This window comes from Carya illinoinensis, chromosome 15 (genome assembly GCF_018687715.1).
Source record: "Carya illinoinensis cultivar Pawnee chromosome 15, C.illinoinensisPawnee_v1, whole genome shotgun sequence".
NCBI classification, from domain to species: Eukaryota; Viridiplantae; Streptophyta; class Magnoliopsida; order Fagales; family Juglandaceae; genus Carya; species Carya illinoinensis.
Genome location: NC_056766.1, coordinates 33,308,876 through 33,380,964, shown reverse-complemented (window position 1 = coordinate 33,380,964; position 72,089 = coordinate 33,308,876). Strand labels below are relative to the sequence as shown.

Sequence of the window (72,089 nt, the reverse complement as noted above, 5' to 3'; positions counted from 1 at the left end):
CCTCCACCTAAGGGTCAACAGGCAGGACTAGCCTAGTGCTAGCTTGACCTTCCCGACAGAGGAGAGGGCTGGAGGCTGTCCAAATAACTTATCTTGTTCGGTCACGGCAAGGGCCTTATTACCTCCCCTTGGTGGCCTAAAGGGGAGAGTGCACTTTGAGGTGGCTCTACCCCTCTACAAGGACAAACATGGCTTAAGGAAGAGATGATAGAAGCCTAGGAAGCTTTTAATAAATGTATGAAATCATATTATGTAAAAAGGACTTGTATTTTAATTTAATGAATATCTCTGAAAAACTCTTTTTGAGATTTTAAATGTAATATCTTTTATATTCTGGGAATGAAACGAAAAGTTTTAAAAAATTTTGAAATTTCTGTCACGTTTTCTAAAATTATTTTCTATAGTCCCACCACAATGATGGGCATTACAATGAAACCTTTAAAAAAAAATATTAGGGCCCAACAATTATGACATTTGAAATAGAGTTTAGTATTATGCCCATGACTTAGTGTTGTATCCATGAAAGATATTACCTTGGCCCATGAAATATTTAGAATATTTTGTTATGGGCTTAAGTAATTGGGCCTTATACAACATTATTGGAGATGGACCATCCCCTCTTCAATATTTCACACACAATCTCAAAAATTTTCAATCAAGTAGAAGTGTGTTGTAAGAAAGAAAGTAAAGTAGCTTATTGGATAGAAAAAGAAGAGAGGGGAAGAAGGAAGAAAGCTATAGAAGAAAAATATTGTTGTCCTTAATTTCAATTTTCTTTCCTCTGAAGATCACTTGTGATAAGTACTTAGTCGTTTCTTATGTTCATAATAAAGCTATCATCTCTTGAAGAGGAGTAAGTATATCATTAAATTGAAGTATAAGTGTCATGAATAACGCCTTGTATGTCTTTTTTTTTTTTTTTAGGAAAAACATACTTCATTCATCATAATCAAACTTACACAAGAGAATCAATCCAAAAGATATTAATAATTACATTAAGGTATGAACCCTACCATAAACTAATATTCCTAACACCTAAACCAAACTTGGCAAGTGAATGAGCTGCTTCATTGCAGCTTCTATTAACATATTCAACTGAACAAGAGTTGAATCATTCATTCAATTCCTTTGCTTCCCTAAACTATTCCCAATTGCAACCTTTGATGACCCTTGTTTAGTAAATTCATTAGCAATCAACAAAGAGTCACTTTCAATTATAAGATGGTGAATACCAAGGTGAACACTAAGCTGAAGGCCTCGAAGAATAGCCAACCCCTCAATCTCCACTGCATTCAAAACAACATGTTCCTTCTTTGCTGCAAACATAATAACATCCCCCTTTGAGGCCCTTAAAATTGCTCCAACTCCAACAACAAAACCATTAGAAGATAACGCTCCATCAACATTAAATTTGAAGGTACCAGGAGGGGGGGATTCCTATATGCAATGATGCCTTATAGTAGGTAAAGGTTTGCACTTTAGTTCTCTAAAAGACTTCCACATTGCCAAGGTATTTCCCACTGTAGCATCTGCATTCACACACTTCTCCTAAAAAATCCTCATGTTTCTTCTATACCAACAACTCCAACAGATTAGAAAAAACAACTCAAGCATTTCTTTAGATTTGTCCTATAGAAGCCTTTAACAACATCAAGAAACAGATCATCATCACTGGTATGTAGCATCTTAGGAAAATGATTAAGACAAACATCTTTGAGAGGGACAGTAGCAAAGAGCATGCATAACATCTTCCCTTTCAGCCACCACAAAAAACAAAATCTCCCTCAACCATCACATGTTTCTTCCTTAGATTATACATAGTAGGTAGGATCCCTTTGATAGCCTTCCAAGCAAAAATTTTCACCTTAGATGGAAGTTGCATAGTCCAAATTTCTTTCTATAGCCTCTTCAACATTGCAACATTTGAACATTCACCACACTGCTTGCTCTGAGTCAAGGTTCGATCGAAATAGCTTGTATGCACTCTTTACTGTATAGTCACCTTGTGCTTCGTGAACCCAACAAATCAGATCAGACCTAAGACAATATTCAAAATCTCTGAAGCTATAGTAGGTGAAAACATAGCTTTAATCTTGCCCACATCCCACACCCTATTAGCAGCATCCATTAAAGAATCCATAGTGGCATCTTCCTTATGAGCAATACCCACTTTCACTCTGTAGATTTGACAGCTTAGTCAACCCAGGTACCCAATAATCTTTTCAAATCCTCACACCTTGATCAGTACCAATCCTCCAATGACACCCAACCAATTTATGTTTAGTGCTCCAAATTCCTCTCCACACAAAAGAAGGGTTACAAGCCAGTGCATCATCCAAAACTAGCCTCCAGGGAAATATTTAGCTTTGAACACCTAGTATATCTTGAATCATCATTTAAAGCACTAACCTTAGATTATTATATAAGTTTAGAAATATTTACTAATAACTTCTAATCTTTACTAGAAGTTTAGATTATTCTTCTAAAAAATACTTGAGAGTAAAGAAATAATAATACTATCTATAATGTATGAAAAAAATATAAACACATCAATTTAATAATGTGTCACACGCTTTATGAATACAGAGATTGTAGCATCAAAATGCAAACTAGACTAGTTTTTCACACTTTTTTTTTTTTAGAAAAGTCAATACTTGTTGGGATAAACTTGACTGGTCCAACCCATTGAAAACCTATTACTAAGAATAAGGGAATAGATAAAGCCAAGAGATAAAACAAGAAGAGATAATGAAAGTTGACTCAAAATCCTAGAAGGAACGGACTTCATAAGGCAAGTATGACTCAATTACTCTAAGGAATGAGACCTCTATATAAGGAGGAGATCTCAACAAATCTACAGGGACTCCCTATGTACAAACTCCACTATGCAAAATGACTCCAAAGGATCTTCTCTCAAGGGAGGCATCGTCTTCAATCTCCTGAAATTTTAAATTATTCCATTGTATTATGAGACATGTAAGGTCATGAGAGATTGTAAAATCGTCCATTATAGTGAATTCCATCCCCCAAACAACTTGTAGATGTAGGTATTATGCCAAATCATATAAATCTTTGTGTCTCTCTTTATTTATTTTTATTTATTATTTATTTCATAGATGAAATGCAAAAAGCACCATATTGACGCCCGAATCACCATTGTGGGTTGGGGATAATTTTTTCCTCCATTCCAGCCTGTTGTACAATTTTGAAAACTGACAATTGGCATTGTATGTGGGATTGATTTCTTATTCTTTGAATAAAAAATGGGAGTAATATTGTTTTACAGCTCACGAGATTACCTCTAGCGAGTGAGATAAGTTTCCTCTCAAATTAACTTTTTGCTGCAAAGGAGAGAATCCAAGGGCGGACCACGTGTAGGAAGGATTGTGCACATGCACCATGCACAAGGTATGTAAGGCCACACATGGTCGAATTGCAGGTAGCCACCTCTATGCATTACGTGAACTAGGTTGACCACGAGGACAAATGACTAGACACAACCGACAAGAATTCCTGAGGCTGCCACCCACCGACGTCTTCTATCTCCAGTGAGGTAGTCCTCGACCATGAAGGCCCCTCCTAATGGTTTCTATAGCCATACACAATTCTACGAATGAGCATTGCTGCCACTGCCAACCACGTTTGTGCATAGTGTGGCCCAGATTTGGCCACTAGGATAGACAGTCAGATAAGGCTTGGTGCTAGAAACGAAGTCTTTGGCCACGACAATGCCTCCCAGCTTGTTGGTGCTCCCTATGGCCCACTACCCTTGTGGCGAGAAACAAGCACACCACAAGAGTTAGAAGCTAGTGGGTAAAACACCCACTAGCTGTATTCTCACAAGTAACTACACGGCGGCATGGGCACCCACATTCCCACTATGAGAAGCCACAGAGACCAACGACAATTATTTCTATCGTCGGGGAGCTTCCACAGAGGCAATGAACATCACCAAAAATATGGGCATTCCTAGGGTGAAGGGCAACGACCTCACCTAAAGGAATGGGGCTTTGGTAATTGGCGACACTCCCTCCAAGCTTGCCACCCTTGTGGTAGACAACAAGCACGTAACACCTCCATTGGGCAAAGAGCATGCAACAACAAGTCTTACCCTGTGCAACATCAAGTTGCCCCATGGCGACCAAGGTTTCACGTAATAGAAGCTCCTCGCCACCCTCACCAATCTTGTAGACCTTGGATGTTCCCTTGCCCATGAAGACAACCTCAAGTAACCTACAATGAAAATCAATCGGAAGGAAACAACGAGCAGCTCACACAACGGGCAACAACTCATCAGCACCTCGCCACCTTCATGGAAGGCAATAACCCACCTTTACGCAACCAATGTGCAATGCCTCATGGCAGGCAATAGCTCCCCAACATCTCACCTTCCTCATGGAGGTCAACCTCTTCCCAGCCTCACCTGTGTAGCATCCCGGCACTCCACAAAAGGCTATGCCTACCACACCACACTCCAGTCATACGGTGCTTGCTCGTTACACTTCAGCCCAATGAGTTGCTCGCCACAAAGGAGGTCGTCACAAGCACCTTGCTCAACCATTGTAAGTTCCTTGCCTTCTCGCCCAAAATATTTTACTCGACCACCATAAGTCTCTCTCGCCACACTAGCTACTTGCTCAAATTTAATAGTAAAAAGAAAAAATCATTCCAAAACAAACGGATAATTTTTTTGTTACAAAAGAGCTCAAAGGCGGACAATTTTTTCATGCAAAAATATTTTAGTAGTTAAGTTAGTCGAGGGAGAATTGAAAGTAATGGCTAAATTACTCTAATTTATCTTTCTCAACTTGCTATTTTAATTTTATTTTTACAAAGAAATTTGATTTTTTGATATTTTCCCCACCGAAACTCCTTGAGGTTCCATGAGAACCCAAGTGGCCACATGATCTGAAAATATACTTCACTGGAATTGTTGGCGTGGCACGGAACACCAGATAGTAAGTACCTCTTGGGAGTCGTTCTTAATCTGTTTGCATCACAATAGACCACTTGGTATTGCAGGCACCCAGGACCTTTATCATTGGCGAAGCATGGCTACCTAAAGGCCTCACTTGTGTGCCTCAAGCCTTCATCACGCTCTAGCAAAATAGCTCATGTTTACGAATCTCAAGCTTGTAATTTGTATTATACTAAACTATTTGGTTATTGGTGAAAACCTCTAAGGACGGTCAAAATTCATCTTTCACCACAACACCGCAGTCGAACTCAGCCTCCCACCATAATAGTGTGATCGAGCACCTCGCACACTAATGACAAGTCCTTAAACTCATTGTGAGGAATAGGGCACACAAGTCCTCAAACTACGTGATCCATGCCCACTTATGGCGAGCCCTTAAACTCACTGTAAGGAATAGGATGTGCAAATCCTCAGGCTGCACAACCATTGTCCACTAATGTCGAGTTCTTAAACTCATTGTAAGGAATAGGGTATACAAAACCTCAGATTGCGCGACCCTGGCCCACTAATGTTGAGTTATTAGACTGCGTGACACTTATGCCAATACTGCTGCTAGTGGGTTACCCTTGGGAACAAGCCTCCAAGCTCCACAACCGCTATGCTCGGCAATCGCCTAAGATGGACCTAGGGGTTGATCGGCTTCCTGACAATTTAAGCACAGGTTACTACAAATAAATTCTAACATCAATCGCAAAATGGAAACATAAAACAAGAATTTACACCAAGGGACAAAAAGTCCATTACTTCAAACAAATAGCAAAAAAAAAATCTTGGAAATCTACACTCTTCGCTAACAATAAATAGTCTCATGCAACCAATTAGGCAAACGTTCACACAAGCAAACTCAAAGCCAAGCTCCGCACTGGCACCTAGTCCGGTCAAGTACATCTCCAGCCCAAGTTGAGCTCTATGCTCACACCTAATGTGGTCGAGGAAATCTCCGGCCTAACTTTTAAAGCCAAGCTCCAAGCTCACACCTAATGCAGTCAAGCACATCTCCCGTTTAACTTTCAAAGTCAAGCTCCACACTTACACCTAGTGCAATAGAGCACATCTCACGCTTAACTTTTAAAGTCAAGCTCCACGTTAGCACCTAGTGCAGTCGGGCACATCTCCTGCCCAAGCTGAGCTCTGTGCTCGCCACTAGCATAGTCGAGGACATCTCACATCTATCTCTCCAAGCCGAGCTCTTTTATGCTTAGCACAAAACAAACAGAAAACCAAAGACCAATTTTTTAAGTCTATTTTTTCTACAGATTATTGACTTGAAGATTCTTAATGCCTTCTTGTTGAGCAAATCAACTTTAAGAATTGTGGGCAACTATTTGGATAAACTTGATCGAGCCTAGCCCATTGAAAATCTCACTAATAATAAGGAAAGAATAAAAGCCAAGAGATAAGGTTAGTTGACTTAGACTCCTATAATGAAAGGGTTTCATAAGGTAAGTAAGACTCAATCACTCCAAGGAATGAGACCTTTATATAAGGAGGAGATCATCACAAATCTATAGGAGCTCCCTACTTATAGACTTCACCATACACCATGACTCCAAAGGATTCTCTCTCAATCGAGGCATTGTCTCCAATCTCCTAAAACCCTAAATTCCTCCATTATCTTGTGAGATATGTAAGGTCATGAGATTGTATAATCTCCCATTGTAATGAATTCCCCCTACCCCAAAACAACCTGTGGGTGTAGGCATTACGTCGAATCACGTAAATCTCTATGTCTCTCTTCATTTATTATTTTAGCTTTTTATTATTTATTTCATGGATAAAAGTGGAAAGCATTGTATCAATGCTCGAGTCACCATTGTGGGCTGGGGATAATTATTTCTTCCATTTCGGCCTGTTGTGCAATTTTGAGCATTAACAATACTTATCCTTTTATTCTTTTGTCTTCTTCTACCAACTTCCACATGAGCTATGTATTCTACTTCTTTATTTATTTATTTTTTCCTTCAATTGCTTTAATTTATAACTTATTTTCCAGTTCTGCATATTAATGTTCAGATATTTTTATTAATATTCAGACATTTTCTTTTGTTGTGCAGGTTAACAGTTTTATATCAACTTTATGAAATGAAGCTCATTTGCTAAATCAAGTTCTATTGCTCTATGTTAATTTTTATTTTATTTTAGAATATTAGTAGGAATAATAAGACTTTATATAATAGATCATACTATTCTTTTCACTTATTAACATTCTTAATTAATTACAAATGTCTACTATAAATTTTTTATTACTAGTAAACATAATGTAACAAAAAATTTAGATGAAACACTTATAGATGGTAAGATATATTTAAAAAAGAAAGAAAGAAAAAAGGATAGAAGATAATGAAACAAATCAAGAAATACAACAAAAGGGATCTAAGGATACTAAAACAACACCACAAAATCATGATAATGAAAATAATTATGGTAGCTTTCAAACATGTACTGTTACAGTTCTTGTTGGGAAATTTTGGAAAAGCATAGAAGAAAATAAAAATACCAATGACGTATATGATTATATTCCTACAAATATTTATGATCCTATTCAGTGGAAACATGTTAATTCAAAATTAAGAGATTTATTAGCAGAAAATAGTCAAATTAGAGATAACAATATGAATTTTCTAACAAAAGGTTTCGTATATAACATCTTAATACATAGTACATACGAAACTTATCAAATTGAGAGAAAAATGATAGAAAATGGCTAGTGTATTTAAAACCCATGAAAGAACAATGAGCATATTACTAACATGATTGTCCAGGTTGATTTAGAAATGAGATTGTTAAGAAATAATACAACTAATAAAAAACGTTATTGAGAATTGTTTGTTGATGTAGTAAAAACTCTTGGTAAAAATAATTTTTCCTTTGGTGGAAAAAATGAAAAGATCTACTAAGAGAATAATGGAAATTTTTTAAGTCTGATTGAGATAATTTTCGAGTTTAAACACATTCAATGTATTCAAAATGGTGAAATTCATAATCATAATCTTGGGCATAATATACAAAATTAACATATTTTCTTAGAAATAATTTTATTAAAAGAATCAAACAATTCCACAAACATTAGTGGAAATATATCTTATTGCTACAAAGTTAATCCACCAAGAATTTGACATTGGTTCCACGAGCATTATTTCTGAAACTATTGTTACAATTTATTCTTCATCTTTTGTTTTTTTCTTACTAGGACACTATTTTTGCTTCATCTTGCTATGTGAAAAACGAGTGTCTTGAGCCACTATAAGGTTGAATGATCCATTTTCTCTCATATTCATTTTCATTCTTTCTTCCTCAAGTATCAAAAGTACTGGGAGTGAAGTCATGGTTATTTCATTTCCACCATGTGTTAGGGAAGTAACAATGTGTTTTCAAGATAAGGAAGACTATTAAGTATGGTTGTAAGTTGCATTTTATCAGTAAGAAGATGACCAGCATCAAATAATTCTTTGCAATCAATTCCATTTGAAATACACAATCGCTCACACTTTCATTAACTTACATGCAAGTCCTGTTATACTTATCTAATAATAACTGTATATAAGTATCAGATCTTAATCCATACTTGCCTTCAACTGCATCCATGATTTCCTTTGTAGTTTCATGGTCTTTGAAAAAAAGAATAGTTTCATCATCCATGTAATGTAAAATCAAAGTTCTTACCCAAGCATTATATTATTCCCATTTATCTTTGGTTCTTTTGCCGCTTCTACTTCCACTGTGATCATTTTCGATGGTATTGTTAATGTATATAAGGTCTTTTCATGGATTGGAAGAAAATTTATATGCCTTTTTCATGCCCATAATTTTCTTCAATTTGATTTTTCAATTCCTAGGAATCAATACTTTCATTCAATTCCATAAATAACAAAACCATAATATCAATAACAAAATGTAAAAGTTATAATAGATGTGTGCTATTATAGTATTCAAAATGTAGTACTTCAAATTGTAAAAATTAAATAATTGCAACTTAATCAATAAAATTAATCATAGTAGCCCTTGCACTTGATCCAACGTGGTTGACAAGAAATTCTTTTATTATATCTAAAATAAGGAGGATATTGGAAGTGGTGCCTTGATTGAATATTGTTTTGAAGTCCCCTCATACTTTCTCTCATTTCAAGAACGTTTTTATGATTATTCCGAGCAATGTGTGCTCTATAAAAATTTGGCACAAAACCAGGAATGCAATGGTTTTATAATAGACCAAATCGATCTTGAAAGGACTTAAAACGATAAAAAAATTATAATAATAAATACCAAAATCCATTCAAATAGAGTTGAGCAATTCAAACCCGGGTCAAACACAGTTAATTGGTCCCTAGTGCGGTCAACAGTTCGGTATGCGGCTTGCTTCTTAGCTTGGCTCACAGGTTGAGGTCTGGGTTGGATAAGGGTCAAGTAGATATTTGCATGTCAAAAGCTTGGTCCTTTTCATTCTGGACTTGGGTCTAGTCCATTATAAGCTCATGAGCCTCAGTCGAGTGGGTTGGAATAAGAAATTGTTTGTGGGTTGTTTGGTGCCACTTGGGTCTAGAAAGAACAATGTCTGTTGATGTCGAATGGGATTTGTTCAAAATGTTGTTGTGTTGATTCTTACATGCAATCTCTAATTTCCTCATAATGATGTCATATGTGGCCTTATGCAAGACAACGTCATTTGCAACTAGAGTACAAATAATAGGTGTAAGCAAAAAGAAGTTTTTGTTTTAATCAGGATTCTTTTCAACTGACTAAAAGACAATGTTGTTTAGTACAAGAATGTTTGAATTCTTGTAACTGTTGGTCAAAACGGCATTGTTTTGATCGACAATGTCATCTTCAACCTCTACCCCTTGGAAGTCGCAATTAAAATTTTCAAATTCTCTCCCTCTTCCCAAATTTTGGACGATGATGATACAACAAATTATGAGTCCTCAACACTCTTTAACCCCGGCGATGGTGAAACACTATGGCAATCGGCCAAAAAAATTTATGGAATTTCTTAGTTCACCTCTGTTTCGGACACTGCATGTTTATCCTTCAGACTAAAAATTCTCTAGCAATTTTCCTCAAAATAGTACTTGGTAACCAAAATTTTTAAATTACCAGTGTACTCGAGCCCTCCCTTAGTGATTTGAAAAAGCTTTTGTGATGCATCCTTCTTTAAGTGATTGTAATATGCAAGTGTGGTTACAAACCAAGCATTGTCTATTAAAGGTTTTTTCTATGCGAGAAACCAAACCCTTTGTCATTGACAATACTCTTAATACCATTGTTGGATCATGGATAAATTTGGTGAGAATCCCGTTAGGCTCACGGGTTGGTGTTGGACAAAGGGTTGAAAGTAGTGTAATTTTACACATTTGGTCACTATTTATAGATCTATAAGCAGGCAACGCTTGGGATGAGGCACAACTATTAGATTAAACTGAACGATTCTGTTTTTTACACTCCCTCAATTGACACCCCAATGGGAAACCTTCACCATGAGGAGGGTGCACACGATTTATCTACTGACCTAGCCTTGGAGTTAATGATTTGGGAAGTGATGATATTTTAGGATTACGGGAATTTCAGGAAGAGAAAGCATAAAGAACAACCGTGAAGGAAGAGAAAGCATGCGGGAATGAAATGATTGCTGACCTTGCATTCGAAGTATTTATGCAAATTTTCATCTTTCATTGTGCATGATATCTTAGTTCTAAAAATGTCTTTAAACTTGCCTAGCTAGCTAGGATAATTAACTTAATATGAAAATATTCTATATAACTTGAGGAATAAATAGGATATTACATGGGATACCTCATTTATGTAAATGGTTTATGGTCCTACGTGTTATTAATGTTGATAACATTATATATGAGATTTTAAACGTCATAAAAGAGAATAAGAGACCAAATACTTTAGGAAAACTAGTGATATTTGAAAAACTAGTCATTGCAATTAATTCATAATTATCTACCCTTAAGTCTAGGAGCAATGCTGCATATGCATTGCCAATGGATAACATTAGGGAATTAACAAAAGAAAACACAAGGTGATTTGATAAATTCATCACCCAAAACAACAAACAAGAGTATATGTCACTCTCCACATAATATAAACAAGAAAAATGATTCACTTACAACTATTTTGTAATTATAAGTTCACAACTCCAACTTAAATGAATGTTACTTAATTTGTAATATTCAGATTTATTTTTAATGGGGTGGCACGATTGTATTGACCAGTTGAAAATAAGTTATAAAAAAAATTATAAATGTATTTTTACTCGATAAACAGACATCTTCTTAAGTGAGTTCTCTCTCGAAAAAAGCTATTCCTTGGTCATCTTCATCTCTTCATGTTCACCTTGTAATAAAGAGAAAAAACATAACCTTATAATTTGTATATCTTAACGTAGGCTTTATTGTCGAACTAAGCAAATTCATGCTGTCTCATTTATTTTATTCTATTTTCCTTTCTTTTTTTTAATAATGTTACAAGTGTGCACTCCTTCATTGGCATCTTCTCCAAGCCATCTAACCACCAACTTTTGATCGCAGCATCCAAAATCTGGCAACGACAATAATAATATCCTTAACTTGGTGAGTATGTAGTAGTTTGACAAGATTGTTTAAGACTTACAAGTGCAGTACTGCAATGCAATATTCTTTCATTGAAATAGCTCCAACCATCGTGATATAAACTTATCATGAGTCAGAGGCAATTTATAATGGGAGGAGAGATGATCAGTAGTTGGGGACACCAGAAAAGCATGATTGGGGGCCCTGGTGGAGGATTAATAGGGCTGCACAAAAACTGTGTCAACCAGCTATATATTCTGTTGAAGAACATGTTAATGGAGAGAGGCATAGCTTCTTGTCGCAGGCAGTTGGGGATGAATACTCAGATTCTCACAAATTATTTGTACTCTTGTTTTATGTTTGGTTTCAAATTATTGGAAGAGAGTGCTACGGCTAAAAAGAAATCTTACAAAAATAAATATACAAAACGGCATTGTTTTATATAATACATTATATATACTTTATAATAAAAGTAATTTTACAATTTAATGTACCACATTAAGGCTATGTTTGGTTGTCAAAGTGATCTCAAATTATCTCTAATCAATTATTGATGGGATCCATTACTTTTTAAACTTACATAAAAAAGTTAAACACATCTTAACATATTTCATATATTTAAACACATATCTCAATTTATTTATATTGGATCTACAAAATATTACTATTCACAGATCAACTTAGATCATTTGATCAGATAATGTCAGTTTGTAGATTTTTTTTTTATTTTAGATTTTTTTGCGAAAAATATTATAATATATCACCTATTTTTCATCAATTTTATTGGTTAGAATTAGATGAACTATTATATTTATCAATAATTTAGAGTTCAATGATGCAAAATGTTAAAAAGGGAGGAAACATACCAAGTATCTGACTCATTCATATTGCTGTGAAATTGTGGTTTAAACTTCAAAACTTAAAAAAGGAGTGAATTGGTGGGTGGTTGACTTTTAACCCTCTAAAGTTGGTAATCATCATTTTCCTTCGTCTTGGGGATGGCCAACCACTCTCTTGAAATTCTGGGTTCGAAGGAGTTTCCCAGACTAGACATTTTCAAGAATAAAAAATATATATATTGGCATATTGGCCAGTATCGTCCAATCAGGTTAGGTTAGAATGGTGGGCCATCTCTGTTTTCCACGTGGGATGATAGTCTCAATGGTCTAGCCGACAAAAGCCTCTCATTTTGCAAGAAAAACCTATTCAAAGTCCTTTCCCACTTCCGAAAGACATGCACAGAGACTCAAGGGAGGGAGAGAGATGAATTTTGGGTTCAACCTGTTTTTGGAGCTTGTGTAAGCACACGCAACGATGATGGATCTTTGTCTTAAGAAGGTTTTAATTTCCTTAAATGTCCATGCAATGTGAGTTATGAATAACTATATAGTGTAGGGTTTTTGGGAACAAAATGAATAATATTGTAACTTTAACACAATTGATTAGATAAAAAAATGATACACCCCCAACACTTTTTATTACATTTTATACAACTATATTTTAAAATGATGATATTTATGAAAAACGATAAATTATTTTATAAAAATATTATTTATTTAAAATATAATTATAGGTTATAAATTAATGAAATTTTTAATATTCTTTATACCGGCTTGCAAATATAATTTTTCAGATTAACCACGAACCCGAAAACAAAAATGCAAAAAATAAATGAACTTAATATGTTTTAGAGTTATGATTATTAATTTCAATTATCATTAGTCTTAGAAGGAACTTTTGACCATAGATCAAAATGATTTATGAATATGTAATATTCAAATCATGATGTAAACCAAAACAAGCTAAGAATTAAAGAAACATCTAATTAATAAATAAGTGGAAAAAAAAAAACAACAAATTAAGACAAAATAACAGAGTAGGAAGGAGTCTGATTGAAGGAAGTGTTTTCTCCCATGCAAACAAAGTAGCGTGTTCCAACATACTTATAGGCTTCATGTGCACTTTCATTTTATATTAATTTTTCACTGTTTTTTTATTAATTTATTATTGGTACACAATTCCAAAGAATTGCTTTAATTGTGATTGTATGGTCAAACCCATTCACATATCATATGCATGCTTTGAATATATATATATATATATAAATGTGGACAAATCTATTAAATAATAAATTAATTTGAAGGTCGGTCGAAGCCGGAAATATATATATTCTTGATTTCTTTCTTGAATATCTGAGTTTTTTTTTTTTTTAATTTTAATTTTCCTGTTGCATAGTAGTATAGTGTGCATTTGAAGTTTATTGAACAGATGATCTATCGATGGTTTCATGACCGATTCTCTCTTTTTTTTTTTTTTTGATTTAGTAATTAAGAAAGTGAATATTATTATATTTATCTTTTTTATTAAAAAAATATATTTGAAAGAAAATGAAAAAAAATTGAAAATTCACTGCATCGGTTTATTAATCCTGCCAACTGTTTCATTAATGGCTGATGCCATGCATGTAACGTAAAATATATTGGATGAAACAATATTATTAGTTTTCAAGGGAAAAGCTGACATATTTGATAATTGAGATGTTTTATTTATTTAAGTTAATATTGTAATAATTTATGTGCCAATTAAAAAATAAATTTATTTTGATGTAAATATCAATATTGGCATATTAAGTTTAAAAAAAAAAATTAAAAAATACGTACCTTTCTATATTGACTGGCGCAAGAGACAGACTTCCACATCAGTGATATGTTTAATATGTCAATAAACAAACTTAAATTCAAATTAATAGTCTAAATAGTTGATTTTGCTCTCATAATTTGATTGCTTACTCTTTTCAAATTATTTATTTATTTATTTATTGCTTACTCCTTTTGCAATTACAATGTCCTTTTTAGACATACATTGCTCATCTATTTCTTTCTTCTTCTTCTTCTTGGGTCATACCAATATATAATTCGAGGTTTGACAATCTGCATTCAATGTTTCTCTGTTCCTTGAACGCAAAGGAAGTTTCATTGAAAGAATAATATGCTCGACAACTCCCACTCCCTCTCCGCATCTCCTGGACGCCCTTATAAAATTCTCTCTCTCTCTCTAAAATATAGTAATACCAGAGTCTCATGGAAGCAAGCACTCTCCCATGTCAACCTTCTGCAAAATTTCTTATGCTAATTATACCCTAGCAAATTCAAGCTGTCAAAGCTTCCAAAACCCTCTTTCCTCCTTTGAAAACTCCCACTTTTTTTTTCTCAGTTTTTCCCTTCAAATTCTCCCTGATCTCCATGCTCTCCTTTCTGATCTCTTCCTCCCCCATGCACCATGGCTTTTAGGCTTTCTCATGTGTTGATTAGTCTCCTTCTTTGGCTCTCTCTTCTCCTGCTTTTTTTCTCTCATGGCCGGTTCTTCAGTTTCTATAGTACCAAGAACATCAGAAGCATCCAAAGCCACCACATGTCCATCTCTCAACACACTTTGATGAGCAACAGGAAAGTATTGGCCGGAAAAATCAACTTCAAAGCGTACCGGCGGCACCGGCATCATCGGCATCACCCCAGCAGCCGGGGTCATGTACCTGTGCAGCCTGGACCGGCTGCCGGAAGTGAGATTGACCCACGCTACGGTGCTGAGAAGCGTCTTGTCCCTACTGGTCCAAATCCATTGCACCATTAATAAGGTTTCACATATATATACATATATATATATATATATATATATGCTTGATCTTGTTGTAATCTTCTTAATTACCATTCAAAAAAGAAGAAGAAGTTAGTGATCAGAGAACTTCTGAAATCACTTGTATCATTTTGTAAGATTTTCACACCTCTTTAGAAACCGAGAAGCTAGCTCTGCTCATCCTCAGCTCCATTCATTGATCTCCATTCAAATGGATAAAAACGTACAAAGGTATATGTCTGTATCATATATATATATATATATGTTTGTCGAGTAATTTACTTTCTGTTGCTAATCAAGAATATCGTATTTATGTTTGTTTTACAGCAATTCAAATATAAAAAATGATTGATTAATTCTGCTATAAATCTGTGTTTGTGTTTGCGCGCGCATCATATTCAGTTTAATTGGTGGACATCAAAACCCAAGCTGATCATGAAAGAGATTGATTCTGCCAATAGTATATATACCCACTCCCATCCGTTTCTGATATGAAAGAAAGAAATTAATAGAAATTAACCAGAATGGCTGAGACGACACGGCCGTCATGGGAAGAGGAAAAGTTGCCTGTATAAAATAGTCATTTTCATATTGAGGTTAGTTACGAAAGTCACTTTAGAAAGATATTTAAGTAGTTTTTATGTTGAATTTTGTTATCCTAGTTTCACTTGATATGACATATTTTAAGCGACTTTCTATTTAAGTGGTTTACTTTAGAGAATCATCTAAAATATGTCACGTTAATCGGTATTATTGTGAATGTGAATGGCTACTTTGAGGATGAATAGTAGTCATATAACTATTGAATCTTTTTAGTGTGGAGCCTGGTTTTGTTTGCGAGGCTCTCACATGATTCGATAAAAATTAGTTACGATTTTTAATTGAAACTTGGGTCATGGCACGAAAGCTTCTGGAAAAAAAAAAAATCTTAACCCCTTTTTTGGCTCTAAATCCGATCCGACCCAATCCACTGAATTAAGGTTTACATGAGCTTATATCTCATATTATACATTTTTATAACCACCGTACTCTTTTGTCATCATCTGAAATAGAACTATCTACAGTTCTGTAGACATAGACACATTATCGAATCACGTAAGTTTTGTATCGTGCGTGATTGATTCTACATTTTTTTTTCTCTTGTTCCTAACATTAATATAATGTAGAAGGCAATGATGGAAAAGAGTTGACATAGGTATACATAAATATCTATTGTAACATTATAATTAGTTAAAGATTGATCTGGATGATCCTAACTAATCAGAATATTGTCTAATTCAACAGGATCAATAATTTAGAGAGGAACCAATTGGGGTTGATTACAATATTCTCTACATAGGATCCTTATAAAGTGGGGAGGTTTCTTGTATTCTAACCCAAAGTGCTTAACATGATGTTTTTCAACGTGCAAGGTCAACCCCCATATGTAGGTTGGTTGTGGTGATCAGGACCCTTTCCATGCATTCTTTTTTAGCTTCACGGGCTACCTAGCTTTCAGATTTCAACACATGCAGAGTTGGTACTAATTAGTTCTAAAAGGTTAAACTACTTCATTTACTTTGTGTTTTGTTTTAGCTAACCCAATGCATTGCCGCATGTACGCACAAAATCATTTGTTGTGTGAATGTCCAATCAACCACTATTTGTTTATAATGTTTGGATGATGATATTGCTTTTGTGTGAAACTGTGACTCAGCTTTATCAAGTTTGACATTTGATCAGAATGTTAGTGGCAACACCACTTGGTCTTGAAGGATTCTCTTGTTTAGTAGGCCATGATTGTGAGAGATTAATGGGCCAATACAAGTTTTTCTTTTCTTTTCTTTTCTTTTTTTAATTTAATTTAATTTAATTTTTTATTTTTAGAGAGAATATGAGTCGTCTCTATAAATCAATAAAAGAGATCATTAACTACTTTATAAATCAATAAAAGAGATCATTAACTACTTTCGGGGATAATACGATGAGATGAGAAATTCTCAAAATTTCTTGTAATCTTTCAAATATCACTCAAACACAAAATATATTTTTCAATTCTAAATCTTCAACTTTTTCATATAATCATTACTTATCATTGTAATCATTATAATTTTTACAAACAATTTTTCATCTAATCAAATTATATGCAAATAATTTTTTAATTTTATAATATTTTTATTCAGCTTTTTCTTTCTCTTTTCACATAATACAATAAAATATTTTAATGTAAATAATTTCACTACTATTCACAAAATTATGAGATCATACTCCAAGTGTCCAAATGAGGTAGGATTTTAAAAAGAATATATTAACAAACTTTGTTATTTTATGCTTTTCTCTTTGAATAATTATCATATGTCTCTAGATCAATTAATTAGAATAATAATTCTTACATGTGTACTATATGAGGATGGTAAAGCAAGGACAAATCATTGATCTAATAGTCTCTACTGTTTATTACACATGTGCTTATAGGAGTGGGCAATGGGTCACTTGGCCACCTTGCCTGCCCACCCTACTTGGGTAAAGGGCCAATAAAAGGCTAATAAACCGGTTAGCTACCGTGGATGAGTGGGCAGGTTGGGGTATTTTGAAAGGAAAATGCTAACTTGTCCCATTGTTTGATTTCCTCATTTTGATTATTCATGTGTTTTATTTTTAATATTTTTTACTTAATAGGTAAGGAATGGACGATTAGTAAATTTGTGAATTTTTAAAATTTTTTAAAGATATTTAAAAATGATTGAAAGAAAAGGAAAATAAAGTACAATTTGTACTAGAGGCACACCAAGCAATATATGCTGGGCAACTAATAAGAGCTCACTAGAACAAAGGATGATAGAAGGGAATGTAAAAAGGGAAAAAAATTAAAAAATAAAATAAAAAGACAATAATCTGGATTTTCGAGGAAACTAGGACCTCCAAATTTGGGCAAAATGCCTTGTAATTTCTCTTATATATTTTCCTCCAGAGCATTCTCACCTTATATAGCAAAAAGCATAACAGGAAGCAGAAGCATCTTCGTAGATGCATGTGTTGTGTGTAAATTCTTCTTTAATAAGACAAAAATTTCATCCTTGATCTTAATTGTCTATCAACCTCTAAGTTTTGTGTTGTTTCTGCAACATACTATATTAAGGTTGGTGGTGGGACACCATATAAGGCCTCAAAGGGAGTGATCTAGGTGGAAGGGTGGAGGTTAGTGTTGTACCACCACTTCCCCCATAGTAGCCAGGTTACCCACTCTTTAGAGAAATGGCTCACAAAGCACCTCAGGTACTGTTGGATCACTCTATTAACAACTTCAGCTTGACCATTAGACTGAGGGTGATATGCAAAGCTAAAGGATATGTGAGTTCCATGCAACCTAAAAAGCTCCTTCCAAAAAGAGCTTGTGAAAGTAACATCCCTGTCAGTGACTATAGTAGAGGGCATTCCATGGAGCTTAAAGACTTGTAAAATGAATAACTTCGCCACTGTAGTTGCAGTAGAGGGATGGGAGAGAGGGAGGCAGTTGGCATATTTTCTAAAGCGGTCTACCACAACCAATAGTACAGAAAATCCCTTGGATGTAGGTAAGGGCTTAATGAAGTTCATAGAAATATCTCCAACTTTTTGTGGGAATTAGCAAGGGTTAAAGTAGTTCAACTAGCTATACATTTTCTGATTTGCATTGTTGGCAAGTGGGGCATTCCTTGATGTAAACCTTCAGATCCTTCCTTATTCCTGGCCAATAAAAATAAGTCTTAGCCCTATGTTCAGTTTTCTGATAACTAGCATTCCCACATAGGGGCTATTATGTATGTAATGTAGGACCTGTTCATTGGAGGGTGATTTTTTTGACAAATAGATCCTCCCTTTTTTTAAGTAGTAAGTCATTCACAAATGTGAACCCTTGGTCCACAAGCTCCCCCCATTGTAGCTTTTGGCATAGTTCATAAAGTTCTAGGTCAGTCTTGTAAGAAGTCATGAGGTCTTGTAACCACATAGAGTCCATTACTGTAATCCCTACCAAAGAAATTTCTCCCTCCAACTCAGGCTACCTGGACAGAGCATCTACTGCTCTATTTTCCCTCCCTTTTTTATATTCGATAGAAAAATCATATCCTAACAATTTACTTATCCACCATTATTGGGAGGGAGTGCCTATTTTTGCTCAAGTAGAAAGTTCAGACTCTATTGGTTTGTTCTTACCACCACTACGACAAAAAACATTTTTTGGGACGAAAATTTTCGTCTCAAAATATATAGATTTCGTTCTGAAAGATTTTTTGGGACGAAAAAATTTCGTCTCAAGGTCGTCCCAACATCACTGTCCCAGAAGATATATTGGGACGAAAATCACAATTTCATCCCAAAATATATCTTTTGGAATGATTTTGAAATTGACCGTTTCATACCGTTCGAACGATGACCTTTTTTGTCATGGTTAAAATTCGTTCCAGAATGGCATTCGAATGCTTCTCAGTTACCGTTCGAACGTTAATGTATCTTTTGAACGGTTATAAAGATACGTTCAAACGATTAATAGAATTACGTTCGAACGTTAAAGGAACAGATCGAACGGCAGAAGAGATCGAACGGTGCTGATCAATGTTCGAACGCTATGGTAATGACCTGCGTTTGAACGTTTTTTGAGCATCTGGTATCGTTCGAACGGTTTGGTCATTAATGTTTGAACGGTACATTATCGTTTGAACGGCCTACCCATTAATGTTCGAACGTGACACAGTCGTTCGAACAGATATTATTTTTATTAAAACCAATAATTATAAAAAAACTAAATAGACATCCATAATATTTGAAAAACATAAATTAGGAACTGTTTAATTACTCACAAAAGTTTTATAATAAGTGGGAAGAAATAAATAACCATGATACTAGCATTGTTCATACATAATTAGATAATGTCATAAGCTAGACGTAAAAAACCATCAGTTGGTTGGAGGCTTGTACTGTTGCATAAGCTATTGCGTTTGGAGTTGCATATCTCTCATGAACTCTGCTTGTTCTTCTTCATGTTGTTTAAGGGGTATCTCCATGTCTCATTGTCTCGCCAATTGAGCATCTAACTCTTGTTGTTTTGTAACCAATTCTTCAATATAACATGTATCAAACAAACAATGCAAGATATGTTAATTAAGTATTTATATTATTAAATAATTAGATAGTTGTTTTATATCTTTCAAAATATTTTATTAATTATAACTATTTGTATTTTAATTAACATTTTAGTTAATAATTATAACTATTTGTATTGTAATTAACATTCTTGTTAATAATTATAACTATTTGTATTGTAATTAACATTCATTTTATTAATTATAATTCAGAATTTATATTTTAATTCAAATTCATTTGATTACTTTTAACTTTTAAGTATTTAAGTATTATTAAATCTAGATTATTTGTATTTTATTTAAAATTCATTTTATTAATTCAAAGATTAAGTATTTTTGTGTTATTAAAACAAAACTATTTGTATTAACCTATAGTTGAATAATTCAACTATTAAATATTTAAGTATTATTAAATCTTAGATGATTTGTAATTTAATTCATTCTCATTTGATTACTTTAATCTTTTAAGTATTTAAGTATTATTAAATGTAGATTATAAATAATTAATTTTTAATTCAATTCCTGCATTTAAAGTATTAATTATTTTAACACTGACCAACATAACGTTCAAACGGTGCTAGTCACCGTTCGATCTAAGGACATACGTTCGAACGGCACACGAATACCGTTCAAACGGATTAATTCCAGATTATAGTCGTCTTCAACCTCCGAAAACCTCAACATTTACAGTCTAAATTACATCAAAAGACAGCAAACTATATGACGAACTCATTATAGCAAACGAAAACACTTATATAAAATCTAAAATGAGAATATATTTAAGGATAATACTTGATTTGGAGAGATAAACTGGAAAATCCACCTGTACCCAATGCCCAAAACTTAAATACTCTTCACCAAACGGTAAAAACAATCTCTTAATCCGAAAATATAAGAGATTGATAGAAGTTAGTAATATTTGAGGGCTGGATTGAAGAATAATGGTGTTGGTTGGAAGAAAATGAGCGTGAGAGTGACTGGAAGTCGACTGGAACGAGTGTGAGATTGTGAGGTTCTGTCGTGTAAATGTAGAACATTGACGTTCGAACGGTTATTTAATGAACGTTCGAACGTCAAATAGATTAGCGGGAAAATTTTTCCCCTCTAATTAAACGTTCGAACGTGAAAATGGCCGTTCGAACGTTTTCTTATACGTTTGAACAGTTATTTAAAACTGTTCAAACGTCAAATTAAAATATTGTTTATTGTATTTTTTTTTTTTGCACTATACCTTTAAATATAATAACTTGTAAATATACTATAGTTTAGAGACATAGTAATATAATTATATAATATATAATCAAACATATATTATATAGTTTAGTAACATATATAGTATAAAATATCATATTACATCTAGTATTATAGTGAAGTACATATATTAACCTATTATATATAACATATATATGGTATCATAGCATAGGGTTATATGTATCACATGCATATATATACAGTGTTTATTATATTATATTATTATTATAATATTATTTAATAATAGGATATCTACTATTATATATAGTGTCATCTATACTACTAGCAATTAGAGTGTATTATAATGATACAAAAACTAAAATTGAGTATATATAGTGTCATTTATAGTGCTAGAATAGAAAGTGTCATCTAATTAGCCTATAACTGCAATATAATATGAAAAATATACTAAACAAGTCATGTAATACATATACTATTAAATATATATATATTAGTTAATATCACATATAATATATATGTTATATAAATACATGAACATAGTTTCATGTATATAGTAGTCTATATTATATTAATTATACTATATAATATAACTTATACTATATACTATATAATATTCAATAATATATACTATATATATAAAAAATTATAAATATAATATATAGTGTTTAATAATATATAAGCACATTAAATATATTGCATTTAATATATTTAACAGTTAAAATATATTATAATTGAATTAATTATTATATTTAATATAATTAATACCGAATATTGCATTTAAATAACATTTATTATCATAAAATTTGGATTAATTAGGGAAAATTCTCAGTTAATACGTTCGAACGGTATTAACTTACCGTTCGAACGGTACCACGTTCGAACTCTTCAAATAACGTTTGAACGGTGAATATGCATCATTCGAACGTTTATAATTTACCGTTCGAACGGTTTGTCAATTTTCCTCCAAAATAATTTTGCCTATTGCGCCAATAGTACGTTCAAACGGTAACAATTAAATGTTCGAATGGTTAATCATTAACGGTGGAATGGTTAACTTATTTGGGACAAAAAATTTCGTCCCTAAGAATAGCGTTCGAACGGTCTGGCATTCCGTCATTATTTTGGAACGAAATTCAAATTTCGTTCTAAAATCTCACTTTTTGAGACGATTTCCAATTCATCCCAAAGCAATTTCATCCCAAAAAATGATTTTTGTTGTAGTGCACAAGGGGTCTATTCAAAATGTACGACCTCCACTTTTTAATAGCATAAACTAGAGCTAAGATCTTATTCTCATAGATAGAAAGATCCAGGGCCTTTCCCTTGAGAGCATGGCTAAGATAAGCCAATGGCCTGCCCTCTTTCATCAATACAACCCCTAAAGCCAATCCCGAGAAATCACACTCAATGAGGAAGGTTTTAGAGAAATTTAGTATGGTAACACTGGGAGTTTAGTAACTGCTATTTTCAGCTCATCAAAAGAATTAGAAGTTGTTGTTGTCCATTGGAATGAATTTTTCTTTAACAAGGTAGTGAGAGGGGCAGCTATCCACCTGTAATTCTTTATAAACTCCCTGTAATAACTCGTAAGCCCTAGAAAACCTCTCAAGGACCTAAGGGAATCGGGCAGGGGATAGTTTATCATGGATTGAACCTTGGAGGGATCAATTTTTACTCATTTAGCTTATACTAGAGGCCTCAAATACTCTATCCCCTTGCACTTGAACTTGCATTTACTTTTCTTGGCAAAAAAAGTGTGTGTTGCCAGTGTTTCTAGTACAAAAGTTAGGTGGAGTAAATGCTCTTTTGAAGTTTTACTGTAAATCAAGACATCATATAAATTTTAAAAAAAATCACAAATCTCTTTAAATAGGGCTCAAATACCTTGTTCTTAAGTCCCTAAAATGTGGCAGGGGCATTAGTCAATCCAAACGGCATTAGTCAATCCAAACGGCATTACTAGAAACTCACAGTGTTCATAATGAATACTAAATGTTGTTTTGGAAATATTCTCCTCCCTTACCCTTATTCTGATGGTATCCCAACCTTAAGTCCATCTTAGAAAATATGGTAGTCCCATGTAATTCATCAAGAAGCTTGTTGATGACTAGAATAGGAAATTCATCCTTGACTATCTCCTTGTTTAAAGCATGATAATCAATACACATTCGATAACTCTTGTTAGCTTTTCTAACCAAGAGTAAAGGGAAGAAAATGGGAATTGACTACTAGTAGTCAATAACTCACTAACTATTTTTTCTATTTTTGATTTTTTATAAAAGAGGTACTTGTAAGGTCAAATAGATATAGGAGTAGTCCCCTCTTTGAGGATAATGTGGTGATCATGACTTCTTTTTTGAGGTAGTCCCTTAGGCTCTTCAAATACTATACTAAACTTCTATAAAACCTACCCTACAATTGGTGGCATTGCCATTTCCAGCACCTCCTACCCAACTTTAGAAATTTGGAAAAGCATCACTTTCCTCTCCACCTTAGTCAACTAAGAAAATCTAGTACCATCCACCCATTCTGAGTGATTAGGGTTTAACCTCTTAAGCATGATTGACCTTTTATCTCGGGTAGCAAAATTCCATAATATGGGACCCAAGGTCTAAAGCCACTGCATCCCAAGCACAATATCACAATCTCTCAAAGGTAGTAAAAAGGAATCAATGGTGAAAACATGCCCCTGCACAAGAATTTCTACAGCCTCTAGCTTCCCTTCACTTCGAATCCTTTCCCCATTGGCAACCCTTACTTCTATTTGTTCCTTAGAATTAAGGGCTAAATGGGACTTGGAGACAATGTTAGGGTCAAAGAAATTGTGGGTGTTGCCAGTGTCCACCAAGATTACCACTGATTGTTCTCTGACCCTTCCCATCAACCTCATAGTTCTCAGGTTAGGATATCTTGCAATATCATGTAGAGAAATTGCAGATGATTCACTTCCAGTTCCTGGTACAGTTATCCCTTCTTCTTCCAGCTCTAGTAACTCATTTCCTTCCTCCTTCATTTCATTTTCATGGGAAAAATCTACCCCTTCCATGAGATATAGTCTGACTCTCTTACACTTATGGTTGGGGTTCCACTTTTCTTCACAATAATAACATAGCCCTTTATCCCTCTTTTCCTTCATCTTATTAGGATTGACCTTTCATGTAGGGAAAAAAACCCTTAGAGAGAATCTTTTACCAGTTGGAAACTCCCTCCTAACACCCCCAGGTGATGAACTCAAGCTCCTTCCACTAGTCCAAGACCTTGGTGAGGGTGTATTAAATTGATTTGCTGGCTTACCATTCTTCCTGGAGCTGTTAATATATTCTTCTTGGATTTTAGCCAATCCAAAGGTTGAGTCGAGGGTGTGGGGTTTGAGCATTCTTATAGGTAGTCTAAGACTAATTTCATCTTTAAACCCACTAAGAAAGTAGTTGAGCTTATAATTTTCAAATAGTTCCCCGAGTCAATTAGAGAGTACCTCGATTGGGACATATAAGCTGCCATAGTAGAGGTTTGTCTTAATCTAGTAATTCTTCCATGGGATCATCACAAAAACCTAATCTGCAGTGCTTGAATGAATGAATCCCAAGTGTGTAAGCTACCAGATTCTTCAGCATCTTGGAACAACATTAATGCATATACCCTCATTGTAAAATTAGGGCATCAGAATTTTCTGATGGTCTGGCATAAGGTGTAATGCAAAATAATGGTTAACCTTATATATCCACCCCGTAGGATTTTCCCCATCAAACCTTGGGAAATTCAGCTTGATGGGTCTGAACTGAATGCCCCTAGGAACACCTACCCTTCTAATTGAAACTCCTCTTCGTGAGATCTAGTATTGTGGTGTCGAATGTGTGGGTTTATCCCATTAAGAGTTTCCAATAATAGATCCATTTTCTTTGCTAAATAATTGAATGATTTCTGATGATTCTAAACTTATATTCTCGTAGGTCTTGATGTTGTTTCATCTCCAGCACCAATTTCTCCAATTCCTTATATTTAGTTCCTTCCACCATTTACTACTACATTTCCTTGGAATCAATAGCTCTGATGTCAAATTGATAAGAGCTTACTAGAATGTAGAATGATATGGTTTTTGAGGAAACCAGGACCTCCAAATTTGGGTGAAATGCCTTGCATTTTCTCTTCTATATTTTCGTCTAGAGCATTTTCACCTTACATAGCAAAAAGCATAACAGAGAGTAGAAGCATGATAGAAAGCCTCTAACATGATAATGGGCCTGGTTAATAACCTAACTATAAGTAAAGTTCCACGATGCACTATATGAGTTCATTACCCTCCACATACGAATCGGCCTATCTCGGCCCATTAGTTCAATAGAACACCTACCACTTAACAACTAAAAACTAAGTAAATGAACCCAATGCATTCTTCACTTCAGTAGCCAGCTGTAAAGTGCCTGAAACACGTTTATTTTTATCTATTAAATTGAGATTAAAGTTAAAAATTAAATAAAATATTATTTTTTAATATTATTATTATTTTAAAATTTTAAAACATTAAATTATTTATTTTATTTTATATGATATGAAATGAATTGAAAGAATTTTAAAAGCAAACGAGTCGGCAACAACGGCTTAGTAGCAAGATGCATTTTGAAAACGAATCAAGAACTGGATGGGTGACGGTGAAATTAACACCTCTTCAGACTATTCCAAGCATTTTGCATCCCTTTCCACTCTCTCTTAAATCTTCATTTTCCGTCCATCTCCTACAAAGGCTCCAATTCTTCAATCATGGATCGTGTCATGGTTTAGTAATCCTACAGGCTACAACTATCGTCCATCTACGTACCGTCGTGGCTTATGTTTCTATCAAATTCAAGCTGTTTATGAATAACTCATTTTATTATTGGAGCAAATTAGAAGTTGTACATAAACTACTCCATTTTAGTAATTTATTGCATCTTATAACTTCATCAACATTATTATTTTGACTTTTTGGTAAATATATTAATGAAGTTTACATATACACATATCAATAATATTGAGATTTATAAGGATTCCAATAACGTGTATGGTATTAATAACTTGATTTCTCTTTTTATTATTATTATTATTATATATATATATATATTTAAGATACCATCTTTATTATATAAAGATAACACTAAAAATAATAAATAAAAAATTATATAAATTTATACGAGACGAACCATTATATATATAAATAGAAAATACTAATATGTCTCCTGCGTTTACTTTATCATTTTGACTATTCATGTATTTAATTTTTTTTTACTTATTAATTAAGAAAATAACTTTCAGTATATTGGTGTATGTTTTTATTTTTTAAAAATATTTAAATATGTTAAAAAAAATGTTAAAAATAAAGAAGAAAAAAATAAAAATAAAAAATTTGTACTAGGCACGCCAGCTGTCAAAGCTGGGACATGCGTATGCAAACTACTGGTTCTCTAGCATGACTGCCACAGGAACTAACACAGAAAATAAAAAAAGAGGTATTGTGGCCTTAAACTCTGTGCTTGGATCCAGATGGTTTTCTCTAACAATGACACGAAGAATATAAGCTATTACTTCTGGTATGTTTAAAAAATTTGACCGTTCCCATGAAAACAACGTTACCAAACTGAAATCTAGAAGAAACTGGCTTTCGAATCATGGGTAATCCTTAATTTCCATGCGTTTTGACTATTTACAGTTAGTTCGCATTTTTCTACATTGTCCCTCTTCTCTTGTGGTTGGTTCAGGTATAACCTGTTCTTGCTGTTTCTGCAACTTGTAAATAAATTCTTGGGATGTTTGTTCATTGTTAGACTAATGTTCCCTTAATAGCTCATTGGGTCGTGAAAGAGAGCTTGACTTTGGGTTGTTTAGTAGGTGAGTGAATGACTTGTCATGAAGAGTTAAGAGAATTGGATACTGTAGACTCAGGAATGGGAACAAAATCTTGGTCCTCTAATTAAGTTTTTCTTTGAAATGCACCTTTAGGCTGTATTTTAATTATCATTCATTGTTGGAATTAGGTTTCTGACAATTTGCATTTAATTAATAACTTCAGCTTGGGAACAAGATCTTGGGTCCTCAAGTTCTTTTATCTTTTTTTATGTTTGAACAATTTTCCATTTGATTATAATACCTTATTTTCATTTATATATATATATATATATATATATATATATTAGATTATTAGCAAAAATAGAGAAAAACATGAAAGTAAAAGAGTGGTTTGGAATAGTTATATAGATAAGCTTGGAAATGTTGGATGCACTTTTCGAATATATAGTGTAAAGTTTGAGATTGTTGCGCTTGAAAAGATTGTGTACAATTTTGGAGTACAATACATTGTGTAAAGCTTAGGATTGTAGATTGTTACCACTACATTTTGTTTTTAGAGTAGTGGAAATATTTTGTAAAGTTAGGAATTATGGCACCATTGTTAGTATATATAGATAGTTTTTGGAGTACATTTGACAATAAACTTTTTGTAGTTGCTTGATTTTGAAATATTATTGGAATGAACTATGTATACATGTTTACATTTTGTATCTAGTTGTACTATCAGATATGATCAGCCATTATTTTGCAAAGTCTTTGAAAACTCAAATTGCAATTCAACTGCAGAAGTTCCATTACTTGTAAACAAGTTCTTAGTCTTCAATTGCTTGTTGAAGAAAGAAAAAGAAGCTTGAATAGTTACAAACTACAAACTGTCATTGTGTCAAATATAACAATCAGAATTAGCCTCGTTTATTTTCACAAATATTTTCATCTCATCTAATCATTACAATTTTCTCAAATTTCCACATAAAACAAAATAAACAATTCAACTTTTTTAAATCTCAAAACAAAAATAATATTAAAAATATATATTTTAACAATATTTAATTCAACTTTAAATTTTTATCTCAATTCATCTCATCTAAAACAATCGAGGCCTTAGTTACACTACAAGAAAAATATTACCATTTTTTTTTTTTGACAAGTTAATATTACCAAATATTCCCATCAATGGTTACATACCATCACTCGGGAACTCCAAGAAAATGCAACTATTTCATTTTTCATATTACAAGTGTTCCCAAAAATTAAAATACTAACACCAATGGACAACTTTGAAAATATTCAGTTCGATGTGATCTATTGTGGAATCACGAAATCAGACTGCTTCAGCTTGAATCTTATCAGCCCCACAAAAGCTCCTTTGCATCCATACCTTGCAAGTTCCCTTTGCTTTCCCATTATGATTGCCACACGGCTATTATTCTTTGAATTACCAAAATAGACCACAATAGTGTTGGACAACAAGGTGGGTGAGGATGAAACGAGTCATGAAGAGGACATGCCACAAACACATGCATCATATCAGCATTCTTACTGATAAATAACTAGAATATACCAGCATTTTATTCACCAAAAAAATTAATTTCTGCGAAGATGCCAGTCACCAATGCAAGGAGAGACCTGTAGGCTTACGAGAAATCTTCTACCCAAACCAAAAGACCAACGTACCCATCTGTATTAACAAATCCAAGTATTTTAAGGGCCCATCTAGGAAAGTAGGCATGCAAAGGAGTATTATGGGATAATAGACAGGACACAAAGGAAGAGGATCCTTTCTGAGTTACCAAGAATTTGACACACACACATACATATAAAGTAAAAAATTAACTTTTCATGGAGTGAAATCCGTGATCTGAACTGGGTAAATATAAATGGAAAAAAGATGTTTTCAATTCATCAAAATCAGAAGCTTTTCTGCCATGGTTATGGAACAAACGTGCATCATGTTTACCATCAACCAATTAATTCTATAATCCATGGAGGGCAACCCTTTTGGCAGAAGTTCTATCATAATTTACTAAAATCAACATTTCTCCAAGAAAAATAACTATATCATATTAGCTTTCCTCATATTTATAATCAAATTACCTGTAAAATAGCTTGAGCACAAAGCTTTCCTGACAGAACAGCACCTTCCATTGAAGCTAGATACTTTTACTTCGTGTAGTCACCAGCTAAGTAGAAGCCCTCAACAGGAGATCTTTGTAAGGGACAGCAAGGTTCACAATTTGGGACATTTTTGTAAACAGACCTGAGACAATTCTCAGTTAGATTACATTAGGGAAATGGATAACTTAAAAGGAAGGAACCAATATTGCAACTTTGATTACAGAATTCAATTCTCCATAACCAAAGGATGGAACAATAATCAACTTTGATTGCAACTTAAGTTCTTAACACTTTAAGAAAACTTGTTCTCATAAGTTACATTATTTGAAGCTTACGTATGAAAAATGTTTGGGCCCTAAAGCGAAAATTATGATTTTGAAGCCACTAAAACGATGTCCGATGGAAGAAACTGAAAATGATAGTTCTGTTGAGATTTTTTTTTTTTTGAGAAGTTCCGTTGAGATATTATATAGCTTTCCAACATACCCCAAAAGAAGGGAGAGGTTGCCATGTGATCCAGGGCCTCACAAAATGAAGAGAACGAATCCAAGTGCTAAAACAGATCAAACCTATATTTTATAGTTGTCATACAACCATCATATGTGCAATTTGGTTGGTGTTTGGTAAGCTTTCAATTTGAAACGCACTTCATTATCACAAGTTCTACCACCTTTAAATTCCAGATGATTTACTATTAAAAAATAGAACAAATTTGCTAGACCATTCTTTGTTTTTAACAAAGCTGCAAATCTTTCCAGTTCTGTACTAAACGAGGATTTTATTAACCCTTTTTCTTCTTATTAACCCTTTTCAGGTAAATGCGCTTTCCCATAAGCTCTAAAAATTACAATGAAACATCTCTCCATAAACCGTCGGTTTTCGCGTTTCATTCGATCTAAAACCTTCTCTAACGACCTAAAATCACCTAAATCGGCATAGTTCGCAATGAGTGAATAGAAAGTAGAATCACCAGGTTTGTAACAACCCAATTTGTGGCTTGACTTGAAGATTTCATCAGATATTGGGGGCTCAGTTTCACCAATGACCAATGTTATCAGGTTCGGCTTCAGAGGTATTGTTGTACAAATCACAACATAGCTTGGATAAACGCCTGGGACAAAGCACAACATACTCTTAACGTTAGACTGTTTTCCAAATGTCAACTAATAAATTCCCCATAACTACTAAAAATTCCCAAATGTCCTTATTGTACAAATCATCAAACTCCACAAAAACAATCTGAAGAAATTCTTCAAGAAGTACAATGTAGTTGTCTGGGCTATATTTTGTAAACAGCATCACATTAGAAACACAAGTAATTTCCTTACTAGTTACAGCAAAAGAAAAGAACTGTCTTCAGAGATTTTCTAAAAATGTTCAAGGTAGATGGATATTTCAAGAAATTATTCACAGTAAAGGTTGCAGCCCTAATGAAAGCTTCAAGAAATAACACAACCCTTTTAGCTGGTCTAGTTTAAGGTGCTTATCCAGAGAGTGAAAATAAATTAATACTCAAAGCTGTAGGCAATGAAGGAAGGGTGAGGGAGAGAGCAGAGACTACAGATGCAAGAGACTATGAATGTGCTGGGCTTGAGTTTATGCTGAGGCAACCAGCAAATGATATTGAATCTCAAATCCATGGAAAGAAATAAAAAAAATAAAAAAGAAAAAGAAAAAAAAACGAAAAAAGAAAAAAGAAAAAAAAAAGAACAACGAAAAAAGAAAAAGACACTAGCTAATAATGATATGAAACATAAAGATGGAATAATTTCTGAAAAGAATGAAGAGAATCGAGTGGAATCTCTGAATGTTGGTTAGGCACTGTCGAAGGGAAGGGGGGATGAAAAGGAAAGTAAAGGAGAAGGAATATGACAATATTAGCACATAGCGAAATATCCCGGATGGGACAGCCATGTTGCTTAGCTGATCTATCAGAGTGGCTTGTTAAGAAAACTGCTTTCTTGGTAAGAAAGGGACTAACATTAAAAGTTACAAGAACTAAATTGAGAGACGTAGAAAATGAGAAGCATTTTACATATTAACAAAAGATAATGACAAATAGGAAAAAATATATTGAATGTTATGAACAAGATGTTCTTAGTACGATTCTTCAACCGTATGCTTCAGATTACAATTATATATCTAGTGAATAGCAAATTACTGATAAATTAAGCATGACAGTCCAGTAATTCCTTTAGGCATATCAGGAGGAATCAACAATCAAACCGCAGATTAATATTGGTCAAATCCATCAACCAGCCAACTTTTAGTCATAAACTGTAAACCCGAACCCTCTTCACCATTCAACTCCAAAACCAGAGACCTTTACATAGCTTATCGACAACCCTCGCACTGAGCTCAAGCTCAAATAATGTTAAGGTGGAGGGTGAAAGTGTTGCTAAGAACCCATTGGATATGTCTATAACCTACCAGTAAGAAGATAATGATAATAATACTCAAAGATGTAGAGTTGAAATTGACAGTCAAAAAGATTCCTCCAAATAAACTTCTAATATCAAGCTAACACATGATAAAACATTCCATTACAACTCCTTACAAATAGAAAAAATAGGTCTACATTTAGGCATTTTGATATCTCAGACAAGTTGCTAAACTTCTAGTTATATAAATAGCAGTTCATTGCAGATACTGCGAAAGATTAAACATGGCAGAGAAGGCCTAATCAGAAGTATACTGTTACATAGTTCAACGTAAGTGTGAGGAATAAGTTGAAGACTATATAGGTTTTTCACCAAGTTTAATTGTATAAAATCACAAGGTACTTTTTTCTTCACAAATTCATTAAAAACCTGGTTATAGCCTACCATAGACCTACTTGTTAAAAGAACATCAGGGAACCATACTTAGCATTACTCCCAATGTCGCCTGAGTAGCTTAATTACCATGCAACCTAAGATGCCGTTTGTCTGGAAAAACAGGCAACCATAAAGGACATTTGCATTTGTTGACTTCTCTAAGATCATTCTGTAACACTTCTTCTCATCAATACAATGAGGAAGCCCACGATCTCGTACAACTTGGCTTCATTACAAGTTCTAGGACAAAGAAAGTAGCTGAGGACAATAAGGAGCGAGCAGTGGGGGAAATCTGGAATTTCATTGTGTTTTCTCTTATTCAGTGGTTTTCTGCTATTGTTCTTAAGGGAGGGAATGTTAATGAGTTGGTCTTTTTTTTCAGCTTTCTAGAATGTAATTAGATGTCTCGTTTTGTATACTTCCTATGTACATGGGTTCGCCTAGTTTCATCCTTATCAATAAAGTTTCTTACTTATCAAAAAAATTAAAAAAAAAAAAAAAAAGTAGTCGAGAAACCTAAGCAAATATTTGCTTGGCACGAGAGAGAGAGAGAGAGAGAGAGAGAGAGAGAGAGAGAGAGAGAGAGATTACTCTTGTTCTCGACGAGCCATGATAAGAGTATCGTCCTTGATATCATGTGGGTACCATTCAGCAATCTTGTCACCAATGAGCTTCTTGTGTAACAGCTTGTGGGGTGATCTCTAGCCTGTTGGGTTAAGTATGTGGCTTGCTCTTGCTTCATTCACTCCACTCGTCACAGCCTTAGCCAGAATGCTCTTTGGGCCACCGGTAGCCATATTCAGTTTGCCTTTAAGTAAAAAAAATAAATCTTTTTTGTCAGATTTTGAGTTGATGGTACAAATATATGGAATAATGTTTTGCGATACAGAAATCTATGCAGAATTGGTACCAACCCAATTTCAAGTTAATATTACTTGTGTATTTTCGCGATATTAAAATAGACCAAGCATCAAGCGAAGATTGCTGGTGCCCAGAATTGATGTCTATATATATATATATATATATTCAGTAAAAAAAAATTGTATTGATAATAGGAATGGGCAAGTGCCCAAATACAGGGTCACGGGATATATACAAAAGCATCACATATTCATCTAAATATTGAGACTTTACCATGACCCAATACCCAATTTAGACATTTTACAGAAAGTGTGAGTGTTGACAAAGAGCACTCGCATTGGCTTGTGTAAAATTCTAGCTAAATTTTAGCTAAATATGGCATCTTGGCTATTTTACATAATCTATTTGCTATGCATCCCACATAGGATTATAAGTTTGGCTAAACTATTAAAATAATTTTTTTTTAATATTTTTTATTTTACATGCGAGGATGCCACTACTGCAGCCTGATGAGCACACGCAATATAATGATGGATGCTTTATTTTGCCTTTGTTTTTTCATTTTGTTTAAATAATAATTTATATACAACGCACCAAAGCTAGTGTATAAAAATTGACACAGTTTTCACTCTCCTCTACTTTGATTTCGATTAGAATTCCGGTTTCAAGTCCCTCTCCTGTCCCTCAAAGATAGAGATCTATCCAACAGTCTTCCCATTAAACAGTTCTTGCCAATTCTATATTTCCCATAATCATGCCAAAATGGTGTCTTCCAGTATGGTTTAGACTCTCAATTTTTTTTTTTTTTGATAAATAAACAATTTTATTGATCAAAGAATGGCAAAACCTGAAATACAACTCTAGTACTGCCCCACCTAGGTAGGCACATTAGAGGCAAGAAAATCTCGAAGGGCCAAACCATTATGTCATAGACCAATATGGCACCAAACACAAAAAAAAAAAAAAAAAAAAAAATCAGATATCCATGAAATGGGTTTTATGGTTACATTTCAATTTTCCCAAACTATATCAATAAAATATCCTCTTACTTATCATAAAGAAATTTACCCAAACTAATATGCACTGGCAGAAAACTTCATTTTTAACCACTAATATGCAAAGTTTTAAAAAACTCAAACTAAAATGCAAATTGCATAAATGGCAAACATAAATGCAAAAAAAAATGATAACTTCAAGCTAACTGCAGCCATAACCCAAAGTCTCAGCAACAATGCTGCACTAGCAGCAAACTTCAGACTAACTTCAAGCTAACTAATTGCACTGGAAAATATGGAGCTAAACTTGGAAGGAGAGAGAGAAGAGAGAGGGGGGGGGGGGGGGGGGGGGGGGGAGGGTTAGCAAATTTGGACTAATCTGGCCCAGCATAGCATTCCTAGAGAATATGCTAAAACTAATAATTGTTCTACATTTTTTTACCATCCATCAAGCATTGATATGAGAATTTGCAACAACTAATAATTGAGCCATTTTCAATTTACAGACTGCAGGGATTGAACAATTTTGCTGATTTAACAAGTTTCTCTTAAAGAAATGTCTCTAGAGCTTCAAGCTGTGTACAATGTCACTAACAAAGCTGATGAGAGACTCCTTTCTTAATTTATCAAATAATAAAGGATGCCGACCATCAAACTTACTAACACCCACACACACATATACATTAAGGGTAAATTCCATTTTACCGCTCTAAACTAACAGCCACACCAAAATAAACACAATTTAATCAGAGGGACCGAGATTTTGCAACAACCAATTTGAACCATTTTCAATTTTGAGAGACAAGCTGTGGATTCATAAACCCTAATATGCAAAATTATAAGAATTGTCACAAATTAGATATCATAAACTCAATGAAAAGTTCATAAACCCTAGGAATCCCATAAAAAAGACCTGCACATATTCGTAACCCCAAAATTCTCAGCCCCAAATGGGTTATCCATATCACAAATTTACTCACCACAAAACAAGTACAAATCAGAAACCAAACCAAAACAAATCCAATATTAAAAGAACGAATAATTGAAAGAGGTAAGCAATCAATCAGTAAATAGCGTGAATGGAAAAAGCCCAACCGAGCAATGTTCTTAGTGCATGTTTGGGATTGCGGTGGGAAATATAACTTATAACTTTAGAGTTTATAGCTTATAACTTAAATAACAAGTTTTACTATTAAAAAGTCATTTACTGTTTGGTAACTATGCCTTTAAAGTACTTTTAAAGTTAGTTATATTAATTTTTAAAAAATATACAGTTATCTGCATGAGCTTTCGATAAAAACTTCAATTTGATGCTTTTTAAAAAAAATAGATTTTCAGCTTTTTTAGATGATTAAAGCATTTTTTATAAATTTACTAAACATATCATTTTTTCTTTAAAAGAGCTTTTAAATAATTAAAAACCCTTTTTAAGTTTTTAAACTCAATCCCAAACAGGCTCTTAATCTTTGATTACAATCAGGCTGTACCGATGCACTGTGGAAGCAGGGTCTCTGTGTGTGTGTGTGTGAGAGAGAGAGAGAGAGAGAGAGAGAGAGAGAGAGAGAGAGAGAGAGAGAGAGAGAGAGAGAGAGAGAGAGAGAGAGAGAGAGAGAAAGGAAATATAATAACTATGAAGAGGATTATTACTAGGATACAAGTGTGGCAGCTTCTAGATACAAAGAGAGCCACTTACCTTTTAAATAAAAACTAAGCAGCATTCGGAGAAAAATCAAAAGCAGAATTGAAAAAAACCTCTATAATTTCACTTACAGAAATGATTTGTGCAGTCGGGAAATGCAGTCGGCGTGTAGTCGGCTGTAAAAAAAAATTAATACAGGACCTATATGAAAAAAAACAATTATTTTTATAACTTTTTATAATTCATGTAGGTCCCCCTGAATATAAAATAATTTTTCTGTAATTTTTTTTTATTCATTCCGTACAGCCGACTGCACGCCGAGTACTGCATTTCCCGACTGTATGTAGCAAAGCCCTTTCACTTAATCTACAAGTCCATCGCCCGCGCCGGAGATGGATGCAGAAAAGATTGATTATTGAAACCAATTTTTACTCCTGTATGTACAAAATTGCAGCAATACTCTATGGAAAGCCCCGATCAAACATATAAATGAAATTCTATGAAAATAAAAATAAAGAAACTGTAGGCAATGAGCTTATTGCATCTCAGAGCATCGGCATTGATTTATCTATATGTAAATGCAAACATATATTTGCATAACTAGACCATTAGATTGACTACATTGAATTATGCATACCTAAATATTTTTATATTTATGAACAGTGTCAATACATCTTTGCAGATGCACTTGAAACCATGGCCAATTGTGACTCCTATATGTACAAAATTGCAGCAATATTCTATAGCAAATTAGAAACCCTCAATCAAACGTATAAATGAAAGTCCACGAAAATTAAAATAAAGACGGCATGCCAACTTAGAAACGAAAGAAAAATCTAAGGAAAAACACAGGGCGCACAAAATGTTGGGGAGCCATGCTGGAAGTGGAACGTACACTTTGCAGCATGGGATTTCATGAAGGTTGTCTAGATAGTGTTTCGTCAGCCCGGCAGCAGTGCAGACAGCTAAGGAGACAAAATTCGAGAGAGGAGAACACATTCAAAATTAACGTTAGATTTAACAAAATTTAAGAATTTTTTATATGGATATTTGAAGTAATTGATGGATTTGAAAAGTTGTTTGTATAGAATTTTTAGGAGAGAAGTTTGTTAAATTTTTGTAATAGTTTTTATTTTTGTATTTTTTTCACAAAATTTTACACTTAAACTATAACGTACTTTTTAGTTTTTATGGTAGGACTTTTAGGAAATATTTTTTAAAAATAAGATGAGAATTATTGATCTTTTTAAAACTTTTTCTCATCTTTCTAAGATTTGAAAGAGTCTAAGCTTAAAATAAAAATCTACTCTTATAAATATAAGAGATAGTTTTGTAGTGAAAAATATTATATTAAAATAAAAGTTCTTTTATAAAATTAACCTTTCATATGTTACATAAAAAGTGACGTTGCTCGCTTTTTCCTTAGTCATGTTTGTCTTAAAGCTCATTCCTGACTTTGTCCTTGGTAGGAAGATGAACATACATAAAAACTAAATCGAGTCAAATAATCAGTAAATATTACTTTTAACAGTCAAAATATATTGATATAAGTTTTTAGTCATACATTTACATTCATCTATGCACTTTACATAAAGCATACATTTCATTTACAATATTACAAGATGCAGTTTTTCTTGAAAAAAGTTTTTTTTTTTTTTTCATAAAATATTTTCACACCTTGTACATTCATTCTTAAAGAAACTAGACATTCATACATACATTTATTCATTTTTTTTTTCACTTTCTTCTAGCTAGTACACACTATTACGTTCCGTGTGTTTGGGTTAGCAATCTTTTAGACTTAAATTCTGCCTATGACTATAGGTTGGGAATCCTTCAGTCAAGGGGTAGCACTGGGCTCACCGCCAGTACTACTTACACAGTATTGCAATTTGCCAAGTCCTTTAGTACCATCATTCATTTAGTCATGGTCGTTTTGTATTTTTATACATTAAAAATATTCAGTCCTTTCATTTGATTCATTCATTCGATCTTTTTCTTTTCATTCATTCCTTCTATTAGTCAATTCATTTCATAAACATCGTTTAAGAGTATAAACTTGAATATCAACATTTAAAACATCTTTTAAAAGCGTAAAAATTATCATTATTATAAACATTAATTCATGACATCATTTAAAATCCCTTTCATAGTGTCATTTTAAATGTCATTTAAAAGTATCAAGCATAAACCTTAACTTTTCATTTCATGAAAATAAGGGCAATAACTACTACATATATCATCCATTTACATGCATACAAATATTACTTTGGGGTGCATAAATATTTCGAATGCTTTAAAATATTGGACTCTATTTAAAAATCACCCGCTAACTTTAAAAACGCAACTTCAATATTTAAAACATATCGAAAAAACTCGTGACCAATCAAGAGAAAAATAAGCGGTTGGTCACATTTTCCTTTCAACCACACCGTTAAAAGCACGTGAGTATGGTGCAATAGTTTCATAGATAATTCTCAATGATTAAATAAAATAATTAAACTCATTTGAATCATACTCTCGGCCTCTATCACTTTTAAATCTTTTTTTCTTTCTACCAAATTGATTTTCAATTTCATGGAGAAATTCTTTGAGCTTTTCAAAAGCATCACTTTTATTTTTTAATAACTAAACCTACATGTATTTTGAAAAATCATCAATAAAAGTAATAAAATATCTACTTTTTCCACGAGTTAAAATTCCTTCAAATTCACAAAGATTGATGTGAATTAAATCTAACAATTTGGTTTTTTTCTCAACACTTTTATGAGGCATTTTTGTAATATTTTCTTGACTACAAACTTCACATTTTTTAAAATCTTTTTTTAGTTTTGGAATTAATCTTAAACTACTCATGATTGCAACATATCTAATATTAATATAACATAAACATGCATGCCAAAAATTTAAAGAATAAAGCATATAAACAGAAACATTCTATGTTTTATTCTCAATTGTTAGTGGTGATTTTTGTCCTGAGCTCATGGGGGCCCTCAAAGCCCAAGCCCACCAAGGGGCTTCACTAGGGAACGAAATAGGAAGAAATGAGAGAGTACAGAAAAGGGAACAGGAGGAGGAAAGTAATTTCAGAAAGGCAGGAGATGAAGGAAAGGACATGAGAAAAGTTGATGTGACATAAAAGAGGAGAAAGAAAGAAATAAAAAGAGGAGGGACAGACAACTTAGGGGGGCTTTTGGATCGCATAAGTACTTTGGGATATTGAGATATAGGACTTTTCTTCTAGGATCTTAGGGGGAGCAGGGGGGCTTCTCGAGGGACTTTGGGCCAGACCTCTTAAAGTTTCACGAGATGGCTTCTTCAACCTCCAGATACTCTAGCGATGGTGTCCAAATAGGAAAGAGTGATCTATAAATCTTCTATATGGTGAGGATGAGAAACTCCAAGAGACTATAAATAAAGCTTGCATAGTGGATTCTCCCCTCCTCAAAACCCTGTGGACATAGGTTTATTGCCGAACCACGTAAATTCATGTGTCCATTTCTTTCTATTTTCCCTACATTCATATACTGTTCACCACCATGGCCATACGCATAGACTCCGTATAGCCGTACCAGACTTTCCAGGGGCTTACATAGTCTCATCCAATCCCAACACCATCTGGGCCCACACATCACCGACTCAGGCCCAACGCTGCCATCAGCGTGCTGTCTGAAGATCAGGTGAAGGCATGGACCTGTTAAGCGACCCGACCCAAGGGCGTACGAAATATGTTGTTAACATTTGGCGATGTCTGTGGGATTCACACCAAAAATAGGAAGATGGGCGACTTCCCAGCATGCCCAATAATCTCCAAATAATGGATGAAGCTCCCTGGAAATAAAGCTCTCCAGATAAGTGTTGTTGGCTCTCTCTCTTCCATTTAAGAGAGAGAGAGAGAGGGAGAAAGTATATATGTCACTGTAGAAAAAAGATTGCATGAGCTTTCTCAATTCACTGCATTGCACCTCTTTATGTGCGCAGTGAATAGAACTAGTTGCCAGCCTCCCGACAACTTAAACTGTGCAAAAAAGTGTATAGAGCAATCGCATTAAAAGGCTGAGCACACAAAGCACTCAAACCAAAGACTATGACCTAGGCACTATGCACTTAAGTGCACAGTACACAGGCCACATGGTAACTGTACAGTGCTATGCATGAGCATGCTTCACAAGTGCATGTCACCCGTGCACCGTGAAGCCTCACTGCAGCATGCCGCGAGGCCCAGTAACCCGCCAGCGGCCACCATGTGGGCTACCAGCACCTTCTATCAGGTGAAGGGCAGTTCCCTCCCCCGAGGCTGTTCCCAGCTGCTGGGCCGTGATGAGCAGTAGTGCACATGAAGGTGTAGCCTAGGGAGGACGCCGATGGCCACCATCCTGCCCGTTGGCATCATCTATCTCCACCGATGCGACCATTGGGCACTAAGACCACCTCGGAAAGCGACACGAAAGCACACCAACGATACACGAGAAACACACCGCGAGAAGCAAGAGTGCACCAATGACCACCCATCCACCCACCAGCATCATCTATCCTTCCCGGAGGGGATATCGACCACCACCACAGCCACTAAGTGGCCCTCAGTGTGACACTCGAGCACGCGACATACGTACCATGTAGGACCATGAAGGAGGGCCTTGGACAACCACCATGGAGGAACTTGGGTTGCAACCGCGAAGGGCCGTGGTGCAACTTGTGGGATGAACTGAAGAGCACCGTGGAGATGAACCTTGGACTACCATCATGAAGAAAGCCCTGTGAAGCACCACCGTGAAGAAATGAACCGTGAAGACAAAGAGACCGTAAAGGAGGTGAACAACAGGCAATACAATAAAGCAACCAAGAAGGCTCTTGAGCAGCGCCAAAAAAAAAAAAAGATCATGTGAAGAGGCATGGGGCAGTACGACAAGCTCATGGACTGTAGTATAGGAACAACATGAAAGCATGCACCAATCATGATTGTGTAAGATTGTGTCAAGATGCAAGCTATCTCGACTAGGAGGGAGGAGGAGGGGCGCATGCTGAGAAGAAAGAACAACCGGGACCCTACCTATTTTCTAATAGTGAAGGCTCGCAGATAGTGCAAGTGAAGGCCCACGGGTAGCGCTAGTGGGATCGTCAGGAAAACTCGCGAGCAGCCCAAGTGAGAAGGTAACGAAGACTCGCAAGCGGCACAAGTGGGATTTTCATGAAGGCTCTTAAGCAATGCGAGTGTTAGCATCACGAAGGCTCGCCGAGTGCGAGTGAGATTCTCATGAACGCTCGTGGGCAGCGCGATGGGGATCGTCACAAAGTCTCGCGGGTAGCTTGAGTGATACTGCAGTAAAGAATTGTGGGCATCTAATAGGGAGATAAGATAAATAGAGAAGCAAAGCAAAGCAAGGGGGGAAAAGAAGTAACGTTTATAGCAGCCAATTTAAGCAAAAAGTCAGCTACAACGGCTAAAATACTCTGGTTGTCTTCCTCAAAACTTGTGTGAATTCTATTTTTGCTAACATAGTTGCTATTTGTGATGCGGAACTCCAGTCATACGACACTACCGCGTTCTATCATGATGAGGAGTGGACGCGGCTCCAACCCTGTCCAAACTGACCTTCCCTACGATGTCAATGGATGGGAGCAGGTCCAGTTAGACAAACTACATGAATGGAATCCCTCCTCGTATAGGTCAACAGGCAGGATTGGTTCCTGGCCATCCCAAGCTCCCCTGCGAAGGAGCGCGAGTTTGGCCCTGAGGCAACTCAAAAATGACCCCATCTTTATCGCGGTGAAGAGTAGGGGGCTTTAGGCCTTTCGACTTACCTCCTTGTGGGGGACCAAAGGAACGAGTGTAATGCCAAAGGGCTGCTCAATCCCTCCCATAGATGAGAGCGGCCTATCCTCAACAACCAACGCATGAGGCAACCCTCATAATGGGCGTTGACCAACAGGAGCGAGTCCAATCAGGGACTGCCCTAACAGACTTCCTCCTCGTATCGATCAACAGGCGAAACTAACCCCGAGTTATATCACCTCCCTTGTGGAGGAGAGTGGGTCCAGCCTTGAGGCAACCTGAACATATCTCGTTTCGTCATGACAAGGAGTGGACACGGCTCCAGCCCGGTCCTAACTCTCCTTTCTCGCGATGTCAACGGATGAGAACAGGTCCAGTCACAAACTACCTGAACGGAGTCTCTCCACACGTGGTTCAACAGGCGAGATTGGCTCCAAGCCACCCTGACCTCCCCCACGAAGGAGTGCGAGTCCAGCCCTAAGGCTGCTCGAACAATACTCCATCCCCTCGTGGCAAAGGGATGATGACCTCCCCAAAGAGTTAAAGATGAGGGTGCAGTTTAAGGCATCCCTACCTCTCATTCGGAGGAGTGCGAGATAGTCCCAGGACTGCCCGACTCAACCAATGGTCCTCCCTCGAGGCAACGCTCCTCGAGCGGGAAAGCTCCCGTAAGGGAATGAACGAAGGCTCCCTTGAGGGAATGATGAACCTCTCCCTGTGTGAGGTGAGAGACTACCCGCACCAGCCGCAAAAAACTTAGAGTCCCACCACGCCAAATCTACAAGGCAGGTTGGTAATTGTCAAGAAAAGTATATATATATATATATATTTGGGCTCTGATTTTGCAGCATGTAAACGGAGCATTTGGGTGAGCTCAGCTTGTGCGCCGCTGGGCCCCCTTTTGCCAAATGCGAGGGTCAACGAAGTGTGCATGATCTTTCTGTGCAGCCTCCGTCGGAGCATTTGGGCAGGCCCAACTTATACGCAACTCAGCCCCCTCTCGCCAAGCACGAGAGTTAACAAGGCGGGCATGATCTTTCCATGCAGCCTCCATCGAAGCATTTGGGTGAGCCTGACTTATGCGCCGTTCAGCCCCCTCTTGCCAAGCGCCAGGGTCAATGAGGCACGCATGATCTTTCCATGCAGCCTCTATCAAAGTATTTGGGGTTAGCCTGGCTTACATGCCACTCGGACCCCTCTCGCCAAGCGCAAGGGTCAACAAGGCATGCATGATCTTTCCTTGCGACCTCCATCAAAATATTTGGGCGAACCCAGCTTACGCGCCACTCGACCCCCTCTCGCTAAGCGCAAGGGTTAATAGGGCACTCATGATCTTTCTGCGTGGCCTCTGTTGAAGATCGAGTGAAGGCCTGGACCAACTGAGCGACCCAGCCTAAGGGTGTATGAAATACATCGTTAACTTCAACGTTCTGTAAAGGACGTGTCCCACCACCGATTGTGATCGTCAACCTACAAATCAAATGAGAATGGCACTGGATGCCTATAGCCACTCCGATGCCCAAGTCAGTAGAATATAACGTATAAAGGCTCAAATATATAATCAGAAGTAATCTTAGAGTTACTTGGTACCCATATATATAGGCGTATGGATGTATTGGGTCAATACTGCGATTATATCACTTTTACGTAGTATTTAGCTGTGAAGCTTATCCCTAGATAATAGGAATGATCTGATCGTCATATCATGGCTTATCAACCCTATTAACCATGAGAGTATCGGGCTGTAGTGGGCCTTTAACTTGTTGTTTGGGCTAAGCCAATATTAGACCTTCCACGTCTAATTTAAACATGCCATCACAAACATACCCATTGTCCATAAAAACTCCATTTTTCATAATAAGATATTGATCAGATTCAATAGTTTGTTTGAAGCCCATTTTATTGAGTAAAAAAAGTAAAAAACTTGAAATCAAATTCATCCTCATAGACGGTGTATAAAGCACATCTTTGAGCATCAATATATGTCTAAAGGTGAATTTTAGCTCAACCTCACCACTTCCAACAACCTTGGTTTTACTTGAATCACCAAACATTATAGTTTTCTCTTCTTTAGATGGAGTATAATCTTTTAACCATTCTTTATCATAGTAGACATGCCTATTGGTACTGGAATTTGCCCACCACCCTTCAATAAATTGAACTATGTTAATGTTTGTAATCATTACTACAAAAGGTTCATTAGTTACGTTAACTTAAAGATTATTTTCTCACTTCAAGAATTTACAAATTCGAGCAAATTACCCACTTTTGCCATAGACAAAACAAGGTTGATTTTGTGAATGAGATTCTTGATTCTTATTCTTTTGGCTTGAAAAGCCCTTTTGTGAGGTCTATTAAATTTTTTAAAAACTTTTCTTTGCATCTTCAAAAAACTATTTCTTGAATTCCAACATTTGGGCAAAACATAATTTTTATAAATTAAGTTTACCTTTATTGTAAAAACGTTCAAGATATCCAAAAGACTTAGATAAAAGAGCACATTGTACTTCCATCTCTTGAAATAGGCATCATTGAAACGAAAGGGCTTGTTGAGATCTCCAACGCTTTCCGTGGATTTTTTGTTTATAAGCTCCATATGAATCACCTTAAAATTGTTAGTAAAATACACAATAATATAATAAAAAAATTACAATCAAATGAAAAATTCAAACAAAACTAGCTTAGATTGAGGTAAGGAAATCTCACTGTCTTTAAGGATATTCAAACCCTCTGCGGTATGTAAAGTTTTAATTCAACCGGTGCAGTAGACCTTCTCTTGACTTGTTTCTTTTAAGATACAACAGCTCAACTGATTGTCGTTGAAACTTCTCAACAACACCATACAATGATGAAAAAATGGCTTCAACTTTTTTCTCTCTACTTCGCACACCCCATTACCACTTCTTAAAGCCTTTGTTTTCTTCAAAAACTAAATGTTGGATTTTACAGCTCCTACCATCAGATCATGTGTCTAGTTTTTACCAATCCGATAACAAACAACCTTGAAGATTTTTATCAGATTACTCGAAACTTTGAATTGATTTGGTTTAAAACTTCCTCAACCCAAAAAACAATCTAAGAAAATCAACGGTAATACTAGAAAAAATCTTACTAACCAATACAATCTATTAGAAAATACTAACAAAATGCGTTATCGATATTGTCAATATCTTCATACATCATACATGGAAATCAACCTTTTGGTTTATGACCAACTTAAGGTTCCAAATTCATGGTATAGTTGATTAGAGGTTGGTCAATAGTAAGAGGTCATATGAAGGAAATGACCATCAAAGTTGACCAAATGAACCAAGCCAACTAGACATGACTTATGACCAACACAGTTGACCTAATGAGGTTGTGTGTGGGATAATGGAAGGTTGCCTACCACTAATTGGGAAACTACAGGTAGCCTTCTTACCTGTGCATGAAGTCTTGATTAGGAGAGCATGCAATTTCGTTGTAATCCAACCATATGCATTTATTCAGTTTTATTCTTTCATTTATGGGTGATTTGTGGCCAAATCTGTAATCAAAACCTAACTCAGCTCATGGCCGACATTCAAGGAAAATGACCCCAAAGTGTCTTTTGGTGTATATGAAAGGAGAAGTACTACCGCTCGTGTCTTTTGGTGTCTTTTGTCGCCCAACTCTTATTGCTTGACGTAATCGTTAATTCATTCTATTTTTATTTATTTTAAAAAAAATACATGAATTTTTTTATTAATAACTCTTTTAAATATTTAAAAATAAATAAATAAATAAACAAAATGAGAAAAACCCTAGGAGTAAACAGCATCTTTATTTAACAAGTCGTGTCCGGCCTGCTTTGTACTCTATTTTCTTTTGGGTGTTTTTATTTCTCTTCAAATTCAGCTTTATTTGTTTTTGTGCAACCATCCTTGAGATTGCTGTTTAATACCATATTAAGAGAAAATATATATATATAGTTTTGGAGAAAAAACTCAAATTAAGGCTTTATTTGGATACACAGTTCAGATGAAATGAGATGAGATGAGATGAGATATTTTGAATAGTAGTAAAATTTTTGAGTTAAGATAAGATAAAATAATTTACAAAAAAAAAAACTGTATATTTAGATAGTGGGATGAGATAAGATAATTTTTAATTTTTGAAATTTGAAAAGAGTGTGGATTCCATTGTTTTATAGAGAGCCAAATTGTGTATTGTTCATGCATTACTCGTTGTCAGTTTTCATTGTTCATTACTGTTATTTAAGTAGATATTTTTAAAATTTAAAAATAAAATATAGTATATTTGAATAAGAAAAACTACCGCATCAGATAACCAAATCGGGTCTAAGATTTCATAGTTTTTCTCTTTAGGATTTAGAATAAAAAATAGATAAACGCATAATTTGATATGAGCCGCACATCATTTATCAACAATTTATTATCGTTTCGTATAAGTTTTACAAGCAATATTGAATATTAAATGAGTGTCTCTCATATTCTAACCCTAAAATTCAAAGAACCACTTGAGCTCATTAAACAAAAAAAATGAATGGTATTTATGAACGTAAGGTGGACTTTGATCAAAATAAAGAAAACATGAAAAGCAAGGTTTTCCATGTAAGTCTCATTTTGCGAGTAGTTCATTAAAAGATATAAGAACTCAAAGTTGGAAAATAGATGAGTTTTGCCAAATAGTTGAAGTCTCAAAGTCAATTTCTCATCAAGAAGAACAAGCGGAAAAAAAAAAAATGGTAGCAAGACTTGGTCACCGGTCACACAAATTTGGTGGGGACCCAACAAAAATGAGACACGCACAAATTTCCAACGTATGACCACAAACCTTAACCCAACTTGCCCACTACCTAGAAAATTTAAAAAATGTTTGATACTAGTTGTTTTGTAACAGAATATAGAAAGAGCTTTACTCTATATATATATATATATAAATAAAGTTACGTATTAATCTGTATATTAATATTAATTTTTTTATATTTAAAATTTAAATTAATATTATTTTTAATAAAATTTATTTTTTATTAATTATATTAAATTAATATAAATAATAATATGTAATTATATTTGTAACTACAATTTTTTTTTAACATAAAAATAATGATAAAATAAAAGACACAGAAAACGCTGACAAAGACTTGAGTCTCGCCACCTCATGCTGACTCCACTTTCACTTCTTTATTTAGGCTCCACCTTTGAGTGTACGACACGTGGAAATCATGGATCTGCTGCTTCACTCCTTGATCGTGTGAAACTGCTCTCACCACTCACGATTCAAACTCTAATTTGTTTTAACAGGCCATTTTATCTAATTTCACATCTTTTAATTATTATAATTTTTTTAAATATCTTTATGAAATAAATAAATAATTTAATTTTTTTAATTTTTATTTCAACTCGTTTCAGCTTGTTTATAAAAATAAATAAGATTTTAAAATAATCTCTAAATTTATATTTTAAGCCAATTAATCTCTGTGTTCTAATTTTAAATTTTTTTATTTTTGATATTTTAATATTAATTATTTCGATTGTAAACCGTTAATACTTCATTCAATGTGCCATGTCATCATCTATGATGGAGAGACACGTGTAAAAAAAATTAAAAACTGAGAATATATTTCTAAAATATGAGAAATTAAAAAAACATACACCGATCTCTCGATGACTACCAAGCATTATAGCATCGATTGTAAGACCTAACAACCAGGCATATACATTATATACCATCCACGTAATATAATCTAATTTGTAAGATTTAAATTATGGTTTGTATATGATATAATAGTTTTAAAATAGCAATACTCTTTGTTTATATAACTTTTTAATTTTTATTTTTTAGAATGTGCTTTTATTTTTTATTTTTACACGTGGCACTACAACATTGGAGATGATGTGGCATATTTAAGGGAGTATCAACACTTTATTAACAAAAGGATCAGAATGATAAGAGTGAAAAATACAGGGATTAAAAACTTAAAAACTAGAGTATGAGGATCGATCTATGCAAAGGCAAACTATAGTGACTATTTAGTATTTAACCCATATATGCATTTTGAATGTTATTCATTATCTTTTTAATTATTAATTTTTTATAATATCTTTAATTACCATTCTTTCGTATGCTAATAACTTTATGTTAAGGTATTTATGTCGATCATTTTCATTTTCATTTATAATTGACGTGACATACATTAATAATTGGTGGTGTCACATAGATCTTCTACTTGGAATCTTATGTGTTAAGGAATTATTTGGATAGTAAAATGAGATGAAATAATTTTAGAATAAAGTTAGATATTTGCTCCTAGTTTTTTTTTTTTTCCTTAGTGATTAAGAAAATGTTGTTTAATATTATTGTGATTTTTTTTATTTTTTTAAAAATATTTAAAATTATTAAAAAATGATGTGAAAAATAAATAGTGTAGTGGGAGCCCCCAGGGTGGCACTAGAAGCACCCATAATTTTATATAAAAGTTAAAAATTAAATAAAATGTTATTAGAATATTATTATTATTTTAAAATTTAAAAAAGTTGAAATAAAATTTAAAAAATTTAAATTATTTATTATATTTTGTATGAAAATTTAAAAAAGTAGTAATAATGAGATGGAAATAGTTTCCAAGTATACAACTCCAGTAATTAATCAAAAAAGGAAATATTCTTGAGTCTCCCTCCTATATTTTATAGGGAAATGAATCATTTTATCAAATAATAAAAAGATTTGGGGCATATATTTAATTTATAACCCATACTTTATGGCTACGTGACAATTTCAATAGTTTTAAGGCTATATATATATATATATATATATATATTATAACGGTTTTAAGGTTATATTATATATGAAAAAAGAGTTATTCTATTTACGGCCGGTGTATAGAACCCATAATCTACATATATTAAATGGTAATATTTAATTTATAAAATTTAAATTTTAAACCTTATTTTACAAATAAAATTATATCATGTAAGCAGTATATGACATAGTAACCTTAGAATGGTAATACCCTAAAAACAAATATAATATATTAGAGTAAAGTATGATTTTTCTTCGTAATTCTCAAGAAGAAAATGTTACTCTTTTTGTTAGGATTTTTAATTTTTTTTTAATTTCTTTTATTTGATGATTAAGAATGTATTTTTTTATTGATGTTGTAACTTTTTTATTTTAAAAAAAATATATATATTTAAAAATATATGTAAAAAAATTAATATAAAATATATAAAAAATACCCTAACAGTAGCTCCAGTTGTGGCCGTAGAGCCACCCTTCTCAAGAAGCCATCCCATAATTGAGTTCACAATCGAAATTTAAAAAGGATGGGACAAGGATGGGACCAAAGTTCCAAAGCATGTTGATTTCGAACTTTAAATATTATCAAGTTTATTTTAATTACTTAAAGGTCGTTTTTTTTTTAGTGGGATCTTCTAATAGGGCTCCCAACTCTTTTAATCTATGAATGACAGAAATTCTTAACCATGGATTATTTAAATCTCTCTCTATAGAGTTAATTCTTGTTATTCTATCCAATAAAATAATTATATAATATTAAAATAAGAATAATACAGTCGTATATGATATTTCGAACTTAAATGTCATCTAAGTTTATTTTAATTAGTCAAAGGTCCTTTTCTTTTTGGAGAACATATGATATGATAGTTACATTATTTTTTGTGGGGTCTTCTAATAGGTTTCCCAACTGTTTTAATTTATGAATGACAGAAATTCTTAACCATTAATTATTTAAATTTCTTTACGTGGACATCGTCTTTTGTACGCCTGTGTAAGGTCCTCAACGACACAAGTTTACACCGTCTTCACCAGCAAAATAAAGAGAACACGGAGAGTTGGGGGGACTTAATGAAGGATAGAGAGTCTTTGATACTTAAATTAATATTTTCTTATTGGTTTGTACAAGAGTATATCTGAATACGAGAGAGTTCTTCGTATATAGGAATTAGTTTTTATATTAAATTTCTGAGGGAGGATAACTCATACTCTACGTCAGGGAGTATATGTTCCATCAAATGCTCATTTAATAAGAATTATTTAATACGGCATGGCTCTTCGGGTGGCGTAATTAATATGGCATGAAATCCTGAGATCGGCGTCATTAATTCGACATGACTTCTTAATCTTTTTTATCTTGCAGGTTCACGTTGTTAAGTCTCTCTATGCTTATTATTAGAAAATCAAGAATTTCTCATATTTCCCACACGCTTGCGTAAGTTCTCAAATGTTAGACATCGTAAGGGAGTACTAGGATGGCGAGCCCCTTTCATCTTTGCTATTAGATTTTTCCATATAATTGTGATCATAGGTTAGCCTTAACTTTTGGATTGGGTGGCCTTAGCAAGCCAAGAGAAAGTCCTTATATGAGCTTGGCTCCCCAGCTTTTAGCCGGGGGCAAAATCCCCCTCCACTTTATGTAGAGTTAATTGATAGATTAACTCTTTTTGTGATTCTTCCCAGTTATATATAGACATATATATATATATATAGAGGAGTAAAATCAGCAGCCTATAATTTGGTTTCGAGTTAAAAATAAAAAATCAAGTTAAGATATAAACTAAGAAGAGATAAAACAAATTAACTCAGACTCCTAAAAGAAAAGAGATTTACAAGACAAGTTAAACTCAATCATTTTAAGAAAATTGACTTCTATATAAAAAGGAAATCTTTACAAATCTAACAAACTCTATATACTCTCCACGCACAGGCTTTCTAGAGAATGTCTCTATGCCCAAACTTTATCACATATAGTGACTCTAAAAGATCTTTTCTAAATTCCTCTATTGTATTGAGGGATTTGTGAAGCCATAAGATATTACAAAATTATCAATTATAGTGAATTTTACTGTCAAACAACTCGTAGATATAGGTATTATTCCGAACCATATAAATTCTTGTGTCTATCTTTATTTTTGTATCTATTTTTATTTATTTTTATTCGCTTATTTATTATTTATTATATGGATGAACGCGAATAATATTATATCGAAGCCTACATCACCAACGTGGGTCGGGAATGATTCTTTTCTCCCTTTCATTCTATTGTGCAAATTTTAAGTGTTAAAAAAAATATATAATAATTATATAACTTTAAAATTAAAATATGAATAATGTTAAACATAGTTATAAGGGGTGTAAATTTTACACATTCTATTTAAAAAATACTTGAATTCACAATTAAAAAATAAATTTTTTCATGTTAATTTTAGATTTGACCACTTTTTTCATAAGAATGATACTTAACTTGTACACCTTATGACTGTACAAATTGTTTTCCTTAAAATATCTACGTAAAACATTCAAGTTGCGTTTAGATTTTAAAAGCATAAAAGTTTGTCTAAATTTGTAGCAAATCCAAGTGAGAATTAATATATTATCCAAAAATAGGACTTGGAATTTAAATATCAAAATCTAAATCCTTCTCTCCAATTGAGAAAATTAAATTCTTATTTGTCATTAGAGATGATATCTAGTCTCAAGATGGCAGGAGACTTTCAAAGTATTTTCTGGAGGTGCATATAATTTTCTGTAAGGATGCAGCACACTATAAATGCCCTGTCTTCATCCATCACAACCTTCCTCAATTGATTTTTTTTTTTTTTTTTTTTTTTTTTTTTAACAGAGTAGACGAAGTCAACTTCTCAACTTGGGAGCCACCGGTTATCACCGGTCACCTAAGCCTAATCGTCAGCTATAGCGCATATATATACAGTATACACTCCATTTTCTTTTCATTCCTGATTCCCGAACCGAGGATTATATTAAGAAAACTTCGCCGCCCATATCCGACAGGCATTCCGATCAAAAACATGCTAAAAACACCAGAACATAGCTCCGGCTCGTCGAAGCCGAAACCGGCCAGCTTGTTCGTCTCCATGTCCATTTTCATGGCTCTATGCGCCGAGAGAGCTGGCCGAGTCTCCCGCAAGCTCAAAGCCAAGACGACGAGGAGGATGACGACCGGGACCGCTCACGCTCGGAAAACGGAGCATCATACGTCCCCGACGTTAACTTCCCGGCCGAAGCAGCTCCTGTCCACCATCAGCAACAAGGCTATCAGGTTCATGCACCCGAAAAAGGTCGGTGAGGAGGGAACTGACGCTGGCCGGACCGATCAACCGGAGGAGTGGGGTGACGGTGGGGTGTGGCAAAAGACGATCTTGATGGGCGACAAGTGTGAGCCGTTGAATTTCTCTGGCGTAATTTATTACGATAGTTACGGAAATCAGCTGAACGAAGTGCCTCCAAGGTCGCCGCGTGCCAGTCCTCTGCCCGGGTATCTCACCCGTGCGGGGAAATCAGACTATCAGACTTCAGAGCTTTGACTAGTGTTACCGCGGGGAGATTTCAACTTTCCGTGTTTCTTAGGTTTTTACACTTCCGCATATGTCGTGTTGCGATTTTAGTGGTTGGAGAATAATAGGATTGAGCGCCCTCGGTGGACGAAGTCATTCATTTTGAAAAAAGAAACTAGTTTTTTTTTTTTAAATGATGTGCAGTAGTTTTAAAAAGAGTAAAGTTTATTATTAAAAAATTAATTTTATTTTATGTGAATTGTATTTATTTATTTTTTTTTAAATAATTATACGAAATTTATATATTCATGATTGTAATTATAATTTTCTCTTTTTGAAGTGTTGGAGATGTTTATAAGTTGTATGTAGAAAAGATTTAAGTGCACCTATAGAGATAAATGGATGTTTTTCCTTTATGTGTTCTTGATTTATTTTTGGAAGTTTTGTTTGGGTCCAATTTCTTTGGAATTTTCCCTTTTTGATTTAGAAACAAAAGTGAAATCAAGAATAACAAAGTTTTTTTTTTTTTTTTTTTTGAAAAAAAGTAGATTTTTAGGAAAATCATGACAATTAATTGAGATTGGTGTCTTATAAGTGAATTTATTTAATGAAAATTAAGTAATATTTTTTTTTAGATTATTATTATTATTATTATTATTATTTGTTGACAAGGATGGAACTAAAGTATTTGTGTTTCCACTACACAGCTCTTGGATTTTTATTTTTATTTTGGTTTTTTGCTCTCTTCATCAAAGCTCTAATTCCCTAAAGATGTGAGTGAAAATATTGAATTCATTCATTTATTTATTTTATATTTTTTGCACGAGGCTTGAATTTTAGCAAGAGAGCTGTGAGATGCTAATGTTGAAAAGTATCTATCAGACTATCCCCATCTCATACCTAAAGAGGCTGGACTTTAATTTCATGCTAAATAGATGCTGATATTGAAAAATGAAAAGTATCTATCCCCTTATTAAAAGTTGCTACTTTTAGATGATTGTATCAAAGCCCCTTGCCTTGCAAAACAGCATTTATTAAAGTGTTGTTTGATTATACAGATAAGATAATATGTGATAAAACATATATAAATAATAATGAGATAGTTTGTAAATAGTAGTACAATGATTTGAGTTAAAACGTTTTATGAGATTTTGAAAAATGATAGAGAAAAAGTTTAATAAAAATATTAAGAAGTTTAAATATTGTTGGAATATAATTTTTTTAGTATTATTTTTATTTTGAAATTTTAAAAAGTTAGATTATTTTTTGTGTTTTGTTTGAAAGTTTGTTAAAGTTGTAATGATTAGATGAAAAAATTAAAAAATTAAAAATTACAAAACATTTATATTTAAATGATGTTTGTGTGTTGAGATTAGTCGAGATGGGTTGAAACGATCTGTAAAACCAAATGGGGGCCTTAACTGTAAAAGTTTAAAAAATAAAAAAAATAAAAAAATAAAATAATGATACCATGTTGATGTCATGGATTGAGATCAATGGTCTGAAACAGGAACTTGTTCATAATGAGAGCCAAGAAATTAACTTGTACTTAAATGGACCACATTCTCCTAATTTCACTTGTAATAAACAAAAACCATTTAGCAAGAAACATAGAGTATTTTTTTTAATCATTTTACTCATCATATTTAATTATTCTTGACCTCCAAAAATTGATTTGTTCAAATTAAAAAATATATATATATATATTATTGACCTCAAATTGAAATTAAAATAACCTTTATATGTTAAAAAATATATTATAATCATATTAAAATGTAAGAAATATATACATTTATGTTTTTGCTAAAATTAATTATCTAATCCCAATCTTCTATAGAATGATTTTTTTCTTAAAAATCTTCTAAGGGTTAGTATATAGTATATATCTAAACAAAGAGTTCATTTTTCCTTTTCTATTGGCACTAGATGTCTCAGGTAAAGTTTCGACTAATTTCAAAAATGCATAAGTCATAAAGAGTTTTTTACAAATGTAGATGATCGGATAATTCAAAGAAAAATCTTCTACACAACTATTTTTTTCTTTAAAATCTTCTAAGGGTTAGTATATAGTATATATCTAAACAAAGAGTTCATTCTTCCTTTTCTATTGGCATTGCATGTTTGAGATAAAGTCCCAACTAATTACAACATAAGTCGTAAAGAGGTTTTTACAAATGTAGATGATCGAATAATTTGAAGATAAATTCTTGTGTACTATGAAGCTTTGAACCTAGGATGTCCAATTTAGACAATGGCATAAAACTAGCCAAATACCCGTGAAATCTAAAATATCGCTAAGTTTTGTATAAATGACCTGCATTGGACTAACTAAAATTTTTTAGTTTAAACTTTGAACTACAGTAATTTTAAAAGAAATTTTAAAATTGGAGAGTCACTATTCATCAATCAAACCTATATTTTATTCACAAATAATCAACTAGGATTTAATATTATTTTTTTCTTAAACTTTCATTAGTAAACAAGACTATATTATGTCTAGATTTTCTAGGAAATATTTTTGTAAACAAGGCTATATTATGTTGGATAATTAGGTAGATATAAAAAATAGTTGGAAAACAATAATTTTAAGTAAAAAATAAATTATTAATTAATATATAGAGTGTATTTACAAAATATAAAAATAAAGTTTATTAAAAAATATTATTATTAAAATATATAATATTATATTATTATTTTGATTTTAAGATAAATAGTCCAATATCAATTAATATCTTCAAAGACTTTGGCTTGAGTAAAAAGATCAACTTTTCACCAAATTTTAAAGTTGAAACTAGACCATTGCCAATGTTCTTACCGGTGTCGCTATAGGACCACTAAGACTTTTAGATTTAACACGAGTCTTGCGGTCTAATTGGGCTCATTAAATAGATGCCTTACATATTAATATTAGTGCGTGATTTGGTAAGTAAACTCGCTTACAAGAAGAATTTTCCTATTATTAATATCTCTCATTACATATATATATATATATATATTATGTATTATACGATCTAATGCATTTTTAATGAATGATTGTGTCATTTGTGTCAGCAAAACTCAGAAGAAGTCAAGGTCAACTCAGAAACGTCATGAGAGGTGAGCAAAAGCTTGAATAATTGGGTGAATAGAATCTGTATTTAATCCTTTAAAATATGAAAAAAAATAAATAAATAAAGTTTCCCAAAATCTTAGTGCTAACCATGTTTATATTATCCAAGCCTACCATTGCTTAAACCACACGAAAATGGGAAATATGGTCTGTTGAATGATTCAATTTCTAACCTGTTGGATGTGTATTTTTTGAATTTTATTAAGGTAAGAGAGAAATGATCTTGATTTGGTTATGTTTGAATGAAAATTCAAGTGAAGAAAAGGACCCGATTTCAAAGAGAGAGAAACATCAAGTTACCACAATTTTCCAATATTCAATTCAAGGAGTTTCCATTGTATGATTCGAGAGAAGTTGGTCTTGGTCATACACAGTTGTCGTCTAGACTTTAATCCTCCATATGTTTTGATTTTTAATAATTAAAAATGACGTAGAAAAACACAATGTTCGAAGAATTAAATACAATAAAAGAGGACAAAAGGCATAAAAGGCACAGAAGACTATATATAAAAGCGGACCTCAATTTTTGAGTGGAATCATCTTCTTTAGGATCTTCATCTTCATTTTATCCCATATTTTTCCAAGAAAGCTTAAGAGGTGAAGAGAACTTGTGTGAGGACCATACCAGCATAAGGGGACAAATAGCTTTCCAAGGTGTTAAGGACGTGTTTCATATTACCAACGACACGGATGACCTACAATGAACAAAGGGGCAGACTGGTTGCCGTGGGAACACTCCGATGTTGAAATCAAAATAATCTAAGTATAAATATATGTAGAAGATGAAGTAAAATGAAGTTGAGTACTTGTTATCTCCTGTAAGCTATTTATAGAGGCAACAGAAGAAAAGATAACCATCATCCAGCCGTTTTTCTTATTAGTTATAGTAATCCATTCCTTATATAGAGGCAGTGTTATCTAGTTAACGCCCTGCGCCTGCCATCGTAGGCAATTGGGGTTATGGGTGTGATAGGCTTATATACATGTTGGGCCCATAGATATCAAAGATCCATTCCAATTACTATGCTAATTTTCTTCATGATACATGTGGGAAATTAATTTGTTCTACCCCACTATTCTCAGACATGTGATAATAATAATTTTTTAAGTTCACCCTGCTTGCTTCTTCAAATTTTAACTGGATATACTCCTTTGGGGGTCATGACACGTGTTCATAACCGTTTTCGCTTTCATTCTTTTTCATTTTCAAGAACGCTAACCGTTGGTATACTACTAACCCCTCAGCTTCCTGAGGTCCTTTCAAAATTTTGTCATTGTTCTTTTTGCTTACTGCCCTTATCATTATTCTTTTTGCTTACTGCCTTTTCTTACTTCCTTAGTTCCAACAGTTCATGTAGCATGTTTTCTGCATTAACATAGTCATCGGCTCTATCCATGAATTCCCTCAGAGTAGAGGGAGTTTTTCTGGCCAGCTCGGTCATGAATGGGCTTTGGGGCCATATGCTTCCTAACAAGGCGATGAGCATGATCTTTTCATCCTAGTTAACCTCTCTTTGTTAAATCTGGACAGATATACCTTCAAGCTTTTCCCCTCCTTCTGTTTAATGGTCAAAAGATAAGCTACCGGGCAACGGCGTCTGCTTGCCATAAACTAAGTCAAAAATTGCTTGGCTAACTCCTTGAAGCTATTGACGGTCTTTGGGCGCAAGGTTCCGAGCTAACCCCGCACAATTCCCTTCAAGGTTAGGAGGAAGGCTTGGCAGACCACCTCTCCTAGAAAATGATGAAGGGTCATATGTCCGTTAAAGTTTTCCAAGTGATCCACGAGATTCCTAGATCCATCATACACATCAATCTGAGGGACCTTGAATCTAGGTGGGAGTGGTATTGCCATCACCTCATCATTGTAAGGAAGATCCGTTCGGTTCAGCAACTGCTCTACAGACAAGGAGCCTCCTAACCTTTTCGTCATTTCTTCATACTTATCAACGAGACTTTTAAGTTCATAATGCAGCTTCTTCTTTTTCGGGTCCTCAGCATTGGCCCTTCCCGTACTTTGGGCATCTCTCTTACCTTCTGTTTGTTCATGGTTAACTGAAGGTGTGGTAGCATGCTGCTGTTTTAACGCCTCGTTTTCTTTTTGCAACTATTCTACTAGAGATGTTGCCTTCCTTAATTTGTCCTCTATGTTCGCCAATCTTGCTTCTATTTCTACTGTGCTCGTTTTTGGATCTATGTTTGCATGTGATCACGTAGTAGTTGGTATGTGAAAATCACGCTGGAGTCTACAAATATCCCACAAATGGCGCTACTGTTAAAGAAGTGTTTCACACCACCAACCACAAGGATGATCTACAACGAACAAAGGGGCGGCACCGGTTGCCCTAGGAACACTCCGATGACAAAGTCAGAATAATCTGATAGTAAGTGTATGTAGAAGATGAAGTAAAATCAAGTTGAGTATTTGTTACCTTCTGTAAGCTATTTATAGAGACAGTGAAGGAAAAGATAACCATCCTCCAGCAGATTTCCTTATTAGTTGTAGTAATCCCTTCCTTATATAGCAGCGGTATTATCTAGTTAACGCCCTACGCCTAGGCCATCGTAGGCAATTAGGCTTATGGGTGTGATAGACTTATATACATGTTAGGCCCATAGATACCAAAGATCCCTTCCACAAGGATAAGTAGAAGGTAAAGAAGAGAGCATTTCCTTGGAAAGATGGAAGACAAGACAGCGGTAGCTTGCAAAATGGAGCTAATCTAGCAAGGCGAGCATCACTATGTGGAAGGCTGGCCTGACACATCTTAGCACAGGGCATAACAAAGGTTTTTTAAGCTTGTGCAGAGCAAGCAAGTACCTAGGGAAGAATGAGAAGTTGAAAAGGTTAGTAGAGTACTCAACCATACAAAGGTGAGAAAGGCTAGTGCAGAAGGGTGAGTAACAACCATAAGGTGAGCGTGATCAAGGATAAGCTCTATACGAATGTACAAGCTTTCTGGGACAACATGAAAATCCTTAAATAAGGCAGCAATTTCATACGCAGAAACCTACACTCTACCTAAAAGGTCACATTTGGAGTGAGTCTGTAAAAAAAAGATTACGACTTTGTAGGTCATATCATCTAAACCCAAAGACATGGTCTAGTGCCACGTGGAAGACTCATACTTAGGGAGGGACTGCGAATTGGATGCAAGGCAAGCCGTAGGAACATGTGTGCTTTCTCCCGTTAGTCTATCTCTGTCATCTAATAGAGGAACGATTGAAACTAAAGGGCTCCTATATATTCAAGCACATCAATAGTCAGAAGGACATTAGAAGAATACCTAACTATCATGCCCTATAAAATGACTTGAGAAATGAGATGATATGAGAATTTTGTAAATAGTAATAAGATGGTTTGTAAATAGTAATAAGATGATTTGAGTTAAATATTTATTGGATTTTAGAAATGGAAGAAAAAGTTGAATAAAAAATATTATAAAGTTAACATTGTTAGAATATAATTTATTAGTTTTTGTTTTGGGATTTGAAAAAATTGAATTGTGTTTTTATTTAAAAATCTGGAAAAGTTGTAATGATTAGTTTGAAGAAATTGTAATGATTATTTTGCAAGTGTTTGTATTTTAATTATATTTGGGAATGAAATAAGATGAGATGAGATGAGATAAAAATTGTTTTCAAACATCCCCTTAAAACTCAAAATCTAACTTTTGAGATAGTAAGTGTTTGAACTTCTTTAGAGTTGGAATCTTCAAAGAAAGTAAGTGACTTCAAAGGAAGCAATGGAAGGAGTAGCATCAGCGCAGTCGTAGTGTTTTAAATATTGTGAGGTAGGTTAGCTTTTAAAATAGTATTGAGAATGTTGGATAAATGTTGTATGTTGTGACATTTAGCATTGCATATTTTGTAACTTTTCCCTTTCTTTTTATGAAAATCATATACATATTGCTCATTATGTTTATGGATTATCTTTATATTATAATTTTGAGATGATGGGTTTGAATGGTTCAAAATGATGATGTTGTAGATTTTCGGGTTCGTGAGTCTTACCGTGTGTTAGTTACCATGGGCAGGTTGAAGAGTTCCCGTGTCATTCTTACGATACATTGCTACAAGTTTTATAAGGAGTAAGTGACCTTAGGATGATTGAGATAGAATACTTTCATATTGGCCTCACTTGACAGATGGGTTGAGAGATTCACCAAGTTTATATTGTGCGGTGTCTTCAAGTTGATTGATTGAGTAGGGCAATTCTCCTGGGCAACAAGTATACTTCAATGTGTTGGAGGATTTAAAATAGGCAAATAAGCTTGCATGTTGGCTAGGTGGGAGTGATTTCCAGTATCGAATGATAAAGTGATTTCTCTACTTGGCATTTTATGTGATGAGACTTATATGATGAGTTTGACATGTTTGAGAAAAGGATGATTCCTCGCCTCGGTGATAATTATGTATACTTGAGATTTGCACATAGGGTGATTCTTCGTCATGTTTATATACTTCTGTTTTATTCAGATGGCGGTTCCTTGACATAGCTATGAATGCATGTGGTTTTGCTTAAAGAGTCCTCACCACACATGAATATATGTGTTCACATATCTTTTACATGAAGCTGTGCAATACATTTTTATGTGCATTGTCTCTCATCGATATTTTTTCATAGTTATTTAATCTACATATAGTTTTATTCATCGGAACCATAGACTTTGACACATAGGTAGCCCCGGAGAGGTTCTCGAGGAAGAATGACCAAACCTGCCTGAGCAATAGTAAATGAGGCTTGTCTTTGTTAGTAGTCGTTTAGTGTTCTTATAGAGGAACCATAGACGAAAGAGAATAGAAAGGGCATTCAAAAAAGAGTATTATGTCGGAGATGTACTATTTCGTTAGATGTTAAATCATGTTTGATTTGTCATACCTGGATGTAGGAAATAAACATATTGTATTATGCAATATCTTTGGGAAATGATAGTGAGACAGATATTTGTGAATGAATGAACCTACTTATAGTTTAGATCTCTAGTACAAATATTTAGTCTTGGACTAAACCTCTACTTATTCCGTTACACTATAGATGTTAATTTACTGAAATGAAAACTATCCTTGATTTGAAAACGTATTGTTGATTAGCAAACCTAAACAAAAAAAGGAGGATCATTCATGGCAAATGACAGTTAACTATTCTTGGTTTTAAGATAGGTGATTCCAAATCTGTGGTAGACTAAGTCCATGACTTAAATATCCTTTACAATGAATTGCCCAATGAGAAATAGGTATTACCAAGCACTTCTTGCTTGCATAATAGACAAATTGTTTCATTCATGGAAAAATTTTGACCTATTTTTCTAACATATGGACTGGTCCATATGAGCTTGGAACATTTTTTTATATTTTCTTTTTTTGGTAAATAAATTAATTCAAAAAATTAATAAAATTAAAATTGAGTGAGTGAGTTCTTTAATGTAGATTAGGTAAGTAACCCATTAAAAAATAATTAATTATAATTCTATTTATGATGTTAATAGTTACTAACTTAATACTTAATATTATGTCAATTGTATTATGATGTTTAATGGATAATAACCTATAGTAAAAATTTAACATTGTATATACGGTTAATGAATAATTGTAATTGACCATAGATATTTCATACTTACTTGCAACTTAGGTATCTTACAAAAAATTTACTTAATTACTTTAATTAGGTGTAGATATTAGAGTATGTATCTTTGCATATAATATTATGAATTTATTATTTATCATGATTCATATAATATATTAGTTAATTGATGACATATTAATAATTTTATATTATATATATATATTTAATTGTGATATGTTAGATGAAAATTACATAATTCACTTATATAACTACTATATAAAATTGATAAAAAAAAATATTTAAAAATATATATAATTATGATTAAGTTGGCCTACTCCAGTCTGGGGTGAAAAGACCCCACCCTGGGATTGGATCAATTCTCGAATTTTTCCATTTATTAAGACCCAAACCGACCAAACCTCATTTCGATCTAGTCCAATTGGGATTTTGGGATTAGATTGAAAATTTCACACCCTTATTCTATATTTAGAAGGAAATTACTGAAAGGATACAAATGCCATAATTGATGAATTTTATTTAATGAAAGAGAGACGAGTCTATATGGAGTTATATCATACTTATTATATAAGTTTTTACGTATGCCTTGGACTCCTGAAATTAAATTTCTAGTTTTGTTTCATTGTAGAGGTTCATAAGTCCCAATGTTTATCTAGCTTGTAGTGCTCTTCATTAGATGGTAGACATGGGGGCCAAGTACATGTCACTTTTAACCATAATATTTTTTTGACTTATTATGATGTGAATGGTATGAAAGTGATGATGAGTAACTCCACCTCTGCACAAGTACTTGGAGTATGTTAGACTTAAACTAACGTTTAAAAATATCATTCCGTTAGAAGAAGTGTTTTATATGCTAGAGGCCGAGACGAGAAACCTAATTAATAGATCTTTACATAGAGAGACAGGCTACAAATTGTTATTTCTATCTAAGAAAGTTATTGTAACTAAATATGGGTAATTTATGAGAAAAGATTAATGAGCGATGGTTTGTTTGCAATAAATATTCTAAATAATGCAATAAACCCCTAAGGGTTGGCTCAATTGGTAAAGATCTTGGTCTTGGTAGTATGCTCCATTCTGGTTCAAGGTTTGAACTTTGAATCCTCTTGAGTGCAAATAATTTCTAAGGGTCATCAGACTGTGACAAACTTCCCCTTGAATAACTAGAGGTATACTTGCAGGAAACTCTTTGTCGAGAACTTATGCACCCTCGAGATTAGTCAGGACTTTGCTCTCAGACACCCTATACCAATAAAAAAAAAAAATAATGTAGTTGATCAATTTGGTTCTAATAATAAATTTGCATTTTCTACATGTTCATCTTCAATATGGCATGCTATATTAGGATATGTTAGTTATCATAATGTTATAAGAATGATGAATCTAAACATATTCCTAAGTTCCTAATTGATTTGGATAAAAAATGTTAGCTACATGTTCAATCAAAGCATCCTAGAAAAGTGTTTAAACTTCTTGTAAGAAATTCGTTACTACTTGAATTAATTCATAGTGAAGGTTTCTTTTTAAATAGTGTATCTTCTATAAGTAGTAATAAACACTTCATTATTATTATAAATGATATGTCAAATTCTTATGTTTACCTTATGAAAACAAAAGATGAACTTTTTAATAAACTTCATATATATTAAACTTAACTTGAAAATCAATTGGAGAGAAAGATTAAGATTGCCATGTTTGATAGAATGTGTGCAAATGAGTTCTTTTTGTTGTTGAAATCTTTGAGGTTCTGTGAGGTGATTTTGGGGAAGCTAAAGTAAAACCTGCACCCTCGATGTCCTCTAATTTTTCATGGTGGTTGTTGGGGTTATCTTGCATAGGATCATCCTTTGCCACATTGAGAGCTCGCTTTTGAACCGGCATTACTTTTGAAGCAAAACCCAAATAATGTTGAAGGTTTGTATACTTTTATGGAATGGGTAGTTACTCTGGTTAGAGAAAAATAAAGGGGGAAAGACAAAGATGAAGGCGGCACAGTGTGGTTATGGCAGACTGGACCTTTAGAAACATAGAAAGAGAAGAGAGAGAGGTGGAGGGGTAGAGAGACTACAAGCTCATGTGATGACTACGCCCCAACTCCTAATTTGCTTTCACATGCTTTGAGAGTTTGGTGATGATTGTCCATCCCACAAGTGGTGCTGCTAGTGAAGCTTTCTTCTTTGTTACTCCACTCGGTGGTGACACACTCCTTGTCCTATACTTTGGTGGCAAAGAAGAAACCTACGAAGAAAAAAGAAGATGATAAGCGCTACTATTTCTTTAATGCTAGCCCACAACCAAAGCTTTAAAATAGTATGTGAGAGAACGTGTGATGTACATCACAACTTAATGCAAGCGACACAATTTTCTTTGATGGGAGTAGAAGGTGGGACCCATTGGCAAACTAGTATTAAAATCACGTGTTGTACAAGTGAAGAAAGAAGCAGCCCGAGAAAGACGCCACATTAGCTTCGTGTGCAAATTTGTGGGTGAAAGTGCCTGTATGTAGTGGTACTTAAACTATTTGCTTAGGGATGGGAGCTTTAACTACTAGGCTACCAAATGAGGGGTTGCACCCTTTCGTGGATTAGAAACCTTATAAATGTGTCATATGTGAAAATATGTTATGAATTTGGGGCGATAGGTGCCATGCAATCACACATTCAAGCAAGAGCCCTTGCCTTTCTTGGCTATTTAAATGAAAACTTGTGATTGTTCACAAGTGTCACTTCATTGTTTATAAATAAGGGACCTCATGCAAGGGTTGTACCTTTTGGTGAATTAGAAACATTTTAAATATGTTATTTGTGAATTCAAAAGTCAAAAGAGAGGAGCTTTAACAGCTGGACTATCAATTGAGGGGTTGTAGCCTTTGGTGATTAGAAACCTTGTATATAGGGTTGCAACCTGATCAAACCGTTCAGTATCTGGGCCCAACCCGCATGCTTGCAAGAAACACTTCAGTCCGACCCGACTTGATATCGGGTCAACCCGTTTTATATATGCAATGAATATGCATGCATGTGAGAGACCATCTACAGGTTGATTTGAATCATGACAAGACGATCGATTCATGCAATATTGATCTGTAGTGCCCAAAATGGCTCCAATCTACTAGGTCTCTCTCGGCAAAGGGAAATCCCGATCTACCCACTCTTAATAAAGCATGGGTAGTTTTCCAAGCATTTATTCTCATCGGCAATGAACTCGTCGAACAAAGCGTGGCTCTTACATCTCCATCTCTAGCATGTTCTGTTGTTTCTGTTGAGAATTCAAAAAACCTAATGTGGGGACGGATTAGAATTCAGTAGGAGCAAGAAGAGGATCGTCGATTTGCTGGCCTTGAAGTATAGGGTCAAGAATGGTATTGGGTGGATTATTGAGCTCAGAAAGCATGCTCTAGACGCATCCATAAAGATCGGAGGGATTGTAATGGATGGTGTTGCAAAATAGATTTGGGGCCGCATCCATGACCATCCCGAGCTACTTTAGCTTATCGGTGACGGCTACGTCTTCCGTCTTGGAGGACTTGACCTTGTACCCCAAAATCACAAGTAGTTTATTCTTCCTCTACAATCGCGTATCAATCTCCAATAGTAGATCTAGGTTTTTCGAATCTTTCTTTATTTGCAAAAGAAGAAGAAGAGGAAGACCTTGGTTTTGAGTGACATATAGCGGGTTGGACGAGTCAAACCCTAGCATCATTCCAAACCTCTCTCTTTTTTTCCTCTTTTCTTTCTTCTTCTTCTTCTTCTTCTTCTTCTTCTTCTTCTTCTTTTTTTTGTGGGGTCGGGTCAGGTTGAATGGTTTCTTGCATAGGCCTACTTGTATATGTGTTACCTATGAAAATGTATTATGAATTGAAAAATTGTAACTTTTCTGTTTATAAATAGAAAAACGATGGAGGCAGTCGGCTGGTGCAAGCTCAAGGCAAACGGCGCTGAGGTGGAAAAAATAAAAACAGCACCGTTTTAATTTTTTTATGTTTGCCCCAATTTTCCTAGCTCGCCCTCCTTCTCTCTATGTTTCGAAGCAATTCTGAAGACTTCTCTGCGTCTCTCTCCCTCAGGTCCCTACCCAACAGTCGTTTGCAGAGCTTAAAGCCATGCTTCTTTCTGAGTTTCTCGACATTATTTCTCAAATTACAGTCAGCCATTTGGTGAACCACCTTATTAAACCATACTTTGGGTATGTATATTTAACTCTATAAAGTTTTATATTTACTGAGGAAACCGATGCCGAAACCTAAGGGAGAAGAAAATTGAGAAACGAAGAAACCCTAATGCAGAAACCTAAAGTCTCGCTGGTTGGAGTTGTTCGGCACTTTGTTTTTTTTTTTCTCTCTCTCTGTCTATCTATCTAAATAAGCTAGTTATTTGTTGTCACTGTGTGACTGGTGTCTGTGAATGGTTCGGTTGGTGAAGGATCTTCAAGCTGAGTCTCTAGGAGATGGCATGGTCGCACATGGCACGCATAGCAAACGGAAAGTAGAACTACAAATAAATAAATAAATAATTTGTTGTGCTGATCTTGTTTTAAATTCAAAGATGTTCTTGATAAAGTGGGTTTAGTATCAGGACATATATATGTATGATTGTTTATTTAGATTCAGAACTTCAGATTTAATGATAAAAAAAGAGGCACGAAACTTGCACAATTTCATCTTTCTCGCTTCATTTTTATTTTTATATAACAACTGACGTGGTATAATACCACTTCATCCAACTACCTGCCATTTGCAACCAGCGACTGACCCTAGCATAATTGTTATAAGGAAAACTCTATATGCAACCGGGGTATATCCCCGGTGCGGCCTCGGGTCCTACGTGGCGTCATAATGTAAACGACGCCGTTTACATTATGACTTTGGCTCGAGTTCTGCTTCCCCCCTCCCCCCCCCCCCAGACTTGTTTTACTCTTCTCTCTCGTCCCCCCTCTCATCTCTCTCTTCCCTCTCAATCCCCTACGAACCCTAACCCTAACCCTCTCGGCTCCCTCTCAGATCCCTCTCATCTCTCCTTTCTTATCAGGAAAATCATCCCTCTCATCCGACGCTAGCCTTGAGGAACCCTAACCCAGAGAACCCTTCAAACCCTAACCCTAACCCTCTCGGCTCCCTCTCAGATCCCTCTCATCTCTCCTTTCTCATCAAGAAAATCATCCCTCTCATCCGACGCTAGCCTTGAGGAACCCTAACCCAGAGAACCCATTTGAAGGCGACACCAAGCCTAACTCAAAGCCGTGAAGCCACTCGGCCTCCCTCTCCCCGTCGGGTTCCCAGAAAACCCACTCAGTCTTCTCCCCGTGCCCTCCCCCAAACCTCCATCCAATCGTCTTCACCCCCTTGAGGCCGCGACGAGACACGAACCCGAAAAGCTGGAATCTTCTTCGGAGAACCCAGGTTTTATTTTATTTTTTGGTTGATTTTAGTTTTATGAATGAAACTAAAAATTTTGATTTTGATTATGATTTTGAAAGTGTTAATTAGTTGAGTAGTTGATTTTGGATCATCGACCATTCAGTTTATTCCCATATTTTGAAATTTGGAATTTTTCTTTATGAATGCAAGTTGTGATTATGATTATGATTTGCCATTATAACACCAAATTAGAGGGGATTGATCAGTCATTATTGGACATATCGTCTGCGCTTCTCTGAGTTAGGATTAAGACGTGTATTTATTTTATTTCTTTTAAGGATTAAGATGTGTGACTTTATTTGTTTAAGTGTATATAGTTGAGAAGCTTAGCCTGTTCTTTCTGAAGTAATCTAATGTTGATGGGGGAAAGGCAAATGAGAGTAGCCATCTAACAGGACTTCACAGATCAGAAACAAAAATAATAATAATAAATAGCATGAAATTCTAGATTCACGTTTCGTGATCAAGAGTTGGATTATGGAGACTCAATTTGAAAAATACTCCTTATAAATTATTGATTTTCTTCCAAAATCACTTGAGAGAACTTCCTCTATTTTAATGTGTAAATTTATCGAATATTCTTTGTACATGCATAAAACAACATTGGAACATTTTAATAGTCTAGTTTGTAAAATTAATTGTCTTTTGAATACAGGATTCACTGTTTGGATGAAAGGCCCTTAGTTGATTTTGGTGATTTTAGTTGAATTGTTGAGAAACTTTGTTAGGTATTTTAGCTTCCATAAAGCATGTCAAAGAGCTGTTATTTTGCTTGTATTTGTGCTTTTATTTGGGCTTCTGATCTGTCTCTCTCTAAAGAATCGATATGCACTTTTAACCATATACATTTCATTCTCAATATAAGGGTCCATATCCACTTATCTAGCTAGTCATTTTCTTGGACACATATATATATATATATATATATATATGTTCAAAATGTCAGTTGCTATAATATATACTATACAAATTGTCAGCTGCGTGTTGTCATCTTTTAATTGGTGCATAGGCCACATGATGGCCTAATTGGTAGCTAGCTAATTCCTCGAATCTTGGAGGCCGGCCAGCACCTCTAAAAAATTTACTCTATTGCTTGATAAAATGTGTTGATTAAGAGCTCAAGGTTCCACAATATTGTACCAACTATAGACATTTGTCAAAAGTTGCTATCTTCATTAATAACAGCATCATTATTCAACTGTTATTCAATTTTTTTATGGGGGTTCATCTTAGAATGTCAAAATCATCTTCATCAATATCTTTATCATCTTATCCCAAACGTACTTTGGGAAAAGAATTGTGCTTCTGCGAGCTGGAAGCCACCTTGAAATGGTCAACTACTACAAAAAATCCTAGACGGCCCTTCTTAGGGTGTTCAAAGTATAATACGCAGGTAATAGCCTTTGGTTGTTGCCTAAAACATTTTTCTTATCTAATGATTAATATACTGTACAGTTCAAAGATGTCTAATATATGCATTAAATGAATTGAGCAGGGCTTACCATACTGTAAGTTTTTCAAGTGGTTGGATGGTAATGAAGTGACTGAGTTACAATATAGAGAAAGGATTGATGAACTGTTAAAGAAAGAGAGAGATGTGGAGAAGCTACTTGAGCTGCTCGAAAAGCGGGAGATTGAGCTCTGTAAGATAGTGGAGCGTCTCGAGAGGGTGCAGATGGTGCTATCCAATAAAAGCGACGAGGTTATGCAAAAGGAGTTGGTGCTTAACGCACAAGAAGCTAAAAGAAGGCGTTTATGCACGCTACTTTCTCTTTATTGTTGTGCAGTATTTTTACATGCATTTTACTTAGTTTTTTATAAGTAATTTGGGATTGTTGTTAGTAGTCATGTGTTTAGGTATCTTGGGAATTATTTTGGTGTTTATGCCAAGTGGATTTGTGGTAGTTATTGATCAATGTGTTAAATATGTGACTGGTTGCACTTTATTTACTGTTTTATATGTATGGATGTGAAAGATAGGTTGAAGGAACTTTTTTAATCATTAATATGGTTAATCTGCTATTATAATTTTGGTTACAAAATGGAATTTTTTGGTAATATATATGGATGTGAAAGACATTTCCTCAATAAAATGCATGTTATCCAGGAACCAATATATATGGAATTTTGTATATATATGGATGTCTCTAGAATGCTATATGAATTGCCTTTTAGCAGACATATAATCATTTGAATTTTTACGGCAGTTGAATGTCAAATGGCCCATTTTGACATAGTGTGCAGATTAGACTAATAATGACAGCCTCAATTGGGAACCAATTTGACAAAATACCATCCATGCATGCTCGAAAATGTGGGATACTGTCACCAGTCACTAAGTAACAACACATCAAATACACGACCAGCATATAAAACTGGATTGAGCCGAGTGGAACCAATGTCAGTTTAACAAATACATACAACCTGCATGCACTTAGTAATTCTACTAGCTCGGAACCCAGGGGATTGTCCACAATAAAATGCATGTTTTCCCACTCCGTTCCAGGTTCATTCCTGCTGGTTGTCCAATAAATATACACACAAAGTGCACAAACACATGTAGTTGATATGTCACGGAAATCAAGCTATAAATTCCTACCAAGCCTCAAATACAATCAATAATAATTCGAATCTTATCCAAGTGCACAATCCATCCAAATCTCCTTTGACAAATACCGACTAAGTAAAAAAATTCAAATACATAAAATCCATCCAAGTGCTTCAAATACACAAAAAATGCGGAGCATCTAATCAGGAACTTCAACAAAGTGCACTCCATCAGTAAATGCCGCTACCAACAAAGTGCACTCCATCCAAGTGCACTTAATAGACAAAAATTACCTAAATCCATCCAAATCCATCAACTACACAAAAAAAACCCAGCATCTTAGCCAAGTGCACAACAAAGTGCACTCCATCAGTAAATCAAACTCTCAAAAAATATTCACTTCACATTATCCAAGTGCACAAGAAAGTCCCTAAATCTCTCATTACACACATATTTCATCCTAGGAATACATTCAATAAATGACCCGATATATTGTGACAAAATCAACCATCAAAAGCACGTCCGTCACATCATTGCAAAGGTTGTGATCCGTCCAAGCCAAAGTGCACCAATTGTGAATTTTCCAACCCAATTTCCATATGTAAATAATAACCCAAAATACTGGTTGATACCACATAAAAATTTGTATTAAACTCGAAGAAAAAGTGTGATACTACTTACGCTTTCTTGACTCTGAATAGCTATTTCTCGAGACTGGGCTCTAGTAATGTCGATAGCTACGCTTTCTCTTTCAGGAATAGCCTACTGGATTCAACAAGGTAAGTTATACAGCCATACATTGTAACAAAGTTTAATAAAATTAATCTTATTACTATACCTGCATGTGTCCAACATTAGAGACAGTTATCTCAGAAGGGCCAAATAAATTTCTGTATACTTCCGTCACAGGTGTATCTCCTTTATCCACGACCTGGGTATCTCCTCCATCCCGCTAAAAATTAATTAACAAACAAATTTACATTAAATATCTGTCACCTCATTAATATCATATAAATAAAATGCGGCCTTAAATAATATCCGTCACCTCTTTACGCTTCCCCTTTGCTGGTGCTTTCTTCGTCTTTGCTTTAGCTTTCCGCATGTCTATCTCCATCCTGGATGCTCTCCTTAAAGATGGAGGTCTGCCTTTGCCTCGTACAACACGTGGACTACGTACTTCCCCAGAAGCACCGACTATAGTGTCATTCGCCGTACAATCAACATTGGAACCAATTTGAGTCATCGATGGGCCTTCTTGATTAGCACGATACAACTCAATCATTGCATTTAACTTATTTCTCGCATCCTCAGTATCCTCTCTCGTACCCAATGCATAAGTAATCATCTGATAACAGATATTTAAGAGACTGGTATATCTATTCGAATCTGCGTGTTGTTCCCCTGCATCATAGCTACTGTGGATTAATGTGTATCGCCTTCTAATATCCTTCCTCCATCGATCTAAAATATAAATTTCAGGCAAAAATTTAATATCATTATACCTGAATACGGCCAAAATGTGACGACACAATATCCCCCTCATCTCAAATAAGCCACATGAGCACTTTGCGACTGCGTCTTCCTCACTAAAGTCCACAGAATGATTAACCAACTTAGTGAACTCTTCCAAACAAACTTCATCCTCAACCATATATGTCTTTATTGCACCAACAGAATTATGTAACTTTGGATTCAAGTCAATGATACCGTTGACTTGATGTTGAACTTCTTTGAACTTAGCTATCGTGTACAACTCTTGGAACCTCTTCTCAATCGGAGATCTAGATATACAGGGGATTGTCACATTAAATGATTGGAAGTCAGCGAGATTTTCATTCTCAATCTTTTTCTTCAATGCATTATCAAATTGGTCTACAAACTCCTTTAAGTTTGTCCTAGAATGTACATAACCGTCAAAGAATGCATTCATGCTCTCGCTTCGCTGCGTTGTACTCATTCCAGCCCAAAAACAGTTTTTCAAAAATGCTGGTACCCAATGCTCACGCTCAACGTATAGGCTCTGCAACCACGCATTATCTCCCAAGTTGTAAGTGGTAAGCAACTGATCCCAACATTTCTCAAACTCATCAACACATTGGGAGTCATATACACATTTCATCAATGCACTCTTCATCCCAGTTTTGTACGTACCATAAGAGCCAAGCTTCTCAGGAATTTTCTTCAGTATATGCCAAAGACAAAATCTATGCCGGCTATTTGGGAAGACAATTGCGATTGCATTTTTCATCGCTCTATCTTGATCAGTGATAATAGCCTTCGGAGCGTTACCATCCATGCATTGCAACCATGTCTTGAATAACCACACAAATGTCTCTGTATCTTCACTCGAAATCAAGCCTGCTCCTAACAGAATTGACTGCCCATGGTGATTTACACTAACAAATGGTGCAAACGGCATACCGTATCGATTCGTTAGGTACGTGGTGTCGAATGTGACCACATCCCCAAATTACTGGAATGCTGCTCTACTACGAGGGTCTGCCCAGAAGACGTTCTTTAACCTCCCATCATCGTCTATATCCATCATATAAAAAAACCCAGGATTTTTGTATTGCATCCGTAAAAAATACTGTTGGAGTGCTCCAGCACCACCCGCGCCAAGTCGCAGATGTCTTGCCTTATCAATATAATTACAACAATCCTTTTCCAAGAATGGGAGATTCTCAAATCCACCCGCACCAACAACGAGAGATCCGTAACTCTTACTAGCTCGGATGCCAGCCAAGTCATTTGTATTTAGGACCCTTTTTACGGCATCACTAACTTCTCTATTACATCGAAAGAAGCGAGATTTCTTTGGACTTAGGCCATGGTTATGGATATTATGTACTGTCGTCAACCGAAGCACTCCATCTTGCCTTAAGGCATTAATCTTTGCCTTACATTCCGTCTTTCCTGTCGGACGTGGGTTGGCGACATTCAGTGTCCTATTCCGGGCCTTCCCACCACGGGCACAAGAAAGAGTGACGTATCTAACAGAGTCATCTTCTTCCCTCTCAGTCCGTTTTATCATCACCCCAAACCCGCATTTTTTACCATATTCCTTATAATAACTTAATAGCTCTTCAAGAGAATTAAACTCCATTCCCGACTTTGGCTCATCAATCGTATCATCATCAACCATTTGGACATTCTGGGATTTCTCGCCACTGCCATTATTCGAGTCATCAACTATAGGAGATCCACATGGCGCTTCAGATTCCCCACCATCAGTAGTATTATCCAGCCTTGAACCAACTATTTTGCTCGTGGCAGAGCTTGTATTGCTGAGGTGACTCGGCGGTTCCATGTTATGTTGAAATGAGTAACCAGCATTCTGCAATAAATTATAAAAGGTCATCAATTAAACTACTGCAATTAAGCCACTTGATTCTTTTAATAGTTGCAACAAAGCCAACTTCTGGCTACTAAATTAGGATAAGTTATCACTACCTGTATGTTGATTGGATATTGATTAGCAGCCGGATATGGTAGAAAAGTTGGTGACCACGTAGGCACTGGTCCAAAGTAACCAGACATATAATTTGAAATGTTCTGACTAGTTGACGGTATGGCCTAACATGTTATTAGATAAAGTTCAAAATGTATTTTGCAAAACAAAATATCAACAGTACAAATGTT

At 34.5% G+C, this 72,089-nt stretch overlaps 2 protein-coding genes and 1 long non-coding RNA gene across 3 annotated transcripts; 1 reads left to right on the top strand and 2 right to left on the bottom strand.

The window, feature by feature from the left end:
* Nucleotides 1–28,370: 28,370 nt before the first annotated feature.
* Nucleotides 28,371–34,407, bottom strand: LOC122295571. Its single transcript, XR_006238162.1, has 4 exons — nt 32,816–34,407; nt 30,379–30,519; nt 29,388–29,550; nt 28,371–28,721 (listed from the first exon to the last, which is right to left on the bottom strand). It is a non-coding gene; the product is annotated as an uncharacterized LOC122295571 (long non-coding RNA).
* A 16,804-nt stretch (nt 34,408–51,211) lies between these two features.
* Nucleotides 51,212–52,692, top strand: LOC122297122. Its single transcript, XM_043107026.1, has one exon. The coding sequence runs from the start codon at nt 51,302–51,304 to the stop codon at nt 51,815–51,817; it is 516 nt and encodes a 171-aa protein (XP_042962960.1). The 5' UTR covers nt 51,212–51,301; the 3' UTR covers nt 51,818–52,692.
* Nucleotides 52,693–68,646: 15,954 nt separating this feature from the next.
* On the bottom strand, nt 68,647–70,866 carry LOC122296846 (protein FAR1-RELATED SEQUENCE 5-like). The gene is made up of 5 exons (XM_043106642.1): nt 70,441–70,866; nt 69,493–70,389; nt 69,286–69,399; nt 69,129–69,209; nt 68,647–68,721 (listed from the first exon to the last, which is right to left on the bottom strand). The coding sequence occupies exons 1-5, from the start codon at nt 70,864–70,866 to the stop codon at nt 68,647–68,649; spliced, it is 1,593 nt and encodes a 530-aa protein (XP_042962576.1).
* Between the last annotated feature and the right edge of the window lie 1,223 nt (nt 70,867–72,089).

Coding starts and splice junctions, on each gene's coding strand:
- LOC122297122 (XM_043107026.1), top strand. CDS start 51,302: ATGCTAAAAACACCAGAACATAGCTCCGGCTCGTCGAAGCCGAAACCG.
- LOC122296846 (XM_043106642.1), bottom strand. CDS start 70,866: ATGCCGTTTGCACCATTTGTTAGTGTAAATCACCATGGGCAGTCAATT. Junction 70,390..70,440: donor ACGTTGAGCGTGAGCATTGG/GTACCAGCATTT, acceptor AGTACAACGCAG/CGAAGCGAGAGCATGAATGC. Junction 69,400..69,492: donor CAAAGGGGAAGCGTAAAGAG/GTGACGGATATT, acceptor ATTAATTTTTAG/CGGGATGGAGGAGATACCCA.